The sequence below is a fragment of the Primulina tabacum genome, chromosome 8, assembly GCF_025594145.1.
Source record: "Primulina tabacum isolate GXHZ01 chromosome 8, ASM2559414v2, whole genome shotgun sequence".
In the NCBI taxonomy this organism is placed as follows: domain Eukaryota; kingdom Viridiplantae; phylum Streptophyta; class Magnoliopsida; order Lamiales; family Gesneriaceae; genus Primulina; species Primulina tabacum.
Window position 1 is genome coordinate 40,601,859 of NC_134557.1, and position 72,089 is coordinate 40,673,947.

Here is a 72,089-nt window from a genome sequence, read left to right on the forward strand (position 1 = left end):
GGTTCTCCACCTTGATAGCTTGTTTTTTAGATAAGTTTTTTGCAGCATAACATCTTTGCCTCAAGATTATGGACTTGATTGATGGCTTCTTTCTTGATAAAGACAAATCAGACTCTGCGTAATTTGACCTTCATGTGTGTTCATGACATTCTCTAGGGAAATCTGTAGTTATGATTTATATGAAATGGTTGCAGTCTTGTGTAAACAAATGGAAAGTCATAAGAATACACGATTTCATTTTTTCCTACATAACGTCATAATTTTCACATTTTCAAGTTAATGCATCTTTAGTAGGGGTTACAAACGAATCGAGCCGACTCGAAAAACATATGACTAGCATTTGAAATTGTCGAATTCGATCCTGAATTATTTTTTTTTTCATATTTCACGAGATGTTTACAAGCTTTAATATTTTATTAACATAATATAATTATATATTAAATTATATATTTTGGGTCTTTGTTTTCGAACAACATTTCAAATAGCTAGCAAACATACTCGAGTATTTCAAGTTGACCTCGAATTTGAGCTCCAGATTGAGCAAAAAATTTAACTATTTGAGTTTCTGCTGAAATTAGAGCTCAGATAAAATATTCGTCTTTCTTCGGTTTATTTACGTCCTTAATCTATGGAATGCTATAAATATGGTAGTGCTTATCTAAACTGATTACTTTTAAGTGATGGCTCCTCACAAGTTACTCGCATGTTTTGTGCCAAATAGGATGTTTGTGATATGCCTTGTGAAAAGAGAAGGTAAGAACTCACTTTGTATTCTCATTGTTCATTATTATGCAAATATCTGATAATTTTTACCTAGAGCCATTGTTTTTTCTAATAACATAGAAATGTTATTAGAAAATATCTCCTCGGGAAGTTCTCTTCCCAAATAGAATAGAACAGAGTATAAAACTTTTAAATATGTCGCTTCCCATTATTTCAAACTTTTGATCGAAGTAATTTTAACTTAATTCATTTTAGCTGTTTCACTCAACAAAATTATGGATCTAAGTCTACAATCATGTAATCAACTAGTAGTGATTCTCTCTCTGTAGGACTGAGCGCTTGCTGTTTTAGCAAAAGCTATAGCTAGTAGTAATTGTGCAACTCAAATCTTTTAAACCGCACAGCAGCTCAAGCACCACGGTTCGATAGCTCTACCAAGCAGAGACAATTATTGCACCCAACAATCTCCCTCCCAAGAATTGCGCTCCTTGCAATCAATGGAAATCGAACGCCTGACCTTGGCTCTGATACCAATTGTAGGACCGAGCGCTTGCCCCTTTACCAAAAGCTATAGCTAGTAGTAATGGTGCAACTCAAATCTTTTAAACCGCACAACAGCTCAAGCACCACGGTTCGAAAATCGCTCTACCAAACAGGAACAATTATTGCACCCAACACTCTCAACAAATTCATCAACCATTTAAACTTCCATTTTCATTTTAAAATGCAGACAACATGAAGCAGGAGTATAATATTGTGTGCATCATTCTATCGGTTTTTGTGAACTAAGAGCAACTTGCTCAAGCGATGCATCATGTAATTGTTGAAATGGAGAAGTTTTTTGAACATAAGGAAAAAACAAAGAAAATATTTTATCAGGTGTGAGCAACATTTGCGTCTTTAAACCAATGGTTGAAATCAGGTAAACACATTTAATCTAAGGCCGAAGGGCTAATATATATTATCTAGAGTCCTGTAAAATGTTCTAACACAATCTCAATATTGAATTTGCAAGATCATTAAAAAAATATAATTTATTATTCTAGTCATCCAAAATCAATTTTAATTTCCAACTGTGGAAATATAACTCATGTGCTCCATGCAACGAGTTATCCATATTTAGCCGGTGTTAGCGCTGCGATAGTCTAGTTTTTTTTAGATATTTTGAAGCGTAGGAACGACGAACAAAAATAAGATATCATTTGATGCGAAAGATAAGATTCAATATGTATATATGTTTGTCATTTTTGTGCTTATGTAGCAGTTATAGTTTGGAATATTCATTGTGCAGGTCTGACCGAAGGAACTAATTAAAAAAGAAAAAAGAAAAAAGAAAGGTCGACGTTCAGATACCAAGTAGATGGAATCCCGGAAAAGCGTAGAAGGATTTGGATATTAAAAAAACAAAATAAAAAAAAAAAGGCAATAAAGAAGGAGGCATGGACTCCGGGCAAGCATCTAGGTGCAATTTCTGGAAATGTTACAAAATCGACAGGAAAATAATTTTTCGAATGCGGCTAGAAAAAATAAGATGACTACATCATTTTGAATTACAATCATTACTCATTTTATTTTCTAAGTAAAAAATTGTGTGAGACGGTTTCACAGATCGTATTTTGTGAGACAGATATCTTATTTGGGTCATTCATATAAAATTATTACTTTTTTATGTTAAGAGTATTATTTTTTATTGTGAATATCAATAGGGTTGATCTGTTTCACGAATAAAGATTCGTGAGACCGTCTAACAAAAAACATACTATTCTTACTATTGTTGAATGTGAGTAAATTACACAAATTCAAATAGTAATATTATATTTGAAATTTTTGTTTCTAGTGTATATAATATCTAATAAGTATTCAGGTGCAAGACCGTACATCTAGCTACCAAAAAAAAAAAAAAACTTTAACCACACCTACAAATAATATATATGTCAAAAGTAAAATTTCAGTTCATCATTAGAATTTCACTCTAAATCATTAGTTCACTTATTTTTCTTATCAACGTAGTTCCTGACTTGAGCAACAGACACGCTTCTTGTTTTTGTATATGTTTTCGAGTCGTTACTTTGTCATGTTTCTTCGTTAATAAAAACTAGTATTTCACCGGTGCGATGTACGATATATTATTTTATGTAATTAATGATTAAAATCAGTAAGTATTAGTGTTTGAATAATTATTTTATAACTATTGCTTTAATATAATGAATATATTTAAATTTTAAATATTGTTATAAAAAATTATTATATCAAAATATTTATGTCATTTGATATAGCACTCAAATGATGATAACAATATTTTGTAGTTAAATTGACTTATTTATCTTAATTAAATGAAACTGATACTAATAAAAAATATTAAAAAATCATATGTTATTTTGTTTATCAAAATTTTAAACAATAAATATATATTTTTAAAAACTTAATTTTTTGTCATTTATTAGATGATTAAATTTTGATTAAAATGTAATTTTTTTTTGGACATGTTAAAAATATTTATATTAAATTTCTATTAAAATGCATATTTTAAATTTTTATTAAAATACATAATAATAATAACAATTTACGTACATTCTTTTAAAAAATTGAAAACGTAATATTATATAAAAACTTTTATAGTTTATTTAGTAAGAGAGTATTAAACATAAAATATATTAAAGTAACTCACAACTTAAAATCATAATCGAAATTAAATATAATGATATAATCAATGCAAATACTTAAATTAGTTTATATCTCCAAGGAATATCAAATTTAAATTTGAATTTTAAAAAATAAATTGAAAAGAATTCACATATAATTGCATATTTATTTTCTATGGGGTAGATAGTATCAACGAACTAATCAGAGTTTAAGCGATAAGTATATTTTTGAATGATTTACCTCATATGTGATATTGAACATTGCACTCTTTTTTATTTCATTCTGATTGAAAATTGATTGTCCAAATATGATACAGAAATTAGACTGAATTATTATATAATTTATAATAACAACTAAATATATTATAGTAACACAAAATTATATGCTAAATTAAATGAATTGATATATAAATGCAAAAATTTTAAAGTATTTTATGTTTTTAATGGAATTCAATTTCAATTTGAATAAAGAAAATAAAAAACATATAATTCAAAAATTACATTTGAATTGATATAAAAATGAATTAAATTCAAATTTGAACGAATTGATATAATCAGTGCAAACAATAATTGAAGTTTATGTTTTCAAATATCTTTAATTCACATTTGTTTTTTTAAAAGAAAATAAAGAAATCTTTATAAAAAATCAATAAAAATTATAATGTTTCAATCATTTGTTGTAGTACACTTATTTCAAGATTCATAAGAAATTTTTTTAAAAAATTTTCATTTTAGCTAGACTTACTATTTTAGACAAAAACTTAGTCTATATAGATATATAAAACTCATGCGTTGCATTGAATACATGTTAGTTGGATTATATATTTTTTTGGGTTTCATGTGATATTTACTATTTATTCAAACGGCAGGTTGTTTCAAAATCTTTGGCTCATTTTCTCTACAGTTTTTCTAATTTCTTCTAATTTCTTTTTTTTTTATAAAAAAAATACAAAAATAGACATAAAAATTTAGGTATTTAAAATTTTGATATACAAGCTTCTCAACTTTTAAAATATTGCTGGTTTTTCTGTGCTATAAAGGTATAAGCTTCCTCTATATATCATGAAAATATCATAGTTATAGATATTCCGTGTAAGAAATAGTTGAACATTGTCTTATTCTTAATCTTGTATATTTATATGACCATCTCAATGTTATAATTATATATCACGTAGGAGCTTGAGTTCTCCAAACATTAAAAAACGAACTCCGTACTTTTCACTTTCGTTTTACCATTCAGTTTATATAGCCAAACTATTATCTGATTTGCTCTAATATGTCAGTTTGACTTCTTTCCGCATATATTTGTTAGACAACTAATATTGACAATCGAGAATATATAATCTAGTTGCCAACCCGACTAAATTAAACTTAAAAAAGAAATTTGCGTCTAGTATTTATTTAACTCCCTCTTCTAAATACTACAAGCGGTCTTATCACCATCAACAACCAACTTATCCATCGAACATATCATGAAGAAAAAAATCATAATTTTAACTTGAGAAAACAAAGCTGAACAAAAGTCATCTTAATTTCTTGAAAATTAACTCTGTCCCATGTTTTTGCTGGCTGCTCCTGTCTTTCGCTTTTCTCTCGCCACAAGTATATACATGTATAAATTATTCGTGTGCAGTGCCCTCAAGTTCAAGTACTTACTGGACTTTTTATAGTGAAACGCGGGAAAAAGGACACCACACTCATGGGAACCTAGAAACTCAGAGAAAAACTGGATAGGATCGAGACACAACACTTCGTAGCTTCCGAGGTTCGTGCAAGAGACCCCACTGATTCTACATCTAAGGTTTCACTTTACAGTTTTTTGGTTGATTTGTTCTTTTTTGTTGTTTTTGCCTGTATTTGCTTTTTGATGTTTGCTGGCTGCTGTTTTCTTGGCAGGAATAGAAAATGAAGAAGAGAAATGTTATGCAATTGGAAAGCAGGGAAAAGGGTCTTGCAAAAAAGGCTAAAAGTCTTAAATCCAAGGATTTAAAAGTGAGAATTTAGCACCTTTTTGGTTTTTGTTTTGGTTTTATGCCCTACTTAATATTTTGTTCTGTGCATTTTTTTTAGCAGATGTGGGAAAAATTTGCTGGTGTGCTGTTGTTTCACCTGATTTCTTTGTGTTTGTGTTATGGGTTCTTTCAATTTTCTAGGATCTGACCATTGGTTGTTTTGCAATTTTCTTGGTTATGTGGGATTACTAAACATGCAACTGTTTCAGAATTCTGAATGTTTGAATTTGTAACTTTTGATGGAGAACACGAACCTGTGCCCTAGTTCATCCGTTTGTAGATGTTTTTATATGAATTTGTGCACGATTTGATATATTTTGTAAATGAATTTGCACACGATCTGTACACGATTTCACAGAGTTTGTAGCTTAATTGCGCACGATTTGATGTAGTTTGTAGATGAATTTTTGCACGTTTTGTGCATGATTTCACAGAGTTTGTGAATTGGGCACAATTTTCGCATGATTTGGTATAGTTTGTAGATGAATTTCCGCACAATTTGATATCTATATATCTTGTAGATGAATTCCACGCATCACATTCGTTTGGATTTGATATATGTTGCATTTATTGTCATCGGATTGGATGTCACTAGCTGTTCCAGGTATTCAATTAGATATACTCTGTAATGCTCATGATGTGTTACTCAAATTGATGGACTCTGACTTTCACTCAATTTTTTGCATTATCCTTGTATAATATGTGTCCCTTATGAGATAGTGATAATTAGTTCTATGGAATTCATCCACTTCTCTGATGTACAAACGAACATGATTAAGCGTTCTGATGGTAATTCACTCTACTAATTAATTTTTTTTTATCAATTGTTGAACAGGCACGCTCAGATGATTCCAAGAAATCAGGAAGGTAACAATTCTTATTAACAGAGTTTCACAATCTTCAGGTCTGAAGGTGAAAGATTTTCATAATTCTGTAATGTATGACAGAATAGTACAAAAGAGGACCCAGTACACAGACATGTATGAAGATGTTGAAGCTAAGTTTTCTGTGATGGAGCGAGCAGACAGAGTACTGTCACAGTTAGAAAACGAACATCCGTACTTTCTGAAGTGTATGCTCCCATCAAATGTTTCTCATGGGTTTTGGCTGGTAAGCTTTCAGGAATTTGTCCTGTTTGTACAACAAATATGAGCAAGCTAGACGAAGGAGCACTTTGTGCTAATGTTTCTTATGGCAGCATCTTCCGAAAAATTTCTGCAGCCTTCATTTACCCAATCATGATAGCCCTATTGTGTTGGTGGATGAATGGGGAAATGAGTACTACACATCTTATCTTCTTGGGAGGCACGGTCTGAGTGCCGGTTGGAGGGGGTTTTCCATTTCACACAGATTACTAAAAGGCGACATTAATTTTCCATTTGATCGAACCGTGCAAATTAAAGGTAATTTGCATCACCTTGTTTAGCTTTTTAAAAGCTGAAGATGAATTTTGAATGCCACTCCCATGATTTGTTGTATATTAGCATTCTTCACATATAAAATCGTTGTCGTGCTTAGGTTGGACGTTAACTTGGTAGTTAAGTTGACACTTGTGTTTTAGGTGCACAAACTGAGAGTCAATGGACCAGATGTCATAGGTGCAGCTCTGCGTCTTATGAATTGGAATACTTCTGATAGGGAACTGGATCCTGGTTATGTTTCTTATCCTTTTGTGTCTCATAACATACTATTCTTGAAGACATTTTACGAGCATGTAATCGACTTATACTTATCAGCACTGTATGTTCAGCTGAAGATCTTGTGAAGAAAGAAACTAAGAAGCGTAAAAAACTAAAATATGTGGAGCCATTTCTTATCGATTCTTCCACACCATCGAAGCGTTTAAAGGTGCAAAATGAACCAAACTTTGCCATTGAGCCTGCAGCTGATCATCGTGGAAGTAACAACAAAAAATTTATTCCAAAAGCTCTTGAAGGTGTGTATGGAAACATTTACGTAGCTTCGTATATATGATTATAGAAGCCTGAACATCGTCTTTAATTTGGTAATTATTTGTTTTTGGTAGGTTCTGAAATCTGTGATCAGCTTCAGCATGATGATCTATGCTATTCCAAGGCTTCATTTTTTAAAAATGGTCCTCGCAAGGACATCGCTTGTACGTAGAACCTCGAGAGGACGATGATACTGAGACTTATGTTCTACCATTTCTTTGCCGGGCATTGTTTGGCTTGGGGCAAAAGATCGTGAAACTATCATTGATGGCTGGAGATTTTTGACTTGATCTCAACTGGAGAGGGAGGAGCTTCAAAGTGCAATTTTGCTGTTTTTGAGACTGTAAAATGGTATGCATATCACTTGAAAGAATCATTAGGAATACAAACAGCTGAATAGAAAGGTATGAATATACTGATTTACATCCGAAAGGTTAAAAAACAACAGACTTTGGAACATGAATTTATTAAGTAGACATGTTTAAATTTCTTTTTAGAATAAAAATTGAAGCGATTTTGTGTTAAAGATTAAAAAAAAATTATTTTTCAAAAGAGAAATTAAATCTAAAGCTATAAAATCAATAATAAGTATTGCTTCTAGTTATATGCAATAATTTCTAATTTACTTAAGAGCTTGTGTTTCTTAAAAAAATATTGGGACATCTTATTGTAAAATAACTCTCTTAAAATATTTACTTTAAATAAGTAATCAAAAAATAAAATAAATAAACAAGAGCTAAGGTCATCTCTAAATGATAAGAAATTCAGCACCAAATAACACAATTTTTGCTCGGAAACAGGTTTTGCATCAAAATAGCACAATTTCTGCTCTGAAATAGCACAAATTCTGCACCAAAATAAAACATTTTTGCTCGGAAACATATTTTGCATCAAAATGGCACAATTTATGGTTTTGTTCATGTTACACCAAGAGTATTTTTCCTCCAATTTCAATACTTTTAGATCGTATGATTCCATCATATTTTTATGGAAGTTACATATATATTGATGATACAAGGACTAACATCTGATCACATCATAAAAGGAGAAATACTTCAAGCGTAGCACAAAATAATTATGTAGTTTCTCTACACAATATAAAACTTATCTCCAATCAATTTACTTCAAATTTGAAAAATTTCCAAAACTCATAATCCTACTTTTCTCATTTATCTCAAATGCGATTCCACGATAAATATATTTACAAATTTATTAATATATGAATATATTGAAATTAGTAATCAAATTTTTTTATATAAAAAAATAAAAGTAAAGATCATCTCCAAACCATTGTATTAAAACATCATAATTTCTAGCAAAAATAACAACTTTTTTGCACCAAAATAAATTTTGCATCAAAATAACACAATTTTTGTACCAAATACAAACTTCATCACCAATCAATCTACTTTAAAAAAAAATATCCCTATCAATTTACCCAAAAAAAACTCTGTTTTTATTGAATAAAAAATATCAAAAAAATCTATTTCCATATCGTGAGAATGATTGAATTATTACTTATTTACAAAATAGTCATGTTTTTGATATAAAATATAATAATTTTTATGAATCGGTTCGGGTTGAAGATCTATATCACAAAATTGACCCGTGAGATGACATGACAAGAGTATCTGTGTTATAATAAATATGTTAGTTATCTAATTTTAAAATCTTTTGAATTTTTATAAATATTTATTCATCTATATTTTTAAATCTTTATTAGAATTACTCATAATAATAAAAAAAATATTGAAGCAAAAATTATCATATCTGAACAAAAAAATAATGATTATATAAGATTTTAAAAATAAATATAAGCACCTAATCCGAGGTAATTCATTCATTCAAATTTGAAATAAGCGAGAAGCGAATCGATCCCAACGGTCGCTTCATCTTCCTTAGTTCTTTCTCGCACAGATTCGGAAAGAAACCCATAAAAGATCCTCCATCTCAAAAATGGTGGCCACGAAGAGAGTGGCGTACGAGGTGAGCAGGCTGCAAAGGCTAGAAGAGAACAGGAAAAGAATGGAAGAACTCAATCTCAACAAGCTGGCTCAAGATCTGCGCATCCAAAAACCTTCTCCTGTATGTATGCATAGCACCACCTTAAAGATCTTTCCATTTTTTTTCTTTGTGGATTTTGATGTCGTTTTCGGGCTTCTACAGATGAAGAAAATGAAGGCTAAGGCGCCGAAACAACCATTGGACCCGTCTTCGGTGAGGCGGTCGAGCCGTGTTGCGGATTTACCGCCTCGAAGCTACAAAGAAGTCAGTAGCTCTCTGCCATTCTCTCTCCTTAACCCTATTTGTGGATGTTACTTTAGCTTTTTATATTGGGATGCCCTACTTCTTTGGTGTTCTAGAGGCTCCTTTCCTTACTATGAGGATCAGTGCAAGGTGTTTCAGCTACTGAGCTGGAAACACAAAGTTGGACTCGAAACCGAGAACTCGATTTTTTTCCTGTAACACGATGAGGATAGGATATCAGCTAGTAGTATAGTAAAGAAAAAATTGAGAGATTGGTGGTATGACCTAGTGGTCACCTTCTTCATCATTCACTGTTGTGTTTCTTTTGGTTTTATGTGCAATTTCTTCATGCATTATCACTAAAACAATAGCGAAAAGCGGAACAATTCATCAAGTTTTCCTTCCTAGATGGATGGTGGAAGCAAAGCAGCTGGCACGTTAACGAAATATTAAGGATTTAGCAACTAAGGTAACTACCAATGTATGTTTAGCAGGGAATTTGGTTCCCATTAAGTAAAGAGTCGGGTTCCAGTCTTGTCAACAGGGAGACAGGGGCCGGAAGGATCTTCTCTGTAGTGAACCCAACCTAGCTCCAATCAGCTTGACTCTGGATTAGTCTATGTCTAATGTGGCCCCTGGAAACTGGTGATTTAATGTATATTTAGAAGGAAAACTCACACTTTGAATGGGCAAACTACTTTATATGCCGGTCACCCCAGCTGAGACTGTGTTAGCAAAATCTCTGAAAAGATGGTTTTTGTTTTCATTTCTTCCACCTACTATTTCCTACTTTGGTTTCCAGATTTTTTGGACCATATTCAAAACCCTTTCTAGGAATAAGTCCGTTTATATCACACAAAATCATCTACATAGCCACGCAAGTCTCGTTAACTGATTCATTTCATCGTGTTTGTAGGTTCCAATAGAACCTATGGGGGGGAGGGCAAGGAGGTGAGCCTCCTATTGATAACATTTAACATTTTGAGTTCATCGGATTATCAATGAAAAACTCGATAAGATTTCAGTTTTTTGAATCGTTGGGTGTTGGATTCCAGTTATGGTTACAGGCGAAGGGATTTGTCGAATAGAGTGTATGCCTCGTATGAAGATAGAGAGTATGCCACACAACGAGCAGAGGATCTTCAATCAGGCCTAAATCAAGATATTCCAAGCTTTGTAAAGCCCATGCTTCAATCACATGTCACAGGAGGATTCTGGCTGGTATGTTGGTTTAGATACATCTTTTCATTTTTGATCTAATTTCATAAAACATAGTTTGAAATTCGACCCTTCCTAAACTGACAATTATAATGCAAAAAAATCCTAAAATTATGAAGGAACTAAAGCTAAAAAGTTGGCATTCTTCCAGTGTTTCATGCATAAGGTGGCCATACATTATTTCATGTTTGATGAAATGATTCATAAAAATCCATCGGTTCTCTTAGCGTGGAAAATTTATTATCTAATATTTATGGTCCCCAAACGAGAAAAACTTAAAATTTCATCGATAATTTTTATTAAAACACAAGTTTTATACGTCTTCGTGGCTGCCATAGCAGCCGCCTAATATTGAAGTTTTGTACCTGCCATATAGATAATGTTGTGAAGATGTACTATCGTACGAGGATGTCGGTGCTTCGTTGTGTGTAAAAATGACAGATTGTGAATTGTGAAGTTTGCCTGGACTCTTCAGAGGATGTGAAGACCAATGAAGAAAATGAATTTTGATAACCATTTTTAGTTTCTCGTTTATGATAGAATAGAAGAATAATACACTATATGTTGAGGGAGATGGAGCAAGATTTCCTGAACCCAAAATGAGAGAGACCTATAATTTGATACTTTATCTACATGTGACGTTAATTTGAGTAGGGTCTTCCACACCACTTCTGCAAGAAACACCTTCCAAACACAGATGTAATAATGAACTTAGTTGATGAAGACGGGGTAGAATCCCCAACCAAGTATCTTGCTCAAAAGACAGGGCTCAGTGGCGGATGGAGGGGCTTTGCTATTGATCACGAGCTTGTTGACGGCGATGCACTCGTTTTCCAACTAACCGATCAGAAAACATTCAAAGTAATTACCCAAAACCCAAAATTTTTCAATGGATTGTTGGTCATTTGCTGGAGATATCTGTTCTTGCATGCGCTTTTTTTTTTTTACTAAAACCCCAGAAATTTAAATCTTGGATCGTTGAGTGCGCTTACTTATTCTGAAATGGTTTATTAAATTTGTGAACTCCAGGTCTACATAATCAGGGTAAATGAACCTGGAGATGGCAGCGATCAATGATTGGGCATCAAACTGTAGTAAATTCAAAGGTTTATTTTTTCTGTATCATATATTCTAAAAACCCACAACTCGGTAATCCAATCTTCATTTTGCAGATATCTATCTATCTTGGAGTCCACATATTTTAGCACCACCCAGAGACCTCATTTTGACATGGGCAGAAGCTTAGTTTAAAAGAAGTTTGTCTCCCAGGAGCTCCAGAGGGTTACACCATTCCGCTATTGTCAGCAAATTAGGACTCGATAACTCAAATGTGTCATTGTATTGTGATATTTAATTTGATGAACATCCATATTGTTGCTATCATGAATGACATATTTCGGAGACTATTTTCTGAGTCGTGTAACTGAATTGAGATTTGTGTGATTTAGGTAAATGGAATTTAAGGCATGTTCTAAGGAGAATCCTACTAGTTTGTACCCATATTGAGGTGAATGTTTCTCATAGTTTTAGACTTATTAGTTTGAAACAAACAGCTACGGTGGAAAGACTCCGCCGAATAAGCCAAATAAATACAATCCACTCAAGTGTTACATTTCTCTGAATTCTAGGATTTAATGATACGTAAGCTTTATGGGCGTATACCAAGAACTATTGGGATGTGATGGCATTATTATTTATCGTACATTACAAGGTTCAGTTCAAGAGATACTTGCCATTAAGCTGTCAGAGCTTCGCTTGACGTGGGCTGAATGCTGGATCGATGCAGACAACAACCTGCAGTGTTTGCAATGGACATTATAAACCCTCGATCACAAGTGAAACCAATATGATTTGGTTGAAGAATGTAAAACTACCTTGCCGACACTTTTACCGGAATGAAGATAGTCGACAGCATCAGCAACAGAATGAATGCCAAAGAATGGTTTGGGGTCCACAGCGACCTATCAAACCAAATATGAAATCCTTATTAAAATGTGTAGAAACAATAATCCTTTTAAGCCTACAGCAATCAAGCATCCATGTGAGTTATTTGAACATGTCTCGAAATTCAAATTGACTTTTTATTGTAACAAGGTGCAATGTTCCTTGTCACCAACTGCGTTTGTTGCCAATGAATCTGAAGAAAATAACATTAGCGAATGTGTGGATGTTTACCTTGAGCTTCCCCGAGGAATAAAGATCCACTAGCCTATCTAGATGATTTCGCCAAAAGTGAGCATATTGCACTAGGAAGAAGCCAGCCTAGAAACATTTCCGGTCAGAATTAAATTGTAGCAAATTCAAAGTCTTATATAAGACAAACGTATGCAAAACAGACTAAATTTCTAAACCAAATGAAATCTAGCAAACAGAGAGGAGTTTTAGGGCTTAAAACAAACATATAATATAAATGAAGCACATTCCAGTATAGAACTATGGCAATAGATGCACAATCATCTATCGAAAATTGCCGGTGGTGTCAGTATAATATTCTTCTATTAACCAACACACACACACACACACACACACATATATACATACATAACTGCCAAAAATAGATGAAGTAAGAAAAGCCAACGATTAATTTACAAGAGATGATTGAAGCATTAAAAACTCATTCATAGTTCACATACCACAGTCTGGCTCTTTGCTAGAAGCTTTTCGCACAATCCAGTATAGTTTCGTGGCTGCCATCCATGTTCTCCTTGATACTATTGTGGCATGGGTTTAGATATGATATGTTGACAATAAACTAAAAGCCAAGAAAGATGCTCGCTCTGGAACTCCAGAGAAGATGCATAACTTAAATGTATGAATCAATCCAGACCTGAGAAATCATCCCAATCACAACAAGGTGTCCATAGGTTGCCAAAGCATTCAAGCATATATCAAACATCTCACCACCGACGGACTCGTAAATAATATCAACACCTTTAGGGAATTCATTCTTTAAAACCTGGGAGAAAATGAGATAAAATGCTATGAAAAAGCACACGATATGCCATTGGGGCAAATATAAAACACGGCTTCAATGAAAATTAGGAAACTGGGGCAAACTAAGGCACATGTTTTTGTCTTGCCACATGGAAGTCATAGAGAATCTTATTTTCATATGTGAGAGCTCATGACTCAAAATTGAAATCGAACCAACTTTTTGACAAATAAGATAAACAAGCAGCTTAAAAGTCCCACTTATTTTCTCTCCTTATTAGAATCACCAACGTACACACGGGAAAGAAAAAAGGACGAGACACCCCATTTTCTAAGAGCTTCAAGCCAGAGCAAATGACCCACAGAAATTGGGTCCACCATCAGTTAAGTATTCCCATACAAAGATTTGGTTGCTAAATGGTAAGGTTTTAAAAAGGATTGAATTTGTATAGGTTTAAATTTGAAGAGAATCTGAGCTTATAAGTTCAGGCAACTACGAGATTTCCATTAGCTGTTAATGAACTGCATTCCCTCAAAGATGGCAAATTACTAGGAAAAATGAATCAACCATGGCTAGGACTAAGTGTAAGAGCTATTCAATACCAGATAAGTAAGATCAGCAGGTCAACCAAGATGAGGGCAAAAAACTCATCTAACAAGACTAAATCCACAATCCCAAGCTAAGACAAGACATTCGGGTTTTCCTAATATCGTGTTCCATGTCCTAGACACCAGGAAAAGTAGAAAGGAAAATAAATGAGATTAATTCTCCCAAGACATGTAAATTATAACTTTTCTGCCTCATGTCCACTGACTCGTCAACTCCCAAAGTGAAAAATATCAGGAACAACAAAAGTGTAACAAAACTAAACCTAGAGTTCCACTTCCAACAGACAGAAACTTCATTTACCTTCGTTACGTTGCATGCCATTATTAGATTTTTGAAAAAAATAAAGAGACGTACAGTTTTTATATTTTCCACTTTATAGTCGATGACTCGATCCACTTTCAAACTTTTCAAAAGCTCTGCCTTATCTTTACCTCCACAGGTGGCAATGACTTTGTTTCCAGCTAGTTTTGCCAGCTGCACAAAGATACGGTCCATAAGAGTTAATATACGTGAGATTGAAATTATGAATGAGACAATACTTACGGATAGATGAACAAGAAAGAACATCATACAGACAAAAAAGGAAGTTAATAACATAAAAGAAAGTCATCAACTCCCGTCAATCTCCAAAAATACTTCCAGAAAATTATTTTTATTGAGGATTTCAATTGCCCCACCACAAAAAAGAAGAAAGCTCAATTATACCAGGCATCAAGAGCACCAACTATGTAAAGAACTCTCCTCATGGTCATATGCTTATACCTTTCCTGACTTCTAACAGTCATGAAGTTCATATATCGAGGCTACTAAAGATGGGAGAAAATATTTTAAAATAAGACAGCTCTGGTGAACTTTAATGCACGATTGAATTTCTCATCGTATATTACTTTAGCGATTCATGCTTCCAGTAAGCAACAGTTAGGAACTCTTAAATGAAATGTTCCTGCATATTCAGAGAGTACCTGAACAGCAAATTGACCCGTCCCCCCAGCAGCAGCAGTAACAAGAACTGTTTTTCCTGATTCCATTTGTGCAGCCTGTGAAATTGATAAAAGGATGAAAGGATTAGCAAATCATTCTCTTGGTGAAATGAGTTCGAATAACGTCTTAAACAAAGGATTTGTCAAACAATCATCCAATTGCAGTGTGGTGCATGTTTCAGCATAAAGAAGGAAGAAGAGAAAACAAAATGAGATTAAAAAACGGATATCAAACATCAGCAGAAAGCACCTTTTCTAGAGCTATGGATGCTGTCAGTCCAGAGGTGAGCATAGCAACAATTTCTGGATCTGGTCTTGCAACAGGAAGTATATGTTTTGAATGTACCTAAATTACCGGGAAAAATCAATGATGTAAATATTTTACAATTTGTTTTTAAAAACAAGTGGAACCGAATTAATAATGAAAGGTACCACATGCATGAAAGTTTAGACAAATATTGAATGTCTGACCGTGGTGAATTCAGCGTAACTTCCAAATATCATGATTGCTGCAGGGGTTCCAACTTTTAAGTGCTTAACTGAATCGCCTACACCCGCAACTATACCCACAGCCTGCAATGTAATATCTCAATTCTCTAAAATGGATATGCCTGACTTTAAAATCAAAATTATAGGGATAATAAAAAAACGTTTAGGCACTACAAAATATGTAACTAAACATATACAGAGTGAACTCTAAACTAGAACCAACTCAAAATTCAAGGGATAGATAAATTGAAATGTTCAAATTCAAATATCTGCACCATCAAATACCCATCACATGTTCGGGAAGCTTTCTTAATAGATAAAAAGCATTATCTCCATCAAATAATCAAGAGAAACGAGATGTATAAATGCATAATAAGCTCTCAAGTACATCGTATTCATTAAATAAACTGCCCAATTTAAAACTAATATTTAGAAACTATGATCACTGCCCACACAGCAGAAATATTGTGGAGATGTGCCATCAGAATGTCAAGAATGGTAATAAAAATAACAAAAGTTGGCATTTCCTAGTCCTCATCTGCCGTCTCTCACCACTTAGAAGGTGCATATGATAAATAAACTCAAGTTCTTGGTCTAGTAAGAAAGGAAGGAAAAGCAAGTTGGAAAGTTTTTTCTTTAAGAGTTCAGAAGGATACAGAGGATGTACATGTACACATGGACTTGGCAGCACAAATTTTTTTTAACAAAATCCTGGCACAGCCATCTTAAAAAGCAGAGTTGAAATGCCTCTATGTTTGGAAAGAAAAATAGTCGAACCCAAGGATCATAAAGACACCCTTGCCTTTTCTGACCATGCATTTAAATCAGATATGTATGTACCAGATGGAGTATTTTACTATCTCAAGATGTGTTTTATTTCTGATGAAACTGCTGAATACAAAACAGAAAGAAAACAAAAAGAGAGAGAATCTGAAACAGGCAAGTCTGACTAGGAAAAGTCGTTTAATAACATATAAATCTTAAAAAGGAAAGAAACACTGAAACTAAATATTGAAAACTATTGTGTGGCATGAAGAATTATATGCAGTTTTGGCTGAAGTTTAGTTTGTCTCTTTCAACCTGAAATCTTTACTAATAGCATCAACAAAAGCATAAAGCAAGTGTTTACTAACCTCAAAACCAGCATCGAATGGGAGGCGAGAAGCAAGGTCGGTACCGCCCCCACTAAAGTATCGTCCAGAGCTAAAATTCACCTGTCCAGAGTTGGTTTTCATTTATAAGCATTTCAAGCTTAAGAAAGATATATACTCATCAATAGAATAAATACTACTCAGCCATTGGAATCCTCTTTGATGATGCCAATTCATATCTACACAAACTCTGTCAATTATTTGGACCAAAAGATTGGAAAAAAATGTTGTATGGAGAAAACCTTACATCACTAGCATTAACTCCGGCATAGATGATTTTCAAAAGAACATGATCTGGTTTAAGTGGCAATCTCAGAGGAGCCCGAACTACACTTGTAGCACTATGGAAGTTGTGACTCAGCGTGTGAACAACTCTAGAGGAAAAGATCAAACCAATAAGCGTCAAAATAAAATATTAAACAGATGATTTGATACGGAAAGTATAGTAGAAGACTGTTTCTATGATGAATGTTCTTAATGAAGCTTCACTTTCAAAATCATTAAATTGTTAACACGACAAAATAACAATTGAGTACGCCCTGTAAAAATTGATCATGTTCCGAAATAAATAAGCATTATGATTAGGACAAACCTTCCTTCGGCGGGTAAAACTAAAACAACACCATTCATAGATCAGTAACTATTCCTCTATACTTTGTACACAGAGCTGCTCTAATATAAAGCCATCACCCATTTATCATAATTTCAATTTGAATCACAAAACAAACACAACAAGATACAAGGAATCATCATTTGCTAGGTTAATTTTTATCAAAGAGTACACGTGAAAAAATTAGCAATAACATAATTTTTTCCAACTTTAGAATATCATTTCACTAGGACATGAATGAACGATGGCCCTTTGTGTTCACCAAATTGTTGTGGTTTCAAAAATTTATTTACCAGCCAAACCAAATGAATTTCTAGTAATTTTGAGGCAAAATGCTAAACATTTTTGCTTACATCTTCTGAAAATTTTGGGGGAGTTGAATGTTAATTGGGACTACTTCTGGAGGTTTTCTCCTCGATGTTCTAGGCCGTAGACGATATTTTTCTTCTTCTGCGGGAGTTGGCCAATATTCCATACCCCTTCTGTTAGATATCCACAAGCAAGACCCAGCTTTACTTTCATCCGTAATAAGCTCATAAGCACCTACATAAGTTGGAAATACAGAGATGAAGTTAAGAAAACAGTTTTCTGCACCAAGAAAATAAAATACTTTTAACAAACATCTAGAATCATGGAAACTGCAAGCTAGAAAACTTATTCCCACGCAGAAGGAACATTTTTGTTCAGTAAATGAAATTTAGTTTTTATTACAGAGCATACACATATTCAGAGAACCATTGTTCATCATTCACATGGTTTTGCTGCACCACTTTGTAACTTTCTGAAAAGACCACAAGATTAAAACTCACGATAACAGATTGGAAAACACTAGAAACACTCAAGACTGATCACAACACTTAGAAAATAGAGATTGAAACGAACAATTGCGTTCAACTTGGAGTAAACTCCAACAATTACAGTGAAGCTGTAATTTCCAGAAAAGAAAATGACAAGATGGAAAAAAATCACTCTCTTTCCCATTGCCAACTAGCCAAGCTAGCTCGCACTCTAACAATATATTTTTCCTCCCCTTCATAACTAACTCCTCTCTCCCCTTTTTTGTTGGGCCTTCTTTCCTCTTCTATAGACATTGTAAGTTGTAGGGCTTTTTTCTTGGGTCACTCCTAACCGCGGGTCTGTAACACTCTCTCTTTCCCTTTTTTCCATTCTTATGTAGAAACAAGGGAACCAATCTCATATGTTATAGCAGATGTGATAATAATTGTTAGGGATTACACCGAAGCGATAACGATCGTGATGAAAAAAAATGCGGAATAAAATAACCAACAAGAACACAAATATTTACGTGGTTCAACCAATTTAGGCTACGTCCACGGAGCTACTGCTGATCTTTTATAACAGGAGAAATATTACAACAAGTGTATACAACAATACACTAAATATCTCATACTCCCAACCCGAGTATAACCGAGAAAAATAATTTCTCCAATTCATACATGCGAACAATCAACACTCAAATGTTCTCTATATTATACTAAGCATTGAAAGCTCTTGATTTTGGGATGCTATAAACTCAAACGAAAGAGTTGTATTTATAGGTGCAAAAACGCGTTTCCAACGCGTTAAAATAAAAAATATGTTTCTTTCGTCAACTATTGCTGCACGGTTTCCTTGTCAAATTTCGCTTTATTTCCAAAACATGTCGACAACTCATGCAATTAATAAATGAATCTGATTATGACAACCCACCTAATATTTCTCCCCCTTGAGGGCTTGATTTCAATCATGACTTCACACCATTAATGCAGCAGCTCGTATCTCCTCATTTATTCTTGCAGTCCAACTGAAGTTGAACACAACTTCAGTTTGTCAATGGTTACCATCTTCGTTAGCATATTAGTTGGAATTTTACTTCCAGGAATCTTCTCAAGCATCAAGACTCCATCTTCCAGCACTGATATGATGAAATGGTACCTAACTTGTATATGCTTTGTCCTAGCATGATAAACATGATTCTTTGCTAAATGAATAGCACTCTGACTGTCACAGTGTAATGTGCTACCTTCAAGCTACTGACTCAATTCTTCCAGAAAAGATTTCAACCATATCATCTCCTTGCTAACTTCTGTTACAGCAACGTACTCAGCCTCAGTAGTTGAAAGCGCAACTATTTTTCGTAGTTTAGACGCCCAACTTACAACCGTACCACCTAATGTGAACATATACCCAGTAGTACTTTTCTGCCATCTAGGTCACCACCCATGTGGGCCTCGACAAAACCTTGTAAGCCCAAATTTGACCTTCTGAAGTATAAAGATAAACTAACAGTACCTTTCAAATACCTCAGAATCCATTTAACTACTTCCCAATGTTGTTTTCCTGGATTGCTCATAAACCTACTCACAACTCCCACTGCATGTGGTATGTCTGGTCTTGTACACACCATTGCGTGAGGCTTCCGACAGCAGAAGCATAAGGAACCTTGTTTATATAAGTCTGCTCCTGCTCCGACGATGGTGATTGTAATTTGGTTAGTTTAAAATGACTAGCCAAAGGTGTACTCACAGGTTTAGCTTCATTCACCTTTTTCCATGTACTCTTCTTGAGATAACTTCAATATTCCATTCACCCGATCTCTAAAATCCTCATTCCAAAGATTGGCTTTGCAGCCCCCAAATCCTTCATAGATAATTCTTTTGACAACTATTTCTTGAGTTTATCAATTTCCTCAAAACAAGTTCCTACTATCAACATATCATCTACGAATAACAGAAGAATGATATAAGAACCATCAAGCTTCTTCAGATAACAACAGTGATCAGCCTGACACCTCAGGAAACCATAATTACTCATGAATCCATCAAACTTCTTGTACAACTGTCTTGGAGCTTGTTTGAGACTGTACAAGCTCTTCTGAAGTTTGCACACCATTTTCTCTTTTCCCTGTACTTCGAAACCCTGTGGCTGCTTCATATAAATTTCTTCATCTAGGTCACCATGAAGAAATATCGTTTTTACATCTAACTGTTCCAGATGTAAATCTTCTTTTGCCACTAATCCGAGTATAGTCCTGATAGTGGTTAACTTAACCACTGGAGAGAAAATATCAGTGTAATCAATGCCTTCTTTTTGTTGAAAACCTTTTACAACAAGCCTTGCCTTGTACCGCTTGCTACCATCATGTTCTTCTTTTAACCTCTACACCCACTTGTTTCGTAATGCCTTTTTGCCTTGCGGGAAGTTCTGTCAACTTCAAAGTCTGGTTGGATGACAGTGAATTCATCTCATCTTCTATGGCTAACTCCCACTTGATTGAATCGTCATTTTTCATAGCATCTTCATAGGTATCCGGTTCACCTTTGTCTGTCAGTAAAATATAGTGAAGTGTAGAGGAGTAGATCTTCTGAGTTCAAACACCGGAGTTTGTGGGTCATTATCTTGTGCAGTCGCTTCTTCATTTTCCTTGTTACTGCTTCTCGATTCATTTTCCTTGTTACTGCTTTTCGATTCATTCACAGGAATATCTGTCAATGGCACTTCATCAGTCTTCTTGACTTGACATTCATCTTCGACTCCAATGTCTGACTTATCCTTGTACAGTACTTGTTCATTGAATATACATCTCTGCTCCGAATGATCTTTCGATTTTGGTCATTCCAAAAATGTGGTTCACACTCATTATCTCCATAACCAATAAAGAAACACTTCTTTGATTTCGGATCAAGCTTTGTTCTGCTAGCTAAGTCAACATGAACATAGGATAAACATACAAACACTTTCAAGAAACAAAAGGTCTACTTCTTTGCCGCTCCATACCTCTTCGGGTATTCTGCAATCAAGCGGTACCGAAGGTCCTCTGTTGATCAGATATGCTGGAGTGTTAACAGCATCAGCCCAGAATATTTTGGTAATCCAGAATGTAATCTCATGCTCCTAGCACGTTCATTCAAGGTCATGTTCATCCTTTCAGCTACACCATTATGTTGAGGTGTATCAGGAATGGTTTTCTCCATCTTGATCCCGTTCTGTGCACAATATTTCTTGAACTCATCATCTTCGTATTCACCACCATTGTCAGATCGTAAGCACTTCACCTTCAAGTTGGTATCATTCTCAACCATGGCTTTCCATCGTTTAAAGGTCTCATAAACATCAGATTTATTTTTCAAAAAATAAACCCAAACTTTCCGGCTCGAATCGTCGATAAATGTGACATAATATCTTGAGCCTTCAAGGGATGTTACACTTACAGGAGATGGTCCCCATACATCCGTATGAACCAACTCCAACTTTGCTGCTTTCGGTTCTCTACCGTCTTTTGAAAAACTCACATTTTTCTGTTTTCCAAAGATGCAGCTTTCACATAGTTTGTGTTCAACGGTCTTTAATTCCGGTAGCTTCCTGTTTGATACAAGCATCTTCATTCCCTTCTCACTTATATGCCCAAGCCTACAATGCCATAGATTTGAATTAGCTCCAGCATCCACGGCTGCTAATGTATCTCTGGAACTGTAAGTTATATAAAGTGTTCCAGTTTTCTTTCCTCGAGCAACAATCATGGCTCCTTTGTTCACTTTCCAAGAACCATCGCCAAAGGTAACATTATGGCCTTCGTCATGAAGTTGTCCCACTGAGATCAAATTGCGTGTCAATTTTGGTACATGTCTGACTTTGTTGATTTTCCAGACATATCCATTTGACATCTTTATCCGGACATCACCCATACCAACTAATTTCCAAAGGTTTTCCATCAGCCAAGAAAACTTTTCCGTAATCGCCAGCGACGTAATTATCGAATACATTACGATTACCAGTGGTATGAAACGAAGCTCCTGAGTCCATAACCCAAGAATCAACTGGATTTTCCATGGATAATAATTGAGCATCATGTACCTCCTCAGTAACAGCATTTGCATTATTCTTTGTTGATTCGCATTTCTTTTTTAAGTGACCAGTTTCATCACAACTTCAGCACTTCAAATTCTTTTCAAAAGTGTTTTTGTCTATTCAATTTCTTGATTTGGATCTATCACGCCATCAGTTAGAACTCTTTTTGCCACTCCTCCCTCTTCCTCTCTTTTCGAGATTTAGAGCAGATCTCGATGATGGCCCTTCACCTAAATCCATCCTGCGAACTTCTTCAGCAAGAATTTGATATCTGACATAATCGAATTGTAGTTTTCTTTTTCCAAGAGAGTTGCTAACTGCTGCCCGCATCGGTTCTCAAACATTTGGTAAAGACGCCAAAAGAATAAGTGCACGAATCTCATCATCAAAATTAATTTCAACTGATCATTTATGTCTTTAGCCGTCAAAGCACATCCTCCCATTTTCAAGTTGAATTATTTTTTCATGAGATATACTTTGTTGTTTGCTGATGGCTTCTCGTACATGTCCGATAAAATTGACATCATCTCTTCTGTGGTTTGTGCATCCGCCACGTTATGTGTCACGTTCTTCGTTGGGGTCAAATGTATTACACCTAACACCTGTCCGTCAAGGAGCTCTCAGTCATCATCCTCCATCTTTTCTGGCTTCTTTTAGATAAAGATTGATGCAAGTTCTTGCTATACAGATAATTTCTAATATGTAACCGCCAGAACGAAAAATTTGTTCCGACGAACTTGTTGATTCCCGGTCCCGATCCATCATCTCCGGCCATCACTTCTCTAGCCTTGGCAAAAAATATTTTCTGATGTGGAAGATCGGACAAAGCTGCAACCACAGAGCATACTCAGAATTCTTAAGAATTTTTACAACAAGGTTTTGATACCAATTGTTAGGGATTACACCGAAACGATAACGATTGTGATGAAAAAAAATTTCGGAATAAAATAATCAACAAGAACACAAATATTTATGCGGTTCACCCAATTTAGGTTACGTCCACGGAGCTACTGCTGATATTTTATAACATGAGAAATATTACAACAAGTGTATACAATAATACACTAAATATCTCACACTCCCACCTCGAGTATAATCGAGAAAAATAATTTATCCAACTCACACAAAAGAACGCTCAACACTCAAATGCTCTCACTATTAAACTAAGCTTTGAAAGCTCTTGATTTTGGGATGCTATAAACTGAAACGAAAGAGTTCTATTTATAGGCGTCGCGTTAAAAAAAAAATGTTTCATTCGTCAACTATTGCTGCACGGTTTCCTTGTCAAATTTCGCTTCATTTCCAAAACATGTTGACAGCTCATGCAATTTAATAAATGAATCCGATTATGACAACCCACCTAACAATAATACACACAAAGACCATAATGCCATGCCCACTTTCCAGTTAATACCAACCAGGAATTTTTTATTAAATTCTGTTATAGAATGGAAACTAATATCAGAGGTTTCTAATGCAACCATATCAGGAAACCATGAAAAGTGGGAGAATATTACTTTAGCCTATCTACTGGCATTTTGTTTCTGGTGATTAACATATTATGCTATAGCAACAGGAGAACTTCGAGGTTCACGGATAATGACCCAGAAATAATGGCAACCATTATTCCAACTGACATGATACTGAATATTTTCCCACTTTCATTTCCCCGGTTATGAGATTGACTAGCTCATGCATAAAAGTGAATAAAAAACAATATAATTAGGAATTATTAGATCTACTTCAAATACTAACATTCTTCTCGCTCCATTATTTTATTTTTAAGATTTGCAAAACAAATGGGAATGAAAATGAAAAGGACTATCGTCTACAATATTTGTAAGAAACTTGCCAAGAACAACAAATCAACTCCTTCACATCAATGACATAACATCACAAGTGCAATCTGGTATCTAGTGATTGACATAAGATGTATAAACATTCGGCAGTATATGTTAGAACTTACCTTTTACCACTGAATCCATTGGTAGGAAACCCCCAAGAAGATTAATAAACTTAGGATCCATCTTAGAGGCCAATTCTGTTTGAACGAACTGCACGAAAGAATAGCTAGCAGCAATAAAACGAATGTTTGTAGAGACTTACAGTATATTAGTTGATTATTGTAATACAGCTCAGAATGCCTCATAATAATAACCCAAATGTGGGAATAGTACAATGGCCACAATACAAGCTACAACCACTTAAAATCTTTTGCTGGTCACTCCAACATGGATGTTTAAAAAACCAAATTTCTTAGCAAACAACCAGAACATAAATAAACAAACGTGCAAACATTTACATACATGCATGCTTGCACATATACATAAAAAAATTCTGACACCACGATGATAGATTCATTTGATAATCGGTCATGATGAGTAAGTGACTCAAAACAGTACTAATTCTGCTGCCAAATCATCTTCTTGGGTTTTCTATGTTGTTGTCTTTCTAGTTTATGGTACCCATCTGTCTGGTTCTTTCGATGGTAATTCAGATAACATGTTTAAGGCTCCAGGTAACTATAGGAACAAAGACACACTTTGCCAAAATTTATTCCCAAATGACTTTAGGTGAAGCTAGAACAACCTAAGTCTAGTCTATCCTTCTATTAGTCATCTCCCTGCCCTTTCTGTGGTCTCCAGGTTTATAGACAGAACAAATATTTTTTTCATGAAAAAGTAAATCAAATGTGAAGACGGAATCTATTACAAGTGGAAGCTTTCTGGTCAATATGCTAAACATGTTCATTACAGTGATTCGATTTTTTTTGCTGAAAAAAAAAGGAGCACTTTTGATTGAATGGAACAAAAATTTAATTCTTTTTTTAAAAAACAAAAGTGTAATCCTTTCTTTCTGTGAAGCGGGATAAAATGAGGGGAAGTTCAGTTTTCTTTTTTCTGTGAAGTAGAATTGTAAGCAAATATAAAACTTAGACATGGCTAACCTCAGGACAGAGTGCATTAATACGGATTCCTTGTCGCTTGTAAAGAGCAAGTGATCTCGTGAATAACACAACTCCTCCTGCGAGAGGAATTTTCTCTTATCAGAAAGATAAATAGTCTTGAAGAAAAGCAAAACACTAATATCATAGACCAAGATAATTATGGCACGGTAGAAACATAAAGTTAGAGTACACAGACAAGCACAACCAAAAAAAAAGGAAAAAGAGAAAAAGACGAACCTTTGGCGCCAGAATAAATAGGGTCAGCATACATTGGGTACAAACCCGAAGCCGAGCCCACATTGATGATCACACCAGGTTTCTTTCTTGCTTTCATCGCCTGAATCTGTGCACCAAATCAAGACCATTAAATTATAGCCACCTGCTGAAGAACCACAAAATAGCATCTAAAAGATGAATATACAGAGGAGTAAAGTTATCAGCCAGTAACTAATCAGAAGACCTCTTCAACTTCATCCACAAATCTGTACAAAACCATCATATACAGCACACTCTCACATCTATAAACTGAACTGTCACCCCATTGGAGTATCAGCATGAGTTCGTTTTTGTAAACAGATGGAACATATATTCCGATAAAATAAAACAATGAATCTATCAAAGTAAAATCATACCGCTAATCGAGTGGAATCGATAACACCGATAAGATTAACATCAATAGCGCGTCTCCATGATTTAGAACCATCAGTTTCGTCAGTATAAAATGAAACCGGAGTCGCAATTCCAGCACAATTAATACAGATATCCAACCCTCCATAAGTCTCAACGTGCTTCTCGAAAGCCGCCGCGATTTCATCTAAACACAAAATCAGACGATTCACGTATGCACGAACAAATCAATATCGTTTCTTCCGCAAAAACAATGATAAAATTTGCAACTTACTCTTGTCTGCGACATCGCACTTGATGAATAAAACCGGCGTAAAAGTCAGATTGGAATGGAATTTAGACACTTCCGTTCCCGCGAGCGATGCAGCTTCTTTTCCTTTCTCTTCAGAAAAATCGACAACGGTGATGAAAATTCCTTTCTGAGCGAGCGCCATTACCAAAGCTCTACCGATGCCGGTGGCGCCGCCGGTGACTAAAGCTGAGAGGCCTGGCCGGAGCTCCATGGTTGCCCAGACTTACGATGTTTACCAGGAGGTAATATTGTGTGTATATAATATATATATATATATATATATAATCATCAGCTCTGGGGTGACGTGGTACAGTTGTTATATATATATAATCATCAGCTCTGGGGTGACGTGGTACAGTTGTTCTTTAGCGCCAAGCGGCTTTCCTTGTTCGTACCGCGTAATTATATAATTTCTTTAATAATTTGTTGTATGATCAAAATGCCAAAATAATGTTTTTGACTTTTTGTCTTTTTTCACCATAGAAATCGCATCGATAATTATTTTGAGTATGTTTTTTTGAGACGGTCTCATAAATTCTTATCTGTGAGACTGGTCAACCCTACCGATATTCACAATAAAAAATAATACCATTAATACAAAAATAATATTTTTTCATGGATGATCCAAATAAGAAAATTATCTCACAAAATACGATCCGTCACTTTACCATCATGTAAGTTAGTTAAATTATATTAGACAAACTATATATAACAAATTTATCCAATAAAATGATATTTAAAAAATCGTATTTATGATCAATTAGGCAGTTTCGATATAATAATATGATTAATTATTTTTTAAATTTTTTCATATGGTTTAATTCAAATATAACACAAAAAAAGTTTGTTTCTTTTCGAAAATCTCGATGTATAAACCGATTTGTAGGATTGAATAATTATTTTTATAAAAAATTTATAGTAATTGACAATGTTGTAACAAAATCTTTTAAATCGTATACGACATGCATTCAATTGTTCTCCGTATACAAATAATTATTCATCCCTAACACGATGGATCAACATATATATAAATTTGGGCAGATTGCTACAAAATAATTTCCGGAAATAAAATTATCAGACATGATTTGATTCACACCCGGTGGCCGGTGCTCCTAATCTTGAAATATTGTTAAGTCAAAATGTCGCACCGTTCAAACTAAAAACCTCAAACTCGTTGACTAAAGAATTTGTAGGAAATATATTATCGGATATTGTTTGTTTATTTTAAAGTGCTTTTTTATATATTTTTTGAAAGTAAAAGTAAAGAATGTTTGGAAATAAAATATTAAAGTTAACACGAATTAAAGTTTGAGTGTTTGGAGAAAAATTTCTTCTAATTTTTTTTTGGTAAAATTATATCAATATCTTTAACCTATATAATATTTGTCGTTTTTAATTATCTAAATTTTGGTACTTATATCATCAATAATGTATTTATATAATTATTATTAAATTTCGAATATTTTATATCAAAATCAATTTATCTTTTTATAACATGAATGCTTGAAAATTTATATAAGATTTAATAAAAATAAAAAAAACAAATGAAAAATATGTATAAATGCACAAAATATGTAATAATAATAATAATAATAATAATAATAATAATAAATCTGAAAATGTAAATTATAAAAAATAGGTGTTAAATTATAAAATGCTTGTAATAGAATATAATTTTGAATTTTATTCGAAACTCTTAAAAACTCATATACAAATAAAATTTAATATCTTAAAAAAATCTCCAAAAATATTTATAAAAATTGAGAGTAATAATGGAATGTGATAAATATTTTAAAGAAGTTTGTTTGGAAGCAAGATAAACTAGAATTCGTTCCCATAAATCAGATATTTTCAATCGGGAGCATATTTTATGTTATCGGGTGGTGGGGACATGTGTTATTTAAGATGTCTCCTTAATGTAAACAGTGGTGCCACTTATTATGATGATATAACTTTTGTTAACGATGTTCAGAATAATTCATTTCGCGATACTTGCTATGCATTGAGGTTGTTGAATGATGACAATGAGTACATCGACGATATTAATGAAGCAAGTCATTGGGTTTCAGCACAATCCCTAAGAGTTTTCTTACTACTCTATTGTCATCGAACTGTATCAGCAGATCTGAAGTTGTTTGGGAGTCATGTTGGATATATTTAGCAAATGATATTTTATATAAACAATGTAACTTAGTGCAACATCAATGTATGCATGTACCAATAAACTTTTTTTATATATCTGTTATTTTTGCAAACTATATATACATAGGATTGGAATTGAATGATAATGAAATTAAAAATTATGCCTTGTTTGAAATTGAAAAACTATTGCGGAGCTATGGAAAGAGTTTTCATAAATTCCAATCAATGTCAGTTTCCTGGCGATCGATATTTTTAGTCTTCCCGAAATAGATTGATACATGAAGAATTCTGTTTTGATAGAATATATTTGCTAGAAGAACATGATAATCTCCTTAATAATTTGAACTCTAAGCAACTTCCTGTATATGATACGATAATGAATGCAGTTCAATCAAATTATGGAGGGTTTTTCTTTGTATATGGATATGGAGGTACTGGAAAAACATTTGTCTATAAGACTTTGTCTGCATTCTTGAGATTTAATGCTTGGTGGAAGAACCGTTCTTTCCCATTTTGCAATTTTATTTAATCCTAATGAGAAATCTATATGCAATATCAAACAAGTGAGTCCTCTTGCAAATTTTATTCTAAAATCTAAACTTATCATTTGAGATGAAGCTCCAATAATATATAAGTTTTGTTTTGAAGCTCTAGATAAAAGCACGAAATATATAATGAGATTTGTCAATCCTTCATTTCTCTTTTGGAGGCAAAACAGTTGTTTTTGTGAAGATTTTCAACAAATATTGCATGTATTTCTCCAAAAGACAATATGCATGATATTGTTCTCGCCACTATTAGTTCTTCGTATATCTGGAGATACTGCACACTTTTGTGATTGACGAAAAACATGCGCTTACATAAATTAGGTTATGATGAATAATGTTCTAAAATAAAGAAATTTTCGGATTAGATTGCTAATTTAGAAGATGGAAAAATTGGAAAACAAAATGACAGTTATGCGAAAATCGATATTCCTGATTAACTTTTACTCAAAAATTGCAATGATTATATTGCACCAATAGTTGAGAGCATGTATTCATCTTCAAGCGACAATATCAACGATAATGCCTATTTTCAGAAGAGGGCTATTTTGACGCCGACTCTTGATGTCTTTCAGTCCATAAACCATTCCAATGGAAAGGTTGTATTTAATTTCTGATATAACGTGCCACTCAGATAAAAAATGTTGATCTACTGCATGATGTGCATGCCCCTGAATTCTTAATGGAATAAAATGTTCTGGAGTACCTAATCACAAGTTAAACTTGAAGGTTGGAACTCCGTTTGTGTTGCGGTAGATCATTCTCTTGGATTATACAATGACACTAGATTGATCGTGACGAGGCTCGGAAACCATGTTTTAGAAGAACAAATACTTACGGAAGTAATGTTTGTCATAAATTGCTTATCCCAAGAATGCCAATGAACCCTTCTGATTCATGACTTGCTTTTAAATTCCAGTGAAGACAATATCCACTTATAATATCATACACAATGACAATAAACAAAAGTCAAGGTCAATCATTATCTCACGTAGGATTTCTTTTGAAGAACCTTGTTTTTAGTCATGTCAGTTATATGTCGCTGTAATCAGAGTTACAAATTCTAAGAGTCTAAAAATTTTGATATGTGATAGTAATAGCAATAAAAAAAATTCAACGAAAAACATTGTATTTGAAGAAGTTTTTTAAAACTTGTAAACTAATTTTTGTGTTTTCTAATTGTACGCTTTTATAATCCTTTTAGTTTATTTGTATTTTAATTTTTATTCAAATATTCGTATTTACTAATTTTAGTCGTTAATTACATAAAATAATTGTCATCGCATGAGTGAGATACTAATATAAATAAAATTTAATATTTTAAAAAATCTGCAAAATATTTATAAAAATTTAGAGTAATTGTGAAATATGATAAATTTTTTAAGGTTTCAAATGTCAAATTGTAATTTTAAATTATTAACAAAAAAAATAGAAGCAGAAAAAAAAATTTCAATCTTACTTCTTGATTTTGGTTAAAAGTTATAGAAATTGAAGCAGAAGCTGATTTTACAAACATTTCCCAATTAAACACACGATCTGATACCCCATAGATGGACCCAATTAAGATCAGGCACAAACCAGATTTTGGACCCCTGGCTCATCCCCAACCAAGGTATAAGGCCCATCACAGGCTCATGTATTCTCCTATAAATATCATGTTTGAGTGTTCAATTCATTTTCATTCAATATATTGTTTTTCAGGAGCACTTTTAGCTGCTCCCCCTTATATCCTCAGTCTCTGACTTGAGCGTCGGAGGGGCTACGCCGGGACACCCTCGCGACTCCCTTCTAACGGTCTTCTTCGTGATTTCAGGCTCAGAACCAATTTGAAGCCTGTTTCGGGACTAGCGTCACCTACTGGAATAGAGCCCTAAATTTTCAGTGAGCATCACTTGGCGCCGTCTGTGGGAACTTTGAGCTGAGACGTAGAGATGGTAGGCCGGAGAGGAAGCAGAAGAACTAACTCCATATCGTCCCATCCTTAGATGAGAGCCGAACAATCTCGTCCCGAGACGAGACATGAACAACCTCGTCTTGAGATGAGAGCCGGACAACCTCGTCTTGAGACGACAGCCGAACAACCTCATCTTGAGACGACAGACGAGCAACCTCGTCCCAATGAGAATGTAGGGAACTTGACCTTGGAACAATTGGGTCAGTTCATCACCAGGACAGTAGACGAAGCCATGAAGAGGAACTAAGAGTCTATGTTTGCTGAATGACAAGTCACTCGCTAGGAACGAGATGAGAATGTGGAGGGCGTCAGAGCAGATTTGAAGAGACGCGACCCCTCACAAGTGAAGAGAATTTGGAGATGGAATGAGATGTTGAGGGAGATACGGATGTTGAGGTAGCAATTGGAAAATAGATCTGCAGCATCCAAGAAAGAAAGTCCTTTTTCCCTCGTCATTTTGGAAAAATGGCTTCCTCCAAGTTTCCGGCAATCAATTGTAGGAGAGTACGATGGATATACTGACCCAGAAGAACATTCGGGAAGGTTTGAGAACTGCAGCTCTGTAGTATCAGTATTCAGATAGAGTCAAGTGTAAGGTGTTTCTGGGCACGATAGGTGAAGTCAGTCCAACAATGGTTTAACACCTTGCAGCCCAACTCCTTACGATCTTTCGAGGATTTTTCCGCTGCTTTCTTGCACATATTCACTTGCAGCAAGAGGCACCAAAGAAATTATTTGAGCTTGTTTGTGATGAAGCAGCAAGAAACTTGAAACTTTGCGATAATTTATCCGGCGTTTCAACGATGCAGCGCTGGATATACCAGCTGCTTCCCCTGACATCATGATAAGTTTCTTTACACAAGGACTAAGAGGAGGGGAGTTCTTTAAATCGTTGGTCAAGAAACCTCCATCAAGTTATCATGATCTGTTATCTCGGAAGGAAAAATATGTAAATCTAGAAGATGCCCAGCGGCATAAGAGGATGGAGCAGCAGCCTGAAGGAAGTAGATTTGAGGGAGCGGAAAGAGGACGTATGAAGAAAAGTGCGGGCGAGAGGGAGGAGGATAAAGCTAGGGGCAGAGGACCATTCTCATCCCATATTCCTCTGGATAGGAGTCGTGACAAGGTGATGGAGATGAGGGAGCCGAGGGGAGGTGGGAGAAGTCGCAAAGGGTTAGAGCAGTGCTAGATTGCCTTCGCGGGACAGACGAGAAAGATTTTCATCCAGGAGTCGACAGAGGTCTCGCCCGTCTCCTAGGCGTGGTCAAGACCCTCCGTGGATAAATCAGAGGGTCGGCGAGCAGAGAGGGGAAGGTCGAGGTAAAGATGTCCCTCAGGAGTCCGTCAAACCGAGGAGGGAAATGAATGAGGATAACCACCCTACGAGAGGAATGATTCATATGATCTCGGGGGGTGCTACTGATAGAGACTCCGGGCGAGCTCGGAAGGCACATGGGAGAAGGTTGGAGAACTTTGAGATATCTAGGGGTGCAGACTTATCACAAGACCCCGTCATCAGCTTTGGTCCGGAAAACCTCTGAGGCGTTGTGACCCCACATAACGATGCATTGGTGGTGACGGCCACCATTACCAATTATGATGTGGCGAGAATATTTATTGATAATGGAAGCTCCGTAAACTTCTTGTTCAAGAGCACGTTAAATTAAATGAAGGTGGAAGGATTTGAGTTTGAGCCGATCCCCACCCCGCTGTATGGGTTTGCAGGACACGCCATCCCGCCTTTGGGTCAGATTGTTCTCCTCCCATCCTTGGGAACTGATCCTCGGCGGGTAACAAAAATGATAGCCTTCACCGTGGTGGATATCTCGTCAGCATATAATGGAATTCTAGGACGGCCAGCCCTGAAAGATTTTAGAGCCGTAGCTTCCACTTATCATCAGAAGCTTAAGTTTCTGTGGGAAAAGGAGTTGAAGTCTTGTGCGGGGACCAAAAAGTAGCGCTGTTGGTGTTATGAAGGGGTAGTGAGGGAGGAGGGAAAAAGAGCGCGTGTGGAGGTTAACATGATTAGGAAAGAAAAAAGTGGTTGACTTGGTCTTGTTGAAGGTACAAGAAGAGTCAGAGGGGAAAGTTGGACCCAGAGTGTGAGGGTCTTTTCAGAGTGATTGAGAAATTTAATTCTGGAGCTTTTGGAGAATGCTCAAGGCAAGGCTTTAAAGAGGCCATGGAATGCTCACCACTTTAGGAAATATCATTCTGGATTTTATCATTGATGTATTTCAACTTTGAATTTTCCCATGTAAACAGTTAGGAATTCAATAAAATCAAGTTCTTCTTTTCAGTTCATGAATGTTGTTGTATTATGAAAGTGAGAAAACTTTATTTTCCTACTAAGGCATCGCCTAATAGAGGAGCATAGTAGATGAGAAAAATTAAATTTTTCTACTAAAGCATCGCCTGGTAGAGAAGCAGAGTAGAGAAGAAAAATTAAGTTTTCCTTCTAAGTCATCGCCTGATAGAGGAGCAGAGTGTCGAGGAGAAAAATTTTATTTTTCTACAAGGCATTTCTTAGTAGATGAGCAGAGTTAGGAAGGAGAAAGATAAAATTTCTCCTACTAAGGCATCGCCTAGGTAGAGGAGCAGAGTTGGAAAGGTGAAAAATAAAATTTTTCCTACTAAGGCATCGTCTAATAAAGGAGCAGAGTTGGGAAGGAGAAAATTAAAATTTTCCTACTAAGGCATCGCCTAGTAGAGGAGCAGAGTGGAGTAGAGAAATTTTTAAATCTTTTCTACTGAAGGCATCGCCTAGTAGAGGGGCAGAGTGGAGTGGAGAGGAGAAAAAATGAATTTTCCTACTAAGGCATCGCCTAGTAGAGGAGCAGAGTGGAGTAGATAAATTTTTAAATTTTTTCTACTGAGAGATCGCCTAGTATAGGAGCAGAGTGGAGGAGAAATTTTAAATTTACCTACTTGGACTGAGCCTGGTAAAGGAGAAGAGTTGGAGAGGAGAAAAATTAAATTTTACCTACTTGGAATACGCTTAGTAGAAGAGAAGAGTTGGATGAGGAGAAATTAAATTTTACCTACTTGGGCTGAGCCTAGTAGAGGAGTTAGGTGTGAGGAAGTGAAACCTTTATTTTCCTGCTAAGGCATCGCCTAGCAGAGGAGACTGGGGTGAGGAGGTGAAACTTTTATTTTCCTGCTAAGGCATCACCTGGTAGAGGAATCAGAGGGTGAGAGGAGTTGGAAATTAAGTTATTTTCCTGCTGAGACATCGCCTAGCAGAGGAGTCAGAGGGCGAGGGTGTGGAAATTTTTATTTTCCTGTTAAGGCATCGCCTAGCAGAAGAATAATCAGAGGGTGAGGATGTGGAAATTTATTTTCTGTTAAGGCATCGCCTAATAGAGGAGTCAGTGGGTGAGGATGTGGAAGTTCTACGTTCCTGTTGAGGCATCGCCTAGTAGAGAAGCAGAGTGGAGGAGAGAAATTAAATTTTTCATATTAACGCATCACCTAGTAGAGGAGCATAGTTGATGGGAAGAATTAAATTTTGCATCAAATTTTTCCTACTAAGGCATCGCCTAGTAGAGGAGTAGAGTGGAGGAGAAAAATTGAATTTTCCTACTAAGGCATTGCCTAGTATAGGAGCAGAGGTGAGGAGATTGACATTAAATTTTACCTACTGTGGCTGCGCCAAATAGAGGAGAAGAGTTGATAAGACTTAAAATTAAATTTTACCTACTTGGGCTGAGCCTAGTAGAAGAGCAGAGGTGATGAGATTGAAATTAATTTTTACCTACTTCGGTTGCGCTTAGTAGAGGAGAAGAGGTTGAGAATTGAAAATTGAATTCTACCTACTGGGTCTGAGCCTAGTAGAGGAGAAGAGGTGGGGTCTGAGCCTAGTAGGGGAGAAATTGAAATTTTCACCTACTGCACGAGGGCATATTGAAAATTGAATTTTCACCTACTACACGAGGCCATACTGTGTTAGAACAATTTCCAAACAATCATTCGCAAGGGGCGGAGGGCGTGACTGGAGTGGCGAACACGGGCGTGTTGGCGAGCATTAGGGCGTGCTGGCCGAGCGGGGCTGCTAGGCGAGGCAGGTAGGGTCGAGAGCGAGGGGTAGAACGCGAGGCTGCTGCGAGGGATGAGACGACGTTGCGGGCCTGCAGGTGAGGATGGCGAAGCGGCTGCTGCGGGGCGAGGGCACTGCGGGCTGGTGGGCGAGGATGTGCGGGCGAGCAAGGGAGGTTGGCGAGGGCTGTGCGAGTAGGGCGAGGTTTGTGTAGGCAGAGGCGATGGCGCAAGGGCGAGCATGGGCGAAAGCTGGCGGGGCGAGGAGGCATGCTGGGGCGAATGTGTTGTGGCAGGGTGAGGGCGTGCTGGGGCGAGGATATGCGCAGAAGAGCAGGAGCTTCTGGGGCGAGGTCGGGCGAGTGGCCGAGCGCTCGGGGAAGGTGGGCGAGATGGCTGCAGGCGAGAGTGGTGAGGGGCGAGCAGGCGCAGATGGGCAAGGAGCAGGGACGTGCGTGGGGGCAAAGGGGCGAGGAGTGAGGGCGGCGAGGGGCACATTGATGAGGAAGAAAGGCGAGGCGGCGAGTATCGCGTGGGTGTTCATGCTAGGTGAGGTTGTTGGCAGCTGGGCGTGTGCGAGGGTGAGAGCGAGCTAGAGCCTGCGTGGGCGAGGCTAGGGATAGGGTGATGCGATGGGCGAGGCGTGAGTTGGGTGACGGGCATCGATGCGTGGTTTGACGAGAGGGAGGTGCTGATTGGAATAAAGCGATCCTACGAACAAGCAGGGGGAGAATGCACAACTCACATGTTGTAACCCGAGAACAACGCAATTAATTGAACTTCAAACATGCGATTCAGTTCGACTTGGGAGGGGAGACTGGTGATACCCCATGGATGGGCCCATTAAGATCATGCACAAACCAGATTTTGGACCCCTGGCCCATCTCCAACCAAGGTAGAAGGCTCATCACAGGCCCATATATTCTCCTAAAATATCATGTTTGAGTGTTCAATTCATTAATTCAATATATTATTTTTCAGGAGCACCTTTAGCTGCTCCCCCCTTATATCCCCAGTCTCTGACTTGAGCGTCGATGGGGCTATGCCGGGACACCCTCTCGGCCCCCTTCTAACGGTCTTCTTCGTTATTTCAGGCTCAGAACCAATTCGAAGCCTGTGTCGGGACTAGCGTCATCTACTGGAATCAAGCCCTAAATTTTCAGTGAGCATCACGATCCATTTGTAAAAAATCCAAATATATAAATAGGTTACTCCATTTGTTGTCCTCATAATACTCGGACTTCTCTAATTCAATCTAACAAGAGCCAATTCTAGTGAAAATTACTCTAGAGAACAAAAAAATACTAAAATTTATATTATAAATTGTTCGATATAGATATATATATATATATATATTATATATTTAGTCTGATCTTTTCTTCAGCTTGATTTTCAATCGGATATGTCAGCAATATATAGTGTCTTGTCATGCTCTATATTAATATTTAGATGGTGTATTCATTCTATAATTTTAAAGACTTTCATGGAATTTTAAAATCTATAGGTATTTAATTTAAATTTTTATATACTCTATATATGTTTAGTGGTAATCAACATGAATTTTGGTAGATTTTAAAAAGTCATGTAAGATTCAAATTTGATTTTTTAAAACTCTCCAAAATCAAGAGGTATCCAAAAAATACACAGATTTTTAATGATTCTTATTTTATTATTTATGTACAAACCTTGAAGCCTTATGCACAATTACAGAAAATCTAAAATTTTCTTCCACCTATACCAAATATTTTGATGGACTTTCTTTTTTGAAAAATATTATCTCTCTTCTATCTCAAGACGTCTCTATGGTTCTTCACTCTATCTCAAAAAAATTTCTTCTATTCAGAAGTATTATTGGTCATTCTTGAATCATTATATATTATACTGCTAATATTTATGTGTAAACAGATGAATTGTTATTTTTTCTTGAATCATTATGATGATTGTATTTCATAAACTTTATTTCATCTAAAAAAAGGATGAATGCTCATATATATACGTATATATGTGTAAAAGGATTGTAGTAATAGTTTGGTGGTCCTTATTCACCATATATTATATAGTGTCTCTCTTTTTGTTTTAATGCGAGTTTATTATTTAGAGAATTAAAAATAAAAATATTCAGCTTAAGAATTTCCGTTTCATTTGACGGATAAGCAAGTCTATGTAGTTGAACTTCAGTTTTTCTTTTTAAAAAATACTGGATAGTGATATTCACTAATATTAAAGAAAAAAATTCATAAAATTTAAAACAAAATTTATTGGGAGACTTCTTAGTCCAAATAAGACTGATTTTAAAAAAATTGTGCATAACTGAATCTGTTTTGTAATTTTACATTTAAAAAATAGACTTTGGTTCTTTTCGAGGTGCACGTTATCATCTTCAAGAATTCACAGGTCAAGGTCATTACCCTAAAGATGCTAAAGAGTTGTTCAATCTTCGTCATGTTTCTTTGAGGAATGCTATTGAGCGGATATTTGGTATACTTAAATCACAGTTCAAAATATTTAAGATGACTCATTCATTTCCATATACGACCCAAACAGAGCTTGTATTGGCTTGTGATGGATTACACAATTTTCTTTGAAATGAATGTCGATGTGATGAATTTCAAATTGAACCAGATAATGAAGCTCAATTGTCTTCATCGACTTATGTTTACAAAGATGACAACTTTGATAAGTTATTTGTTACTCAAGAACAACAACGAGCAAATGCTAATGCATGGAAATATACCATAGCCAATGGAATGTGGAGCGATGTTAAACAAATTGTCAATAATAATTAATTTTTTTATAAAAGATTACTCATTATTTTGATTGTTCCTTTAATAAATTTTTTTTTGTTATGAACTTATAAAAATATTGTTTATTAATATGTTAAATTGACATAAAGAATTGAAGTTTTAAGTTCAATAAATTGGATTGTTTATTTGTTGTTTTTCATAAATTAAAATGATTTAACTTTTAAGTAAGTAAAATTCATTTACATTCATAAATAAAAAATAATTCAAACTTGAAGATGTTATTAATGTCCAATAATTATTTAAAATAAATTAATAAAAATAAGTCACAAATATAAATTATAAAATTCACACAATTTTATGAAAAAATTTACAAAAGTCTACATAAATATTGAAAAAAAAGTCTACAAGAGTTCATAAATTTGTTTGGCAAAAACTTGTGTGAGACAGTCTTAGGGTCGTATTTTGTGAGACAGATATCTTATTTGGGTCATCCATGAAAAACCATTACTTTTTATTGTGAATATTGGTAGGATTGACCCGTCTCACAGATAAAGATTCGTGAGACCGTCTCATAAGAGACCCAATTTGTTTTATAATTCAATGAGATTCTATAAAAGTCAATAAAAATCTATCAACTCCACAAAAATATATCATTTAAAAAAATCATTAAAAGTCTTTAAAAGTATAGAATGAATACACTCCCTCTATCGAAAATCAGACTAAATGTAAAAACAAGTTATTTTGTGATTTCAAGTGTTGATTAATTAGCCGACCAAAAGCCTATTTAGCATAAATGAATAATTTCCAAAAATAAATAATTATATGATTTGGCATCTCCATTTTCTATCTAAAACATAAATTTCGCATAAAATCACACGCTTTGAATATTCCCGCCACTAGCAGAATCCGATGAATCGTCATTAATGGAATCCATTATCGTCATCCATTGTTGAATCTCCGCTTCCCCGATCGTCCCCAGCTCCCATAAATCTATCTGTTTAGTCCCATTCTCGATCACTTCGCAGTACATATTTTCTTGCAGCGCCGTCGGTGGCGCGGCCGAGGAAGTTGAAGCCGAACCAGAAGTGTAATCCGTGAAAGAGAAATTCAGTTTGGCTCTGGGTCCTCGGAACTCGATCGCCGCCTTATCATAAGCCCGCGCCGCATCCTCCGCTGTCTGGAAAGTCCCTAGCCACACCCGCGCCGCCTTACGGGGGTCCCTTATCTCCGCCACCCATTCCCCCACGGCCGCTGCTGGACACCCCTGTACTTCTCTTCCCACCCACCTTCATCTTCCCCACTGCATTTTTTAAACCAGCCTTCTTTTCTCCATCGAAGATATGGCATCCCAAGCAACCCTTTACCCTGCATGAACTGCAAGTCTCCATTTCTTCGGAAACAGCAAAAAATCCGGAACCACGATCGAAATGCGACGGAATCGTGAAATCTTGAACTAGGCTAGAGCAGTGGCGGAGCCAGTAATCTGGCACTATCCGGGCTAGAATTTTAAACTCTAGTATTTTTAATATTTTAAATTGATCTACCCGGGCTAACAGCTACCTCCACCCCTGGGCTTGAGGCAGAAAGATCACCCCAGGTTATAACATTCTTCAAGGCTTCCACAATGACCGCGACTTCATCCTCATCGGTCAGCCGCTACGGAGGATGCGGAAGCGACTCCGGAACGTGGCGGTGGTAGCTCATTTGAGTGGTGATTCCAATAAATTTCTCCTGTTTGATCGACTTTACAAAGGGAAGTAGAAGGGGAGGAGAATATATATGCTAGTTTTACACGTGGGAATTATTTATTTAGGTAATCGGTCGGGTCAAAGATGACGTGGAAGTATCTGATGAGCTGGCAATCTAGCTTGTGTTCAATTATGAAGTTGTGGTTTTGTACGGGTCAACGGATACTATGACGTATTCTCTTACAAAATCTGGTAGAAATGGGCCTGGATCTGGAAGAACGATGGGCCGGATTAAAATAATTAGATTCGGTCCAGTAAGCTCAATACCGTCTCCATTCTCCACTGGACTATTTTATAATTATAATTATATATTAATTGAATAAGATAATCAACTTTTAATTAGTTAACATGTTAGAGTAGGTCTATTGTGAGACGGTCTCACGAATCTTTATATGTGAGACGGGTCAATCTTACCGATATTCACAATAAAAAGTAATACTCTTAGCATAAAAAGTAATATTTTTTCATGGATGACCCAAATAAGAGTTTCGTCTCACAAAATACGACCTGTGACACCGTCTCACACAAATTTTTGCCAACATGTTATATGTCTATATTATTCTATAATTCTATATGGTAAAAAAATTTATTCCATTTTCCAAAGTTCGATGCATCTTTTCTTCTTGGCAAAACCCAAAAAAGTGTTTTTAAAAAGTTGCTCGATTGGTTTGCGATGACTGACAATTTTATTCCTAAGATTCAAAATCGGTTGTTTACGCATTTAAATTCCTTGAAGCACACCTAACTCCAACGTAATGCTAGACGATGGTTGAACTCTTGATTAAGAGTTCAAGTTTTAGAGTAGGGAATTGTGTTTCTTTTTAGGGTTAATTGCATATATATACCATATCACCTACGTGAAATCTCGATATTACTAAAACTTTTATGAAATATAAAGATTTATTAACTTCTCGTGTTTTAAAAGTATTAACACACATATCCTTATGTTTTCAAACTTTAAGCATATATACAAACACTTATTTTAATGTGTTTTCTGAAATACGTGGGATACTCATGGGAAATTTAGAGTCTGATTCCAGCAAGTGTCACTAGTCCAGACGCAGGTTTCGAAATTACCCTGAGCTTGAAATCACGAATAAGACAGTTAGAAGGGGGCCAGGAGGGTGTCGTGGCGTAGCCCCTCCGACGCTCAAGTCAGAGACTAAGGATATAAGGGGAGAGCAGCTAAGGGTGCTGCTGAAAAGTAATATAGTGATGAAAAATCATACGCTCAAACCTTGGTATTTATAGAAGAATACATGGGCCTGTCATGGGCCCTCTACCTGTGTTAGGGATAGGCCGGGAGTTTGGGCCTGATCTTGATGGGTCCATTCTTGGGGTATCACCAGTCTCCCCCTCCCAAGTCGAACTGAATCTTAGGTTCGAAGTTCGATTAATTATGTTATCCTCGGTTTGCAACATCGGGGTTGGGTATTCTCCTCCTGCCGCACATTAGTCTCCAAAAATTTGGAAACAAATTAAATCACCTTTCCCTCTTCAACGGCCAGATTTGCTCTGGGTCTCTCCCATAGATAGAGATCCCCTCCTCACTTCATTCTCACTTATCTCACATAGAATTTTTCACACACGCTCACGCTCCGATCCTTACCTCGCGTGCCCTAGCCACCTCGCACATGGTCCATCTCCTCCCTCACGCAGCTGCCTGCCAACCTCGCTCACGCTCTACCCATGCAACCGTGCGCGCTCGCCCGGATGCCAGCCCCGTCACCACGCTCGCCTCTTGTGTGTCTGCAAGCCATCGTCCACAACCATCTCACCAGCCTCGCCCTTCTCCCTCCTTGCTCGCCTCCTGCCCGTGCAACTATGCACGCTCGCCCTCGCTCTCGCCCTCGACTTGCACGCCCGTCGCCCCGCACGCTCTCCTCCGCCAGCTCGCCAAGCCTGCACGCTCGCCTCCGCCCTACGTGCCATCGCCCAACGTGCCTTCCTCCGCCAGCTCGCCCCTCGCCCAGCGCGCCTTCCTCCGCCAGCTCGTCCCGGACGCCTTGCCCGCACGCTCGTCTCCGCCTTGCGCGCCTTCCTTCGCCTGCTCACCCGGATGCCCTGCCCGCACGCTCACCCTGCGCGCCTTCTTCCGCCAGCTCACCCAGACGCCCTGCCCGCACGCTCGCCCAACACACCCTCGGCTAGCATGCTCACCCCTTTGCTAAAATAGTCCTTAGTAGGAAAAATAAAACTTCAACCTCCTCACCCTCTAACTCCACTGCTAGACGATGCCTTAGCAGGAAAATAAAACTCTCCCATCATCATCTCGTAACTCCTCAGCTAAGCCGGGCCTTAGCAGGAAAAATCAAACTCTCACCTCAGCATCTCATAACTCCTATGCTAAGCTGGACCTTAGCAGGAAAATAAAAATTCTCCACCCTCACACTCTAACTCCTCTGCTAGGTGACGCCTTAGCAAGAAAATAAAAATTCTTCACCTTCACCCTCTAAATCCTCTGCTAGGACGACGCATTAGCAGGAAAATAAAAATTCTCCACCCTCACCCTCTAACTCCGCTATTAGCCGACGCCATAGCAGGAAAATAAAACTTTTTCCTCCCCAACTCTGCTCCTCTGCTAGGCGACGCCTTAGCAGGAAAATAAATTTTTCTCCTCCCAAACTCTGCTTCTCTGCTAAGCGGTGCCTTAGCAGGAAAATAAAATTCTTCTCTTCCCCAACTCTGCTCATCTGCTAGGCGGTGCCTTAGCAGGAAAATAAAATTTTTTCCTCCCTAACTCTGATTCTCTACTAGGCGATTCTTTAGCATGAAAATAAATTTTTTCCTCTCCAACTCTGCTCCTCTGCTAGGGGATGCCTTAGCATGAAAATAATTTTTTTTCCTCCCAAACTCTGCTCCTCTGCTAGGCGGTGCCTTAACAGGAAAATAAAATTCTTCTCTTCCCCAACTATGCTCTTCTGCTAGGCGGTGCCTTAGCAGGAAAATAAAATTTTTTCCTCCCTAACTATGCTTCTCTTCTAGGCGATGCTTTAGCAGGAAAATAAATTTTCTCCTCTCCAACTCTGCTCCTCTGCTAGGGGATGCCTTAGCAGGAAAATAAATTTTTCTCCTTCCAAACTCTGCTGCTCTGCTAGGCGGTGCCTTAGCAGGAAAATAAAATTCTTCTCTTCCCCAACTCTACTCCTCTGCTAGCCGGTGCCTTAGCAGGAAAATAAATTTTTTTCAGGAAAATAAAATTCTTCTCTTCCCCAACTCTGCTCCTCTGCTAGCCGGTGCCTTAGCAGGAAAATAAATTTTTTTCCTCCCTAACTCTGCTTCTCTTCTAGGCGATACTTTAGTAGGAAAATAAATTTTTTCCTCTCCAACTCTTCTCCTCTGCTAGGGGATGCCTTAGCAGTAAAATAAATTTTTCTCCTCCCAAACTCTGCTCCTCTGCTAGGCGGTGCCTTAGCAGGAAAATAAAATTTTTTCCTCCCTAACTCTGCTTCTCTTCTAGGCGATGCTTTAGCAGGAAACTAAAATTTTTCCTCTCCAAATCTGCTCCTCTGTTAGGGGATGCCTTAGCAGGAAAATAAATTTTTCTCCTCTCAAACTCTGCTCCTCTGCTAGGGGGTATCTTAGCAGGATAATAAAATTCTTCTCTTCCCCAACTCTGCTCCTCTGCTAGGCGGTGCCTTAGCAGGAAAATAAAATTTTTTCCTCCCTAACTCTGATTCTCTTCTAGGCGATTTTTTAGCAGGAAAATAAATTTTTTCCTCTCCAACTCTGCTCCTCTGCTAGGGGATGCCTTAGCAGGAAAATAAATTTTTCTCCTCCCAAACTCTGCTCCTCTGCTAGGCGGTGCCTTAGCAGGAAAATAAAATTATTCTCTTCCCCAACTCTGCTCCTCTGCTAGGCGGTGCCTTAGCAGGAAAATAAAATTTTTTCCTCCCTAACTCTGCTTCTCTTCTAGGCGATGCTTTAGCAGGAAAATAAATTTTTTTCTCCTCCCCACCTCTGCTCCTCTGCTAGGCGGTGCCTTAGCAAGAAAATAAAATCTTTCTCCTCCCTAACTGTGCTCCTCTGCTTGGCGATGTCTTAGCAGGCAAAAAAAATTTTTTTCCTCGCTAACTCTGCTCCTCTGCTAGGCGGTGCCTTAGCAAGAAAATAAATTTTTTCTCCTCGCCGCCTCTGCTTCTCTGCTAGGCGGTGTCTTAGCAGGAAAATTTTAATTATATGTCCTCACCCTCTGACTCCTCTACTAGACGATCTCTAACTCCTCTGCTAGGCGATGCCTTAGCCGAAAAATTTTAATTCTCTGTCCTCACCCTCTGACTCCTCTGCTAGACGATGTCTTAACATGAAAATAAAAATTCTCTACCCTCACCCTCTAACTCCTCTGCTAGGCGATGCCTTAGCAGGAAAAAATTAAATCATATCATCCTCATAATACAACAACAATCACGAACTTAATATAAGAACTTGGCTTTATTGAATAACAACCGATTACACAGGACAAATTCAAAAGAGGAAATACATCAACGATAGAGTCAAGAGTAATATTTCCTAAGATGGAATGCGTTCCACGACCACTTCAAAGCCTTGCCTTGCGCATCATCCAAGTATTAGGCTCCAGAATTAAGCTTCTCGATCGCTCTGAAAACACCCTCCCACTTTGGGTCTTACTTTCACCTCTGCTCTTCTTGTACCTTCAACAGGACCAAGTCAGCAACTTCTTCCTTTCCTAATCATGTTAACCTCCACACGCGCTCTTTTTCCCTCCTCCCTCACTACCTCTTCATAAAATCGACGCGCGACTTTTTGGTCCCCGCACAAGACTTAAACTCTTTTTCCAACAGTAAACTTAAGCTTAAGATGATAAGTGGAAGCTACGGCTCTAAAATCCTTCAGGTCTGGCCGTCCTAAAATTCCATTATACGCTGACGAGGTATCCACCACGGTGAAGACTATCATTTTTGTTACCCGCCGAGGATCAGTCCACAAGGATATGGGAAGAACAATCTGACCCAAAGGCGGGATGGCGTGTCCTGCAAACCCATACAGCGGGGTGGAGACCGGCTCAAACTCAACCCCTTCCACCTTCATTTGATCCAACGTGCACTTGAACAAAAAGTTTACGAAGCTTCCATTATCAATAAATGTCCTCGCCACATCATAATTGGCAATGGTGGCCGTCACCACCAATACATCGTTATGTGGAGTCACAACACCTCCGAGTTCTTTCGGGCCAAAGCTGATGACGGGGTCTTGTGGTAAGTTTGCGCCCCTAGATATCTCAAAGTTTTCCAACCTTCTCCCATGTGCCTTCCGAGCTCGCCCAGAGTCTCCATTAGTAGCACCCCCCGAGATCATATGAATCATTCTTCTCGTAGGGTGGTTATCCTCATTCATTCGTCTTCTCGGTTCGATGGGCTCCTGAGGGACATCTTGACCTCGAAATTCCACTCTTTGCTCCCTGACCCTCTGATTCATCCATGGAGGGCCTTGACCATGCCTAGGGGACGGGCGAGACCTCTATCGACTCCCTGATGAGGATCCTTCTCGTCTGTCCCGCGAAGGCAATCTAGCACTGCTCTCAACCATTTGCGACTTCTCCCACCTCCTCTCGGGCTCCCTCACCTCCATCACCTTGTCACGACTCCTATCCAGGGGAACATGTGATGAGAATTGTCCTCTGCCCCTAGCTTTATCCTCCTCCTTCTCGCACGCACCTCTCTTCCTACCTCCTCTTTCCGCTCCCTCAACTATACTTCTCTCGGGCCGCTGCTCCATCCTCTTATGCCGCTGGGCATCTTCTAGATTTACATATTTTTCCGCCCGAGATAACAGATCATCATAATTTGATGGAGGTTTCTTCACCAACGATTTAAATAACTCTCCTCCTCTCACTCCCTGGGTAAATGCACTTATCATGATGTCGTGGGTAGCTGTTGGTATCTCTAGCGCTGCACCATTGAAACGCTGGATAAATTCTCGCAAGATTTCAGATTCTTGTTGTTTCATCACGAATAGGCCCAGATAATTTTTCTGGTGCTTTTTGCTGCTAGCGAATCTGTGCAAGAAAGCAGCGGAAAAATCCTTGAAAGATTGTATGGAATTGGGCTACAAGGTCTTAAACCATTGTTGAGCTGACCTCACCAGCGTGCCCAGAAACACTCTGCACCTGACCCTATCTGAATATTGATGTAACAAGGACGCATTCTCAAACCTCCCCAAGTATTCCTCGGGGTCAGTATGTTCGTCGTACTCTCCCACATTTGACTGTCGAAAATTTGGAGGAAGCCCTTCTTCTAAAATGACGAGCGAAAAAGGGCTTCCTCTCTTAGGTGCTGGCCGCTTTGCTTCCCAACTGTTGTCTCAACATCCGTATTTCCCTCCACATCTCTCCCATCTCAATATTCTCTCCACTTGGGAGGGGTTGTGTCTCTTCGACCCTGCTTTGATGGCTTTCAGCATTTTCCTCTCGCTCCTGGCGAGTGGCCTGTTCTGCAGCAAACATATATTCCTGGTTCTTTCTCATGGCTTCATCTACTATTTGGGTAATAAATCGGCCCAGTTGTTCCAGGATCAAGTTCCCCACGTTCTCATTAGGACGAGGTTGCTCGTCTATCGTCTCAAGACGAGGTTGTTCGGCTGTCGTCTCAAGACGAGATTGTTCGGCTCTCATCTCAGGACGAGGTTGTTCCTGTCTCATCTCAACATAAGATTATTCGGGTCCCATTTGAGGACGCGACGATGCTGTGTTAGTTCTTCTGCTCCCTCTCCTACCTGACATCTCTACGTCTCAGCTCAAACTTCCCACAGACGGCGCCAAGTGATACTCACGGAAAATTTAGGGTCCGATTCCAGCAAGTGTCACTAGTCCAGACGCAGGTTTCGAAATTACCTTGAGCTTGAAATCACAAATAAGACCGTTAGAAGGGGGCCAAGAGGGTGTCCTGACGTAGCCCCTCCGACGCTCATGTCAGAGACTGAAGATATATGGGGGGAGCAGCTAAAGGTACTGCTGAAAGTAATATAGTGAATAAAAAATCATACGCTCAAACCTGTATTTATAGAAGAATACCTGGGTCTGTCATGGGCCCTCTACCTGTGTTAGGATGGGCCGAGAGTTTGGGTCTAATCTTGATGGGTCCATTCCTGGGGTATCAACGTGTGTTCAAAATTTGGAAACACTAAGTGTTAATAATCACGAGAGATATTTATCAATCTCACCATGTGACAGGGAATGTGATTTTCCTTTTTTATTTCATTATTTCAAACTCCTTTTTTTTTAAAGTCAGATTTGCTAACAATTTGTGAAGTTAATGTTTTGACTTCTTTATTTGAATAAGGGATATGATGTTCCTGACACGTTTCTTATCCTTAGGTTGTGTTTATTTGATTTGATAAGATTAATAATTCAATCCAAACAAATGTTTTAGTTGCAACTTGTGTATTAATTAATTGGAGAGTGTTATCTACTTACCAATTTTTCTTAACGACACTCCATCTTTAGTTCTCATAGCATATATTAACAATGATACTTTTGTATTAATTATTCTATTTTGAGTAAATTTCTTAATGATGAACTCATTTGCTGAAATAAGTTATCTAAAACATTAAATACAAAAAAATATATGCAAAAATTAACAAAACAAAATTTATGAATATAAACCGCACAGCTGCTCAAACATCACGGTTCGATCACTCTACCAAGTAAGGACAATTATTACAATCAACAAATTCATTAAACTAATTATCACTTTTGTTTTGGATCAATTTGTTACTTTTTATTATTGTTTTTAATCTTATTTTTTAGTTTTTTGAATTAAGTTATATTTCATTCTTATTATTATATTCAATATTTTTATTGTAACCTAAAAAAATTAAAATTTGAAATTAACAAAAATATCATATTAAAAAATATGGCTATTAAAAAGTTAATATTTAAAAACAAAAATTCATTTGTCAAATTAGTTAATATATTTTGGTTTCACAATAAAAATAAAAATTACCATCAGTTAATTTTGAAATATAGTTGATACTCACGGAAAATTTAGGGTCCGATTCCGGCAAGTGTCACTAGTACAGATGCAGGTTTCAAAATTGTCCCGAGCCTGAAATCACGAATAAGACCGTTAAAAGAGGGCCAGGAGGGTGTCCTGGCGTAGCCCCTCCTGACGCTCAAGTTAGTGACTGAGGATATGAGTGAAGAGCAGCTAAGGGTGCTGCAGAAAACAATATAGTGAATGAAAAATTATACGCTCAAACCTGGTATTTATAAAGAATATCTGGGCCCTTGATGAGCCTATCTTCCATTTGGGCTAGGGATAGTGGCCCATCCATGGGGTATCACCAGTCTCCCCCTCCCGAGTCGAACTAAATCGTAGGTTCGAAGTTCGATTAGTTGTGTTGTCCTCGGTTTACAAGGCGTGAGTTGTACATTCTTCCTTTGCACATTTTTACTTATCCCACACAGAATTTATTTTGCTTCTCCCCAACACCTCTCCCTTGCTAGCACCACGCCTAGCACCCTCGTCCAGTCCACACCAGCCATAGCCCTCGCCCACTCTTCCCAGCGCGCGCCTTCTCGCCCTTCGCTCCATCCGCGACGCGCCCTAACCCAGCTCACTCTTGCCCTCACCCCTCCACTCTCGCCCTACTTCGCCTACGCCCAGCTGGCGAGTCTCGCCCAACAGCCTCCACCTTGCACGCCTGCCCTCGCCCCTCGCTCGAGCACACCTGCGCTCGCCCTCGCCCGAGAAAGCCTTCACGCCCTACTCGCCCCTCGCCTTTCTCCCTGAACCACCTCGCCCCAGCGCCTGCCTTCTCTTCCTCAGCCTCGCCCTTCGCCCATCCCAAGAACCTTACGCCCCCTCGCTCGAACACACCCTCGCCTACTGCTCACAGCCCCTCACACAGCCACCTCTTCCCCACCGCGGGCTCGCCCTACGCCAAAGGCTCGCCCCAGCGCTTCAGCCTGCCCTTCCTCAGCCTCGCCCTTCGCCCATCCCAAGCACCTCGCCCCCTCGCCCGAGCACGCCCTTGCCTATGCCCACAGCCCCTCGCACAACCACCTCTTCCCCTCCGCGGCCTTGCCCTACGCCACAGGCTCTCCCCAGCGCTTCAGCCTCGCCCACAGCCCCTTCGCAGCACCTCGCCAGCACACCTGCACACCACCGCAGGCTCGCCCCTCTCCACACCCTTGCGCAGCCTCGCTGCTCGCCCTCACTCAGCCTCGCCCAACAGCCCCTGCCTCCTCGCCTTGCTGCCCAACAGCCCCCGCCTCCTCGGTATGCCCTCGTCGCCCCCATCTTCAAGGTCCTGTACTAAGCTTTTGAAGGAAAATAATTCCCACTTCCCCGTGCCCTTGACTCCTCTGCTAAAATAGTCCTTAGCAAGAAAAATAAAACTTCAACATGCTCACCCTCTAACTCCACTGCTAGGCGATGCCTTAGCAGAAAAATAAAACTTCAACATGCTCACCCTCTAACTCCACTGCTAGGCGATGCCTTAGCAGAAAAATAAAACTTTCGCCTCATCATCTCGTAACTCCTCTGCTAAGCCGGGCCTTAGTAGGAAAAATCAAACTCTCACCTCATCATCTCATAACTCCTCTGCTAAGCCGGGCCTTAGCAGGAAAAAAAAATTCTCCACCCTCACACTCTAACTCCTCTGCTAGACGACGCCTTAGCAGGAAAATAAAAATTCTCCAATGTCACCCTCTAAATCCTCTGCTAGGCGACGCCTTAGCAGGAAAATAAAAATTCTCCACCCTCACCCTCTAACTCCTCTGCTAGGCAATTCTCCACCCTCACCCTCTAACTCCTCTGCTAGGCGACGCCTTAGCAGAAAATAAAATTTTTCTCCTCCAAAACTCTGCTCCTCTGCTAGGCGGTGCCTTAGAAGGAAAATAAAATTTTTCTCCTCCCCAACTCTGCTCCTCTGCTAGGCGGTGCCTTAGAAGGAAAATAAACTTTTTCTCCTCGCCTCCTCTGCTCCTCTGCTAGGCAATGCTTTAGCAAGAAAATAAATTTTTTCTCCTACCGAGCTCTGCTGGGCGGTGCCTTAGCAAGAAAATAAAATTTTTCTCCTCCCCGCCTCTGCTCCTCTACTAGGCGATGGTTTAGAAGGAAAATAAAATTTTTCTCCTCCCCAACTTTGCTCCTCTGTTAGGCGATGCCTTAACAAGAAAATAAAATTTTTCTCTCCCCAACTCTGCTCATCTGCTAGGCGATGCCTTAGAAGGAAAATAAAATTTTTCTCCTCCTCACCTCTGCTCCTCTGCTAGACGGTGCCTTAGCTGAAAAATAAAATTTTCTGCTCCCCGCCTCTGCTAGGCGATGCCTTAGCAGGAAATAAAATTTTATCACTTTCATAATACACCAACATTCATGAATTGAAAAGAAGAACTTGAATTTATTGAATTTCAACTGATTACATGGGAAAATGCAAAGATGAAATACATCAACGATAAAATCCTGAATGATATTCCCAAGGTGGTAAGCATTCCAGGGACTCCTTAAAGCCTTGCCTTGAGCATTCTCCAAGTAATAAGCTCCAGAATTAAATTTCTCAATCGCTCTGAAAAGACTATCTCACTCTGGGTCCATCTTTCCACTCTGCTCTTCATTGTACCTTTAGCAAGACCAAGTCACACACTTCTTCCTTTCCTAATCATGTTAACCTCCAAACGCGCTCTTTTCTCCTCCTCCCTCACTACCCTTTCATAACATCTACGCGCGGCTTTTTGGTCCCCGCACAAGACTCCAACTCCTTTTCCCACAGAAAACTTAAGCTTCGGACGATAAGTAGAAGCTACGGCTCTAAAATCTTTCAGGGATGGCCGTCCTAGAATTCCATTATATGCTGACGGGGTATCTACCACGATGAAAGCTATCATTTTTGTTACCCGTTGAGGATCAATCCCCAAGGATAAGGGAAGAACAATCTGACCCAAAAGCGGGATGGTGTGTCCTGCAAACCCATACAGCGGGGTGGATACCAGCTCAAACTCAAATCCTTCCATTTTCATTTGATCCAACGTGCTCTTGAATAGGACGTTCACGGAGCTTCCATTATCAATAAATATCCTCGCCACATCATAATTGGCAATGATGGCCGTCACCACCAAGGCATCGTTATGTGGAGTCACAACGCCTCGGAGGTCTTCCGGGCCAAAGCTGATGACGGGGTCTTGTGGTAAGTCTGCACCCCAATATTCCGAACTCGCACGGAATCTCCGTCAGTAGCACCTCCCGAGATCATATGAATAATTCCTCTCGTAGGGTGGTTATCCTCATCCATCTCCCTCCTCGGTTCGACGGGCTCCTGAGGGACATCTTGACCTCGACCTTCTCCTCTCTGCTCCCCAACCCTCTGATTTATCCATGGGGGGCCTTGACCACGCCTAGGAGACGGGCGAGACCTCGGTCGACTCCCAGGTGCGGATCTTTCTCGTCTGTCCCGCGAAGGCAATCTAGCACTGCACTCAACCCTTCGTGACTTCTCCCACCTCTCCGCGGGCTCCCTCACCTCCATCACCTCGTCACGACTCTTATCCAGGGGAACATGTGATGAGAATTGTCCTCTGCCCTTAGCTTTATTCTCCTCCTTCTCACCCACACCTTTCTTCATATCTCCTCTTTCCACTCCCTCAACTCTACTTCTCCCGGGCCGCTGCTCCATTCTCTTATGCCGCTGGGCATCTTCTAGATTTACATATTTTTCCGCCCGAGATAACAGATAATCATAATTTGATGGAGGTTTCTTCATCAACGATTTAAAGTAACTATCCTCCTCTCAGTCCCTGGGTGAAGGCACTTATCCATGATATCGGGGTAGCTGCTGGTATCTCCAGCGCTGCACCATTGAAACGCTGGATAAATTCTCGAAAGGTTTCAGATTCTTGTTGTTTCATCACGAACATGCTCAGATAATTTTTCTGGTGCTTTTTGCTACTACCGAATCTGTGCAAGAAAGCAGCGGAAGAATCCTCGAAAGATTGTATGGAATTGGGCTGCAAGGTGTTAAACCATTGATGAGATGACCTCATCAGCGTACCCAGAAACACTCTGCACCTGACCTCATCTGAATATTGATGTAACAAGGACGCATTCTCAAACCTCCCCAAGTGTTCCTCGGGGTCAGTATGTCTGTCGTACTCTCCTACATTTGACTGTCAAAAATTTGGAGGAAGCCCTTCTTTTAAAATGACGAGCGAAAAAGGGCTTCCTCTCTTGGATGCTGGCGCTCTGCTTCCCAACTGCTGTCTCAACATCCGTATTTCCCTCCACATCTCTCTCATCTCAATATTCTATCCACTTGGGAGGGGCTGTGTCCCTTCGACCCTGCTTTGATGGCCTTCAGCATTTTCCTCTCGCTCCTGGCGAGTGGCCTGTTTTTCAGCAAACATAGATTCCTGGTTCTTTCTCATGGCTTCCTCTACTGTTTGGGTAATAAATCGGCCCAATTGTTCCAGGGTCAAGTTCCCCACGTTCTCATTGGGACGAGGATTGCTCGGCCCTGGTCTCTTGACAAGGTTGTTCAGTTCTTGTCTCCTGACGGGGTTGTTCCTGCCTCGTCTCCAGACGCGGAGGTTCTTGCCTCGTCCTCAGCATATGATTGTTCGGTTCCCCTCTGAGGACGCGATGATGCTGAGTTAACTCTTCTGCTCCTCTTTCTGCCTACCATCTCTACGTCTCAACTCAAGTTTCCCACAGAAGCCGCCAAGTGATACTCACGGAAAATTTAGTGTCCGATTCCGGTAAGTGTCACTAGTACAGACGCAGGTTTCAAAATTGTCCCGAGCCTGAAATCACGAATAAGACCGTTAAAAGGAGGCTAGGAGGGTGTCCTGGCGTAGCCCCTCCGACGCTCAAGTCACTGACTGAAGATATGAATGAAGAGCAGCTAAGGGTGCTGCTGAAAACAATATAGTGAATGAAATAACAAAAAAAAAAAAGAACACTTTTAATTTCAAATTTTAAAATATTGATAAATCACAATTTTGTAACACCAACAATTTTTAAGTAATTTGTGAAAATAATTAGCTAATAATTTGCATAACTCTACTTAAACTAGGGATAAGATATGAAAAAAATTATGGTTTAATATTAAAAGTATTTTTTTCGATTTTTTTAATGCATGATAGAATATTATAATAAATAATTGAACTTTTACAAGTTTTAATGCGAAATATACTGCACTTGAGCTTTTGGAAGTAAATCAATTCCTAATAGAATAAATCAATCCCATCATTAACAAATATACTTGAAATAGAACAATCAAGAAATGAGTATCATCGTCAATTTATGTGTTATAAAAATAAAAAAATGTAGTGTTTTTAACAAAAAATTGAGGGTAAATAATAATCTCTTAATTATTTATCATATATAAATTAAATTGTTAATATATTATATTAATCAAATCATTGAATTAAAATAGGCAAAAACTTGTGTGAGACAATCTCACGGGTCGTATTTTGTGAGACGGATCTCTTATTTGAGTCATCCATGAAAAAATATTATTTTTTATGATAAGAGTATTATTTTTTATTGTGAATATCGGTAGGGTTGACCGTTTAACAGATAAAGATTCGTGAGACCGTCTCACAAAAGACCTACTCATTAAAATGTTATCTTCTACTTCCTTATGATTCATAATCATTATTTGTTTTAAAAAAATCAAATTAAGAATTTATCAATTTTTCAAAATTTAATCGATCAAACAAAAAATATTATTATTTTTTTTAATACTATTCAATATTTTACTCAAATGTTTTAGTAATAAAAACAAAATTTATTTATCAAAATAGTAATTTATCAAATTTTCAAAATTATTATCATCTCAATATCGTACTCAAATATTTTAATAATCATAACAATATTCATATATACAATCTCATCAATTCAACTAAACGCACCCAAACTTTTATATTATTAAATTAAAGTATTAACCATTTCAACAACTTTCATAGGTGAACCAAAAAAAAAAAAAAATTATCACGGATAACGGATGAAGATATTATGTTGAAATACAATATGACATCTCAATAGATTGGATTTTTTACAAGAAAATAATAAATTAAAAGATTATTATCAAGCCGACAAACATGCAAGTACTCAATAAGTTCGAACAAAGCTCTCTTCATTCACATGTTGCTAATGAAAAAATTTCGTAAATTGGTATTGAATTTAACGATGAAGCAACACAGATACTACATTGATAGTTCTCAACACAGTGTGTACATTTGGCCAGAAAGTCGCATAGAAAAACCAATATTGAACTGCAACATCACAACAACGAAAATTCGAGAGAACGAGTGGCCACTTGTTCCAGGCGGCTTTACATAAATATAGATGTATATTCATCTGGATCTATATCTCATCAACAAATCAAACGTTTGAACATATGCAGGCGAAAAATTCGATTACTATTAAGAATGAGAAATATGCACAGACCGGTAAAATATCATAGCAAGCGAAATTTAGTTAGCTGGTGTTATTTCAGGTGACCTAGATGGGAGTTCCTTTTGTTCCTTCCACTGTGTATGGTCCGAGAGCAAACATTCAAAGCTTTCGATCTTCTCTATTGTCATCGTTCAAAAATAAAGTGAAGAAGTTTTGGTTTTGTTCCACGAGATGAACTGCTTGATTGTCTGTCAAATATAATTTCCTAGGCGACACAATCTGAAAGAAAAATGGCACGTGAAAAAGAGACCTAGCAGGTTCTTGAATATAAATAAAATTTCTGATCAATTCGAGACATTACTTATCCATGGCTTGAATCATCAGCTTATGCTGATTTAATCTTTTTCAGCCCAGATCTGAGATTTGGTTTGTCATTATCTTCTTTCACATAATTCTGACCCGTGCCCTCTGCAGGAAATGAAAATTTTCTAATTTTACAACACAGTGGTAAATAAGATAAATTGAGCAATCTGATTCCTTTTGAACTATTATATAAATTTTATAAATTTGTTGCACAAATTGAAAGGAAAAGAAACAGAGAGAAGACTGATAGATAAGTTAGAAATAAAAAATAAAAACAAATCCTCAAATAAGACGTTTGCAAAATAAACATTAGATTGTGTTGTGAGCAGTCTTCTCCAAAACAAGCAATTTTTGTACTTCAATTTTCAAATCCCATTTTATCTCCAGAATTTTAACATGGTCGACTTCTACAAATGAAGAGGTCTCGAACATACAGCAGTAACTATGAGCCTCATATGTATGGAGTGCCTATACTTTGAGCTTAGTCCATATAATGGGTTTTTTGCATTCACCTCTCATCTATTTAATAAATTTGACACTTACCTCCCTTGCATGGTTGATAAGAAAGATAAGTACCAAATACAATAAATACAGGGAGGTGAATGCAAAAATCCCATTTCCAATTAAACTTGATTCTCAATTTCTTCACTATTTAAGGTTCGGCAAATGGTGAAGTCCATGGTAGAAAAATAAACTTTCATTCGGCTAACCATCTAGATCACCTAACACCATAGCGCTCGTCTAAAACCACATTGTTAATGAAATAAGAAATTTAGAAACTTTAAGTTTCTGAAATGGTTATAATAAGAAAGAAGAAGAGAAGTGTCAGTCATGCTATTTGTCGACTCATCATCCTTACCACAGAGACAGTGAAGTTTGTATTTGTTTCCAAAAAACATGCAAATGCAAATTTAGTAACATGAAAACAGAATTATGTGAGAAATGCAGCCAAATTTAAGAAAATATATCTCATTCAGGTTTCCATCTGTAACATGAACCAGTCACTTGTGAAACTCAAACGGGAAAGGAACAAAAGAAGATGCTTCCAACTATTTAGTCAGCTGCATGTGCCAAAAACGTGACATGCGATGAGAGAAATGAATGTTGCATGGCTAAGCAAGATTAATAAATCGGAAACATCAATCAGATAATTTTGCAAAGTAGAATATGTATTCTAACCCCATGAATGCTTTTTTTCTAAACCAAATAGTAAAATACCTTCGAATACCCAACATGATTGGAACAATGAATAACAGAAAGCAAAATCACACACACAAATAATATTTAAGGATGGCTAGCAAAAAAATTAAAAGCATTGCATCCATTCTCAAAGAAACTATAACAAAATAAGGAAACACAGCTGTCTACTGGTTGAGTTGAAATAACCTTTCATCGAGTCAAAAGAATTGGAATGGTACAGGTTCATGGCAGAAGCTTCCTGTGAACATGTAGCCAATCTATGAGATATAATCCCTTTTCTGCTTGAATGTTTTTGAGTATCGGAAAGCTTCTGAAAGCCCTGCAAGTCAGCTGATGGTGAAGGATGGTGAATCCCCAGATTCTTATAATAATATATCCGTGAATTTTTCATAAAGTTGTGAGATTCAGCTGAAGGACATGAAAGCGGCTCATATCTCCTATGATCAATGTTTTGCCAACAGCCATACTGTAAAGTAGTAAACTGGTAAAACTTTAGAAAAATAGTGTTTCTATTTCCCCATTCAGTCAAATATGTAGCTAGGAAAGTAAATTAAAAACAATAATTTCTTCAACCTGCTCGGGAGAATTTATTGGCTTCTTTTGAGTCATATTCTTGTTTACCAAATCCCTTGATTCGTGAAGCTGTGCGACAAACGACACTTCCAAATTATTAAGATATGAGTTGTGCTTCTCATTCGTCCATGCTGTGCAATCGTCCTGGATTAAAAAAAAGGGAATGAGAGAGTGCTCTTTAAATACTTAAGGACGAACTTCTATTAATATTTATAGAGGAAAATCCATATGGATGCATCTTTCCCCTGCACATTCTATCGGAAAGTACTTCTAAAACAGAAGCCCAGCGAAAAACATTAGACAAAACAAGCAAAAGCACAAATCATAAAAACCTACTAACTTTCAGAAACATGGTTAGCAACGGGCATTAAAGCTTCAATTCTTTATTATTCCTTTCCCTGTTATATTGGTAATGCAAGCACCAGCACATATTATCAAATACAAATATAATTTCAAAGAGACGGAACAAGTTCAAAATTGGCCACTGAAGTTTAGATCCCTTTACACCTATTTGGCTTTCATTTCAAACTCGGGAAAACCAATAAGTAAACTACTTCGCACAATGATAATGCATTTCAACCAGACAATACTAAGACAAAAATAAAAAGCTTGATGCAACCGATCGATTATTTAACTAACAAATGACTTGTTCCTCTTAATTCTACATCAATCCGCCCCTTCAGTTACGAACACAAGCACCGAAAAAATCTAATACCAACGAATCAAGCCTAAAAAACAGCTAGAAACGTGAACCTAACTACATGAACTTCACATTCAAATCTCAATTCAAACTTAACCACATAAACTCCACAGTCAACCAGCTAAAAAAAACCGAAAGATTTGATCTAATAAAATCTAAACTACCAAATCAAGCAAAAAAATTTTCAAAAAAACAAGAGAAAAAAACTCGGATTACCGGAGTAACGTTGGCGAGGCGACGCAATGTATCTCCGCGGGTCAAGGACGACACCTCGGCGTTCCACAGCATCAAATCATCAGCGGCGCCGGACAAGAGATTTCGTTCCATTTTGGGATTGAATTTGTCAACGAGAAAGGGGAAAAAATATCTGAATTAAACTAATGGAGGAAACCCTCCATATAGAAGAGAAGAGAGAGCAAGGCGGTTTGATCGAGAGGTGGGCTCCACATGGAAGCGCTTTTACACGTGTCAATAACAGCTATTGGTCGCCACGTCGGACGAGATATTATTCTCGAGCCAGATATTTTCTCCCCGCGAGTGCGTTTCCATCACGCGCATGCCTATTTGACTAGTTGCCTATTCCACCGCTACTGTTCGTGCGAAAGGAGGAAAATATCCAACTGGCCTATAAACAAAAAATTAAAAATAAATAAATAAATAAACAATTTATTATCTATTTTTGTTTTTTCATTTGATTGATTTTAAAATAGATTTAAATTGTAATCGACTGAAAATCAAGTCAAATATTCAATGAGTAAATTTCTTATGAGACGATCTCACGAATATTTATATGTGAGATGGGTCAACTGTACCGATATTTACAATTAAAAAGTAATACTCTTAGCATAAAAAGTAATATTTTTTCATGGATGATTCAAATAAGAGATCCGTCTCACAAAATACGACACGTGAGACCGTCTCACACAAGTTTTTGCAATATTCAATTTGGTTTGGTTTAACTTCTATTTGGTAAAACGACGAGCGTTGATCATATATTTTCAATTAGTTTTATTTTAAAATTATATATTTAGATTTTTCTTTTTAAAAAATAAAAAATGTTAATTCTGCCAATTGATTTATTTTTATCCAAAACGAAAGGGATTGTTTATTTTTTAAGAAATGATATAAAAAAAGTCCTTGCATTTCTTCTTTGGTATATTCATAGGATGATATTGTCTCAATAAATCTGAAATGGAAAATTGCACTTTTTTGTATTGTAATTTGTATATTTTTTATATATCAAAAATATAATCTTTTATAAACACTCTCTAAAACTAATTCTGATAAATACAAGCAGGATTATGCTTCTTTTATCCAATTTTAAAATACATATAATTTGAAGACGTGTTTAATCGAGGTATTTGAAATCCATTTCGTGTTTTATTTGTTTTAATTTTGGTTGATTTCAAATTTCTCTTATCTCATATATTCCCAATGTGCTTCAACTATGTTATTTTGTTTGAACTTTGAAATTTTTATTTGATTGGAGAAATGATAGATGCCGCAAAAGTATACAATTTTTTTTACCCAAAATTGAAAAGGCATAAACTTATGTGAGACGATCTCACGAGTCGTATTTTCTTAGATGCGTCTCTAATTTGGGTCATCCATTAAAAAATATTAATTTTTATGCTAAGAGTATTACTTTTTATTGTAAATATCGATAAGTATTGATATTCGTGAGATTGTCTCACAAGATACCTGCTCAAATTAAAAAGCTAATCCCTAACAACCACGTCATATCATGTGTTCATCAGGCCCACCAAGTCTTGGATATTTTTTGAAACTATGATATTATAATATATATATATATATATATATATATATATAATATATATGCATAAAAAAATCGAACAGGTTGTGTACTATTGGACAATGAAGTGTTAAATATCCGAGGCTTGCATCATGGTGTGGAATATGTAAACCAAAGCCCAAGTTCTCGAAAATTCTTGACTTGAACACGCCGATTGATTGATATTATACTAATCGGATTGTGGCATCCATAGAAAAAAGAAAAAAAGAAAAAGAATGATATAAATCATAAGTGGAAATATATATGAATAGAACTAATGGAAAAAGAGAGAATAAGTCAATATTCAGATGTGATTTTTTTTTTTTGAATTCGATTGCTTTATTTATAAAATGTGGAGAATACAAATTTTTACAGATATTATATTGACGTATTTATCATGTTCACAAATCTATAATCATCTATAATAAAAAAATTATTTTATAAAACCCCACTTAAATGATTATTTGCACAATAATCCATTCGTCAAATCTCCGTTTGGAAAGATGGATGTTTGGTAAATTCACTATGACTCAAATGTTACATTGTTAAAACATTGACAGTAAAATCATGTGAGAAAAATCCTGAACGAAGGAAAAAAGTACAACATTAAATACTTTCTTTGGAATTCATTTCTCAATATAGACGATTATATCACTTCATTGAGTTTCATATTTATTTATTTTTTCGGTTGATGACGTTGCGGTATCACTGCCGTACATTCATAATTTTATTTAGTGACCTACATAATTCATCATTGGACATCAAGTCACTATTTATAAAAAAAATAACAATTAATATATAATACTTTTTCAAGAGCATTATAATATATGATTTAGATTGACCAATTCAATATCATTTGATAAATCTTTCTTAATATTGATAATTTTAGATCTTATATCAATATCTTTAATAAATTGCAACAAATTTCTCTATTTGTAAAATCCACAAAAATCATTTTACCAAAAAAGTATTAAATCAATTTCTTCAAGAATATTGTTAAACCTTAGATCTTGTATTACTATTCTTCATGAACATAAACAAATTCTGTCAATATTTTTTTTATTAATATTTAGACAAAAACTTGTGTGAGACGGTCTCACGTGTCGTATTTTGTGAGATGGATATCTTATTTAGGTCATCCATGAAAAAATATTACTTTTATGCTAAAAATATTACTTTTTATTGTAAATATCGATATGATTGACTCGTCTCACAGATAAAAATTCGTGAGACCGTCTCACAAAAAATCTACTCTAATATTTATATACTTTGACCTTATACCTATATCTTTCAATAAAATTTATAGATTTATCATATTAAATTTGATATCATATCTAGTAATCATGAATGTTTTTTAGATTATCAATATAATAGATCATATATCATATCTTAATAATAAATCTTTTTAGATTATCAATATATTATATTATAATCATGAAATTTTTTATATTTTCAACATATTAGATCTTAATAATAGATCTCTTTGAATTTCTCATGAATCTTTCAATAAATCAGGTTGTGCTATTTTAGAGTCATCGACATTATAAAATCATGATATTTAATGGGCACCATTATATCAATAATTACAATTGTGTTATTTCTAAAGCACCAACATATATCTCATAAAATTGAGTATCAATGACACATTGTGCTTCTTCATAAGCATCAACAAACGATATTTATCTTCATTCTCAAACGATACCCAACACAAAGTAGAAAATTTTGATAAAAGGGATATGGGGTTTTAAAACTGGATATGAGTAAGGTCTATGACCATGTGGAGTGGATTTTTATTGAGGGTATGCTGGACCGTTTGGGTTTCTCTCCTACTTGGATCGCGAAGGTCATGCTATGTGTCCGTACTGTCACTTATTCTTTTTCACTGAATGGCAAGCTGATTGGAAATATTATTCCAAAGAGAGGTATAAGACAGGGAGATCCTCTTTCCCCCAACTTATTTGTTTTATGTGCCCATGGCTTATCTTATGTGCTACTCTTCTGAGGCTCGAAAGCTTATTTCTGGTATTAAAATGGCTCCCACTTGTCCATCGATTTCTCATCTATTCTTTGCAGACGATAGTCTCTTGTTTTTCTGGGCAACTATAGAGAATTGTGCAAGGGTACATAATTGTGCAATTATGTGAAAGAGCATCGGGACAACTAATCAACTTTGAGAAGTCGTCCTTATCTTTCAGCCCTAACACAGATACAAGCCGTGATGGAGACTATAAAAAATATGCTGGCTATCTCGATGTTCAAATTCATGAAGTGTATTTGGGTCTTCCTGTTTTCTCTACCAGAAATAAGAATCTTCAATTCAGATATCTTGTTGACAGGGTGGTGAAAAGAATGCAAGGTTGGAAAGGAAAAATATTCTCAATTGGGGGTAAAGAGACTCTGATTAAATCGGTGATTCAGTCTATACCAAACTATGCTATGTCTTGTTTTCGTATCCCGATGTCTATATATAAAGCGATAGAGAAAAAATGTTCAAACTTCTGGTGGGGTATGGGCGAAGGACGAAAGCGATTACATTGGAAATCATGGAAAGACTTGTGTAAACCAAAGTGTATGGGTGGGATGGGTTTTCGACATCTTCAAACGTTTAACTAGGCGCTCCTAGCAAAACAAATATGGCACATTATTGTAAACCCTGATTCTCTGATTGCACGGGCTCTAAAAGTCAGGTATTTTAGACATTAAGATATCATGAAATGCCAATCTTGGCAGTAATCCATCAAATATTTGGCTGATCGCTTTTGTGGAGCAGACCTTTATTAGAGAAAGGATTGTACTGGCATGTGGGAAATGAGGATAGCATTGATGCATTCCAAGATCGCTGGGTGCCTGAGATTGGGCCAATTATACGACAAACTCTTGAACCCTTGAATCACTGCATGGTGAGTAATCTCATTGAGGCCGATGGAACACTAAATTGGTGTTTGAGTTTTTTTACCCCCATATTGCATCGGAAATTTTGGCCATACCTATCTCTTCTTCGCGACATGAGGATTTTCAATATTGGGTGTTTGACTCCAAGGGTATATACTCGGTCAGGGATGGATATAAAGCTGCTATTGGCTTCTACGAGCCTCCAGCACATAGTTCAGAATCACAACTCAAAACTTGGTGGAAATTCTTATGGACTCTCTCAGTTCCTCTGAAGATTCGCTTTTTTTGGTGGCACGTGGTCATCATCTCATCCCTACGCCGATAAAATTGATGGCTCATCATGTCCCTACATCTGGTGCATGTCCGCTGTGTCATTTTGGCATGGATTCCACGAGCCATGCTTTGTTGTCATGACAGGCCGTTAAAGCTTGTTGGAAAGAAACAATCTTTTGGAGGTTCTTGAAACAAGTTCGACATATGGAGGTTTTGGATATTGCCCAATGGATGAAGGAGAAACTTACTAGAATGGAGTTTGAATTTTTTGCAATTCGTGCCTATGCAATTTGGTCATAGGGGCTAAAAAAGGTTCATGACTCAGACTCTAGAAATGTGGTGGCTAATGCGGACTGGTGTGAGCCTTTGCTTCGTGATTTTCAGGAGTCCCATAATTTGTTAACATATTCATCTAGCAGTCTTGAATCCGCAAATTCCCCGAAAACTTGGATGGCTCTTCCTTTTAATCATCTGCGATTGGATGTTGATGCAGCGTATAAGGAGACCTCTGATAGCTTTGCGATAGGGGGAGTGGTGCGCAATGACGAGGGCCAGCCTGTGTTGGCGTTTGGGAAGAAAATTACTAAGCCACAATCTGTTCTTATAGCTAAACTTACAGCTATTGAGGAGGGACTCTCATTGGTGCATGATCATCACCTTCAACTTCATCAAATTTGCTCGGATTTTCTTCTGGCTGTGCAAGAAGTCACACGACCAGAAGAGGACTTTAGCTACGTTGGCACTTTTGCAATTGATATCCGACGACTTATGAGTAATCATACTTCCATACTTTGGGCCATGTGATGCGCTCATCGAATAAAGTGACACATTCATTAGCTTCTTTTGCTATTTCTTCCCCATCCTCGTTTGTGTGGATGCCAGGGACTTTTCCTTCTTGGTTAGTAAATCTTGTAATCTTGGACCTTGATATTATTTGAATAAAATTACAAGTTTCACTGTAAAAAAAATTAGTTACAACATCGTGTTGATAATGTGTTATAAACCGTAAGAGAATATATAGATGAAGAGAGAGAATGAGAAAAAAAAAGAGAATGAGAAAAAAAACAGAATGAATCAATACCAGGTGTGATTTTCATTGAACTCAATCACCTTATTTGGCCAAAAACTTGTGTGAGACGGTCTCACGGATCGTATTTTGTGAGACCGATATCTTATTTGGGTCATCCATGAAAAAATATTACTTTTTATGCTAAGAATATTACTTTTTATTGTGAATATCGGTAAGGTTGACCCGTCTCACAGATAAAGATCCGTGAGACCATCTCACAAGAGACCTACTCCCTTATTTGTAGAAAAAAATAAAAAAATTATGGATCTTTATAGATATTATTTTGTCATATTTATTATGATAACAAATATATAATCATCTGTAATAAGAAAAAGAAGAATTTAAAAAAAAAATTAGAAGGAAAGCTGAATTTTTTAAAGCTGAATTTTTTTTAATGTATGGATAGTGGGGGCCTCGTGTATGCTATGAAAATAAATGTAGATTTAGGAAGAATCGCAACATTTAAAGATGCATCAATTGTTGACTTTTTTCCTTAGTTAACTTTAATTTAAACAATAAATGGACAACATCTTAGCTGAAGATTTGTTTGTTTTTTAGTTGGGATGGGTTTCTGTTATAATTTTGGGTCATTTCAAACTTGAGATTTTGATGACAAACAAGCTATAAATCACCGATATCTCGACTGAATTTTCACTCTCCCGATATGATCAACATAAGCATGCCCAATATAATTTATAACCAAATAAACATTTTTTGGAAATCAAATACTAGAAGTAAATTCATTCAACAATTTCACTTAAAAATTTTCATGATCGTACTATCAAATCATTTATACTCGTTGAGAAATATTAATCAACATACAATCATATGTTAACATTTAAGTATTTAAAACAAGTGTGTTACTAAAAAAATACAACTTAGCAAGACATAGCACACTACCTTGAGCACATTGATGAGACATTAAATCACATAGGTCTAGTCATCAATAAACTTAATGGCCAATAAATGTTAAATTACTCAGTGATTTTTTTAAAAAAAAATTGACAAGTTCATTCATAAATCACATGTGATGAAAGCTAATATTTTTTTTATAATGTGAACAATAAAAATTTGAATCTAAACTCCTGCATGATTGATTTCACATTAAAATATAAAAGTATATTTAAACATATGTTTAAATTTAAAATATTAAACATATTGAAGTAAATTAAATTAAACATGATATCATGAATGTGTAAATTTATGCGCATAACCGATTATAGCCAATTAATTTGATAATATTACATATCATTGATGTATATAAATTTATGTGCATTAAATTGCATAAGCTCAAATTATATGATCAATGTTTAAATTAATTATCGAATTTATTAAATTGAAACGTTCGCTGAATATTGAAGGAGATCAATATTGCGGGAATGATCATTCGAGAATGATGGGTTTGTCCCACATAGAAAATTAAGGCGGTGTATAAGAGCTAATATTGTGTTACACTTTATGAAAATATAAGAATGATTGGTCAAGAGATTCTCTCTCGTGCAAGCCGGCGCATGAGGTGCTACGAGCGAGACCTGAGTGCGTCGAATGTCGGATCGATCAAGACAAAATTCGCCTAGATACACTAATGCCACCTTTTACGATTTTTTTCCTCGGAAGAGACCTTCCACATGCCTTGTGAGATCTTTCACATGTCTGACTGTTGGTCCTCCATATGACCGACTGTTGGTGCTTCGGCTGCCTATTGATGGAAACATTTAGCATTTCGTATGGATGCCATCAGCTTGTATAAATAGAGGATGTGCCAATCTTGAAAACACACCAGAAAACATCCACTTTCTCCCTAGTCCCTGCATTCTGCCTCATGCGCATATTGCTTGTGCTCATGCGTGTTCCACCGATAAAGTTCAGGTACTATTTGATTCGCTAGTGTTGTGACTTGTGCAACATCACCGCGGGTCCGTCCGTTGTATCTTGGGAAACCGTCGTCTGGTTAAATCCTCGAAACACATACGGGAGGAGACAAATTTGTTTTAAGGAAACTTTACTTGCTACAGGTTTCGGTTTGGTTTTATTCTTACATACAAGATACTAATATTTTCAACAATATATTTTTTCCGTTTACTGCATCTCCTTTACGAGTTTGCTTATGTAATTATGTTATTAGCAATTTCGCTAACATTACACTGTTACTATTAATTATAACTTTTGGTAAAATTACAAACGTTCGGTCTCACAATTAATATCAAAATTAAGGTCACGTGTTTGATTAATATAGATTGCAATGAGTAAAATTATTGGGATAAGAATTGTTTGAGTTTCATTATTAAGAGTAAATATATATTTTGGTAAAACGGTAAAAGCTTCACCATATACAATAAAAGATTATATAATTATATTATTGGTAAATATTTTATAATAAAACAAAACAATCTAACGTATTTAATGAAAATGTAGGTTGAAACTGTAACGACCATGTGCTATTCTAATATTGGGCTCCCTAGGGCATTTTCCCGTAAACGGTCACTCTCTGGGGCTTTCTTCCTCACGAGATTTCCCACATCACAAAATTATTTATCAAAGTCTTTCTGGCTACATGATCAATAGGTTCCCATCAAGTGCTTTAAATTTCAAGACTCCTATGGAACTTTGGAAAGAAACTCCTACATATTACTCACACTTGAGAGTATTTGGATTCTTAGCCTACACGTATGTAAAACAGGATAAGTTGGATGTGAGAGCTGTTATGTGTATTTATATGGCATATCCAGAGGGCGTGAAAGGCTTCAAAGTTTGAAATCTTGAGTCCACAGGACCTTAGTGCTTCAACTCAAGAGACATAAAATTTGATGAATAAAAAATGGGATATACCTACATAAACAACTCCTTGATATGAGAGATCAATGAATCAAATATACAATTTGAGGTGGAGCATCGAAGAGATAATATGATACAAGGAGTTGGTGAATGTCATGAAGATGATAATGATCAAAGTGGCATAGAACAAGAAATACAACAAGAAAGAGAAAACAGTGGTTACATGCTTGCTAGAGATCGAGTAAAAAGAGAAATATGAACACCATACAGATTTGCACAAGCTAATTTAGCCTTTATGCACTCAAAATAGTATGAAAAGTGGAGTTTCCATAACCAACTTCATATAAGGAAGCCCTAAAGAACAAGGACAAATACAAATGGTTGAGGCAATGAATGAAGATATTAGTTCACTAAAAACCGTTGTCTTTTAGCGTGTTTTTGATGGTCAACGATAACGGTTTATAGAACTGTTGTCTATAAGCATGTTTTTTTGGACAAAAGACAACAGTTTTATAAAACCATTGTGGATTAGCGTGTTTTTTTTTACAAACGACAACAGTTTTCGTGAGCTGTTGTGGATTAGCGTGTTTTTTTGGAGAAACGACAACGATTTTCATGAACTTTTGTGGATTATCGTGTTTTTTGAGAGAAACGACAACGGTTTTCGTGAACCGTTGTGGATTAGTGTGTTTTTTCGGAGAAATGGCAACGGTTTTAGTGAGCCGTTGTTAAAAATTGCGACGGTTCATACACCGTCGCTATCATAAACCGTCGCAACTTTTAAATTGGAAAAAATCATCGACTTAGCGACGGTTTTTAAACCATCACTATTTTAAATTTTGCGACGATTTTACTAAAACCGTTGCCAATTTAAAATAATGACGGTTATATCTTAAACCGTCGCAAATAGCGACGGTTGTCAATTACCGTCGCCCATAGCAACGGTTATTAAAAGACCGTCGCTAAACATAACCATCGCTAATAGCGACGGTTTTACACAAAACCGTCATTTTTCTATTCGGTCCAGTTTTTTCATACCTTCCATGTCTAACATACATAATCCTCTCTGGTAAGTTTTTAATTTCGATTTATGTGTAAGTTTTTTCGTTTCAATTTTTGTTAAATTTCTAAGTGTTACTTATGATTATGAATATTATTAGCTTAAAAAGATGATAAGTTTTTTCTTCTTCTTTTTTAGATTTATTAAATTATAAAAATAAATTTTTTTATTTTACTTAAAAAATTAACGACGGATTATGCGCAAACCGTCGCTAAGTAGCGACGGTGTCTGTAGCGACGGTATTTTTCTAGACGGTCGCTAATTAGCAACGGTTCTGTCAAAACATAGCGACGGTAAAACTAATTTCGTCACTAATTTTAGCGACAATATAATTAAACCGTCGCTTGCTTCAAAACCCGTCGCTAAAATTAACGACGATTTTTACAAAATAATTAGCGACGATTTTTACCGTCGCTAATTTCAAAAACCGTCGCTAATTTGAGCTATTACAACAGTTAAAAACCATTGTCGTAGAACATACTTTCAACAACACTGCCAATTACAACAGTTGTAACAGTAAAATCGGTTGTCGTTTAACGTTTTTCTTGTAGTGGGACAATGAATAGTGGGATCCAAGTGGATCTTTAAAGTAAAAGAAGGCTTTTTTACTGATGTACCAACGAGGTTTAAGGCTAGGCTTGTAGCAAATAGGATATCTGTATGGAGATTAAGAGGGACATGAGATCAAATAGGTTTCTATTAAGTCGAGGTTCTTACATAAGGAAAGTGCTGCAAAGATTTAAAATGTACAAGTCCAAGGAAGTGTCAACACCACTTGGACAACACTTCAAACTTTCATGTGATCAATCACCTGCAAGTGATGACTAGATAGATGTTATGAAACATATCACATACTCTAGTGGTGTAGGCAGTGTGATGTATGGCATGATGTGCAGCTGCCCAAATCTAGCTTATGCTATATGTGTAGTATCAAGCTTCTTGGCAAATCCAGGAAAATTACATTGGGAAGCACTTAATTGATCTTAAAATAATTGAAGAGATCGTCTGGTTTGGGATTATGGTTTGAAAAAGAAGATATAACTCAAACAATCAAAGTATTCGTGGCTTCAAACTACTGAAAACTTAAATATGAGGAAATCATTAACCGATTTTATCTTTACTCACTTTTGTTGGTGTTCAGTTTTCTCGCACCCAAGACACGTCGGAAGTTTAAAATTTTTAAGTTTTGGCAATCAAAACATTCTAAGGTGTCGTATGATTCTAATTCCATTCATAGGGCATTTAGATTATTTACCTTTAGTGATTTACGCTTCTCCAACTATCTCATTGTTTAGACGATTATAGTTCTTCTTATATTTCCTTGCGAACATATTATCTCGATATAAACTGTTCTTCAATTGTTTAATCAGGTCCACGATTAAAGATTGAATTCTTCGTTTAGATTGCACAATGATTTTGCGTTGATAATCGATCGCCGGAAGGTCGAGGAATCCGAAAGCAGTGTGAAGGGGTAGTGCAACATACAACGGAGGAAGTGTTGGTCTGCCAAGAGCAACCTTCACAAGTGGAGGTCGATTTTTGCTTGGTGAGAAAGAGAGATATAAAAGATAATATAATCTTGATTGTATTGTGTATTATCAACTCTTGATCACATTTTTTTAATTTTCTCAATAGTTGAATCTTAATCCTATTAGAACTCTCTAGTATATTTTACCCTTGTCATATAATATATGAAATAATTAAATGTCTATTATTAAATCAATTAGTTCTAGATATTTCTAGAATGTTTTTTCTTAAAAAAAAATATTCTTTGGGTATCTTGACATGATAAGATCTATTAATCAACATTTCATTATAATATTACATGTTAACATTTTAGAATTGTGTATGCATCATAACTCTGATGTACGATCAGACATGTGACGGGTACAATACTCGATATTATGTTGAAAAACTAAAATTTCGAATTTCAAAATTTTCTATTGATTCATTTTTGTCAGTTGTCTATTTTGGAACTCCTTAACTAAATTACAGTTGTATTCTGCTAACTAAATTAGCAGTCAAACCAACTTCCACAACTTTCAAATAAAGAATCAAATTATAAACTTCTTTATAAACAATATGTTTGATTTCTATCAAACTTAATTATCAAATTCAGCTCATTCAATTCGATTATCTCAATAGAACATAAAATTCAATATTCATGTGATCCTCGATGGTAAAAACGGTTTTTGGCAGTTGTCCGGATCGGATCCATGACCGATTTCTGTCAAACCGGTCGGTCCAATCTAATTATGAAAACACTGATGATAGATTTAACATATATATCTAGCATTGATCAAATACATCAGTCTAAATACAATCTAGTTGTATTTATGACTTGATCCTCACATACTTTTTGAATAAATAGAAACAAAAGAACAAACTTATTTGATTAGGTAATCAATTAAATTATTCAAAAAATTCATAATAAATTTATAAAATTATTATTTAAATATCCTTATAAATAAATTATATATATATATATAATTTTTTCATTAGACAATTCGATCTTACATTGGAAAAAAAAACTCGAGAATCATAGTTTTTCAGAAACCCACAAGTAAAAATTAATCTCTTTTTGTCTTCCCCAAAATTTGCAATCGATCCTATCCGCCGCGGCCATAAAATTTATGCAACATGCTCTTAATATTTATAGCCAATGAAGATTATATGTTCCTCATTTTATACCTAACCCTAAAGATCACCTCATGAATGGTAATTCATTTAAGTTCTAGCATTCAAAACTTTCCTTCCTTGTCAAATTCCACAAGTACTGATGCACTTTAATAAAGAATACAACACTAATTGTAAATAAACACACCAACCTAGCTTTAAGTTTATTGAAATAATTTTTTGGTCTCTTAATGCTTTGTTTTTTTAATTTCAAAATTTAAAAATAATTATATATATATATACACACACATACATATACATACATACATATATAATCGACGAACTTGCGAAGAACAACGACGACGTTAACTGGTCATTGCTATTCAAAGTTCCGATAGAACTAAAATAATTTTTAGCGACATAATATATATAAGATAATTTTAATAGTTAAGCTCGAATTTATTTATTGATTCATTTTCATTCAAAATAGTCTCAAATAAGATATTAATCGTGGATGATTGTGTTCTATGTTTTTTTTTAAAAAAAATTAGAACATTTTATTTTTAAGTTTTAAAAAAGATTTAAGGCTGAAAAATTATGTGAGTTCTTTTTCATGTTGAAGCCAATAACTATTCCATGACCGTCAGACTCATTAATTTTGACATAGAATTATATGATACGACAATATAATATAACTACGAAACAATTTGATTTTTCTAAATTAATTAGTATGTTTAGATTGTATATGGATTGATGGATTTCAAATTCATATATTTCAAATGTATTTTTATTTTTTTAGAGAAGTAAGATCATAAACTTCAAATTCACAATCACATTTTTATATCGTATTTTATGTTAATTATGATGAATTTCAAGTTCACTCAATTATAATGTCGTTTGAAATATATTATACTTTGCACTAGTCGTGTGTAAACAAGCAAATGGTTTTTTTTTAATTAAAAAAAACCAGTAAATATTTTCATATCCTTCTACCCAAACGCAACGTTAGACTATTTCAAAAATATTTTTATACTTGTATAATTACTAATCAATATTTCTGGGTTATTCACAATATCATAATTTTTTTTATAAAAAGATAAAATAATCAAATTAGTTACGTAATTTAACATATTTTGGGTTTTGAATCTCCAGTGATCAAAGTTAGATATTATTTTTTATTATAAAAAATTAGACTTATTTTGCAAGAGTGTTCACGTAACGTCGAAAATTGTTGAAATAATATTAGGAGGTGTATTCATTCTATACTTTCAAAGATTTTTTATGACTTTTTTTAAATGATGGACTTTTGTGGAGTTGATAGATTTTTATTGACTTTTATGAAATCTCATAGAATTGTAAAACAAATTTCATAGACTCTTATAGACTTTTTTTCAAGATTTTTGTTGACTTTTCTAAACTTTTTCATAGAATTATGTGAATTTTGTAGTTTATAATTGTGATTTATTTTTTATTAATTTTTTTAAAATAATTATTGGACATATATAATCTCTTCAGTTTTAAATTATTATTTTTATTTATGAATGTAAATGAATTTTACTTACTTAAAAGTTAAATCAATTTAATTTGTGAAAAACGACAAATGAACTGTCCAATTTATTGAAATCAAAATTTCAATTTTTTATGTCAATTCAACATATTAATGAATAATATTTTTATAAGTTCATAATAAAATTTTATTAAAAGAACACTCGAAATAATGAGTAGTCTTTTATAAAAAAAATCTAATCATTACTGACAATTTGATCAACATCGTTCTACATTCCATTGGCTATGATATCTCTCCATGCATTAGCATTTGCTCGTTGTTGTTTTTGAGTATTAAATAACTGATCAAAGTCGTCACCTTCATAAACTTGTGCTGATGAAGACAATTGAGCTTCATTATCTAGTTCATTTTGAAATTCATCAAATTGTCACTTCTTTCAAAGAAAATTGTGTAATATAGCACATGCCAATACAAGCCCTGTTAGGGGTGGGAAAAAATACCGAATTTTCGGTATACCGAGATTACCATAACAAAAAAATATTGAATTTACCGAATTTTAAGTATAGCGAAGATTTCGATACGGTACGGTAACAATACCGAATTTTTCGATACGGTAACGATATCCAATTTGAAAATTTTGGTATACACCGAAATACCGGGAAAATATACAACAATTTTAAAATATATAATATTTTAAAACAATAAATTATAAATTTTTTAAAAATGTAAGGTTTTTTTGGTTCGGTATACCGAAAATTTTGATATAATATCGGTATGAATTTTCTTATACAATAATTTATATATAGATTAACTAAAATTAAATATAATAATTAAAAATAAAATGTTATATAATAATTAATAAAAAATTAAATTTTAATTATGTTTTTAAAAAGTACAAATAAAAGTAAAAATAAATAGATGAGAAAAGAATGAAAGTTTGTATTGAATTTGGGAGATTCTCAATTAAATGTACATCCAAATCTTTAGGTTGAATCAAAGACTTTTGTTGACATTTTATTGTTGAACTTTAGGCTATAATTCTTGTATTTAATAGATTCCATAGAGTCATTAAAAGTCTATTGACATTTTGAATACATTTAGACTTTTGTAGAGTTTTTAAAAGTCAAGTTTGAATACCACATGACTTTTTAAAATTCTACAAAAGTTTACATTGAATACCACTAAACTTTTATGGAGTATATAAAAGTTTAGTTTGAATACATTTAGACTTTTAAACTCCATAAAATTCATTAAAAGTCTATAACCAATACACTTAGATATTGTTACATGAAAGTTGACACCAGATAATCCTTACATGATACATATTGGTCAAATCTTAGTGGAGTAACTTCGTATTTTCTTAGTTTCTGAACTTATTTAGCTGAAGTGATGATGCGACGTCGAAAAATAATAACATAACATGAAATATTGCTACCATATAATGCTGACATTGCACAAACTCCGG

General features: G+C 36.2%; 3 protein-coding genes and 2 pseudogenes across 6 annotated transcripts; 2 read left to right on the top strand and 3 right to left on the bottom strand.

Moving 5' to 3' along the window:
* Positions 1-4,919: 4,919 nt before the first annotated feature.
* On the top strand, positions 4,920-7,824 carry LOC142554178 (uncharacterized; annotated as a pseudogene).
* Positions 7,825-9,168: 1,344 nt separating this feature from the next.
* LOC142554180 (B3 domain-containing protein At3g19184-like) lies at positions 9,169-12,222 on the top strand. 3 transcript variants are annotated; one of them, XM_075664854.1, is made up of 7 exons: positions 9,169-9,414; positions 9,496-9,597; positions 10,493-10,527; positions 10,632-10,797; positions 11,449-11,655; positions 11,824-11,888; positions 11,967-12,222. In XM_075664854.1, exons 1-6 carry the CDS (start codon positions 9,286-9,288, stop codon positions 11,869-11,871), a joined length of 687 nt encoding a protein of 228 aa, XP_075520969.1. In that variant the 5' UTR covers positions 9,169-9,285; the 3' UTR covers positions 11,872-11,888; positions 11,967-12,222. The 3 variants fall into 3 exon arrangements, with proteins under 3 accessions (XP_075520969.1, XP_075520968.1, XP_075520967.1); XM_075664853.1 differs by having other exon boundaries at positions 11,824-11,885; XM_075664852.1 differs by having other exon boundaries at positions 11,824-11,900; positions 11,967-12,219.
* A 126-nt stretch (positions 12,223-12,348) lies between these two features.
* Positions 12,349-26,532, bottom strand: LOC142554179 (uncharacterized). The gene is made up of 17 exons (XM_075664851.1): positions 26,262-26,532; positions 25,993-26,174; positions 25,598-25,703; positions 25,361-25,437; positions 24,380-24,467; positions 17,919-18,108; positions 17,203-17,329; positions 16,938-17,018; positions 15,787-15,888; positions 15,566-15,661; positions 15,298-15,372; positions 14,690-14,809; positions 13,622-13,750; positions 13,428-13,505; positions 12,970-13,056; positions 12,669-12,755; positions 12,349-12,588 (listed from the first exon to the last, which is right to left on the bottom strand). The coding sequence occupies exons 1-17, from the start codon at positions 26,488-26,490 to the stop codon at positions 12,538-12,540; spliced, it is 1,905 nt and encodes a 634-aa protein (XP_075520966.1). The 5' UTR covers positions 26,491-26,532; the 3' UTR covers positions 12,349-12,537.
* Positions 26,533-38,544: 12,012 nt separating this feature from the next.
* Positions 38,545-41,379, bottom strand: LOC142554786 (ethylene-responsive transcription factor ERF109-like; annotated as a pseudogene).
* Positions 41,380-53,688: 12,309 nt separating this feature from the next.
* LOC142554181 (cold-regulated protein 28-like) lies at positions 53,689-57,119 on the bottom strand. 2 transcript variants are annotated; one of them, XM_075664856.1, is made up of 5 exons: positions 56,857-57,119; positions 55,941-56,084; positions 55,554-55,686; positions 54,166-54,272; positions 53,689-54,083 (listed from the first exon to the last, which is right to left on the bottom strand). In XM_075664856.1, the coding sequence occupies exons 1-4, from the start codon at positions 56,965-56,967 to the stop codon at positions 54,190-54,192; spliced, it is 471 nt and encodes a 156-aa protein (XP_075520971.1). In that variant the 5' UTR covers positions 56,968-57,119; the 3' UTR covers positions 53,689-54,083; positions 54,166-54,189. The 2 variants fall into 2 exon arrangements, with proteins under 2 accessions (XP_075520971.1, XP_075520970.1); XM_075664855.1 differs by having other exon boundaries at positions 55,554-55,833; positions 56,857-57,049.
* Between the last annotated feature and the right edge of the window lie 14,970 nt (positions 57,120-72,089).

Coding starts and splice junctions, on each gene's coding strand:
- LOC142554180 (XM_075664854.1), top strand. CDS start 9,286: ATGGTGGCCACGAAGAGAGTGGCGTACGAGGTGAGCAGGCTGCAAAGG. Junction 9,598..10,492: donor CGCCTCGAAGCTACAAAGAA/GTCAGTAGCTCT, acceptor TCGTGTTTGTAG/GTTCCAATAGAACCTATGGG. Junction 10,528..10,631: donor ATGGGGGGGAGGGCAAGGAG/GTGAGCCTCCTA, acceptor GTTGGATTCCAG/TTATGGTTACAGGCGAAGGG.
- LOC142554179 (XM_075664851.1), bottom strand. CDS start 26,490: ATGGAGCTCCGGCCAGGCCTCTCAGCTTTAGTCACCGGCGGCGCCACC. Junction 12,756..12,969: donor ATTCCTCGGGGAAGCTCAAG/GTAAACATCCAC, acceptor TTGGTTTGATAG/GTCGCTGTGGACCCCAAACC. Junction 12,589..12,668: donor CCGGTAAAAGTGTCGGCAAG/GTAGTTTTACAT, acceptor CAAACACTGCAG/GTTGTTGTCTGCATCGATCC.
- LOC142554181 (XM_075664855.1), bottom strand. CDS start 56,967: ATGGAACGAAATCTCTTGTCCGGCGCCGCTGATGATTTGATGCTGTGG. Junction 56,085..56,856: donor GCCTCGCCAACGTTACTCCG/GTAATCCGAGTT, acceptor TTTTTAATCCAG/GACGATTGCACAGCATGGAC. Junction 55,834..55,940: donor CAATAAATTCTCCCGAGCAG/GTTGAAGAAATT, acceptor ACTACTTTACAG/TATGGCTGTTGGCAAAACAT.